A 68592-nucleotide genomic window follows, 5' to 3' on the forward strand; every position below is an offset into this window, starting at 1 on the left:
AGCGTGGTTTATCCAAATTATATTAAGAGGACTTTAGCCTACGTAATTAAGTTATTAGCGTATATTAAGGTGTTAAAGAATATAACCTTACTCTTTTTAATCCTATAAATACTTATAAAGGAGTATATACTTAATTAAGATCTTCTATTAGCATCGCTTTACGCTCTTAAAAAGTATAGCAATTTAACACCTAACTCTAACCTACTTTAATTAACCCGCCTAACTAATATAATTATAACTGGACTAATTAAATATATAGTGGCCGGGGTAGGTAATACAGTAGAGGGTACAATTAACAACTATAAGGTAAAGGTGGAGGTCCTTATAGAGGTTTATTTTAAAGTAATTGCTAGAAGAAGTGCTACGTTTATAAGAAACCGAATTACTAGTTAATTAGGCATTCTCTTAATAAATAAAAGGAGGTATATAATAAGTTCTACTAGAGTATAAAAAATATTAGAAATTATAAGGTTACTATAGCCTACTTTTAAAGCTTCCTAGTTTAATATAAAGGCGTAAAAGATCTTAAGGGTAAGGTTAATAAGGCTAAATAGCTCCTTATAGATATAGAAATTGAGGAGTACTTACCCAACTAATACTTTACTAAGTATAGTGAGGTAAATAGTATATAAACCGTTACTATTCTTAATAACCAATCTACGCTCCATTTTACTATAAAGTTAGATATCTTTAATAAGCCAAGGGAGAGTTCCGCGTTCTCCTTTAATAACAGATACTTGGCGAACGTCTTTTATAGTATTATGCCAGATACTAGAGCCGTAGGAGTATCTACAGCAGAAGAACCTTAAGTTTAAGCCCTTTAGTAGCTTAATAGCTCTGTTTAGATTAACTATTTAACGGCAGGCTAATATACGATTCGTTTTGGCAAGGGTACTGTAATCTCTATTAGCACAATTAGGGTCCAAACCCCCTTAGGGTATATTACCTTTTACGTCGTTCTTACGAACACCCTATTTCTATTTTGCATTAAAGATATAGATAAATTAGGTGTTAAGCTTAATAACCTTAAAAATGTACTTATTTAGGGAGATAATTAGGTGCCCGTTATACGCAAGTAGGGTCACCCCTAGTTACTCCTTTATTAACTAGAAAAGAGTATTACTTAAAGCCATTTAACTAAGTTAGAGTTACGTTAACTACACCGTCGTTTTAGCTACCTATCCGTTTACCAATTACTTAGGGTTTTTTAGCGGGTAGGCTATAAAGTTAAGGTTAAGGCAATTAAGCATTTTATAAAGTACTATTATTAATGCTAAATAAACCAAAAGTCCCCTAGCCGATTTAAGTTTACCCTTAAAGATAACTACAACTTTAACTTCTATATTATCGTTGACGTTATATATTTTAGCGGCAAGCCAGTACTCTAAGTTATTAACTTCTTAACCTCCTTCCAAGCCGCATAATTCTTAAAGGATATATCAGCTAGGAATATATAGGATACCCTTTAATTATACTAGATTAATGTCTACCTAAAACCCCCTAATTAAATCGTCTATAATATAGGAAAGAACTTCTTATCTATAGAGTTTTAATAATAGACAAAGGCAATGGCAATTAAGGTTAAGAAAGTCCCTGTTAAGGCATATAATAGTATTAGAAAAGTAGAACAATATCACGCGCTATTACGCCGCGTATATAAAATTATCTCTTTAAAACTAGAGGATGTTAGTAAAGAACTTACCTTATAAATAGCTGTTAAAGCTATTAACGATTCCGCTAGCCCAGATGGACTTATACCTATATTACTAGTTTTTAGCGCCTACCCTTAAATAACTAACAATTCTTTACTATCTCCCTCCATTATATAACGAGCTAAGGCTATTCGTAAGGCAATAAAGGAGGTATAACGTCTCTACGCTATACGCTAGGTTAATAACGCACTAGGAATAAGAAATGGCCTAAATACCTTAACTACGCTCGATCTACCACTTTAGTCTAAGGTACGCGTATAGCGTAAAAAGGGAGGATGGTTAGGCCTATATTAACTTATTATAATTAATGGTTAAACTTATACTATTTAAATGCCTTATAGACCTACTTAATTCCGTTTAACTGTTATTAAGCTTTACTATAAAGATAACAGTTCTAAGCCTTTATAGGATACTATAAAAGATGCCTTAGAGAAGAGCTATAATTAACGTGCTTTAGAAGGCGACTATAATCCTAATATAATTATAGTAGATACGCCGCAACCACGACGCGGTAAAGGTCGCCTAAAGGGATTACAAAATTGCTAATATCTTATTAATTTTAAAGAGTAATTTATTGCCACCATTGAGAATAAAGTTAAGCTATTAATAGCCTTTATAATAGCTAAGGAGAAGGCTGACTTTAAACTTGCAAAACAGCTCTAAAAGGAAGGTTATATTATAACTCTAGGAGCTCCTTTCTAAGCATCCGATAAGCAGGAGATTAATAGTCTTATTATAAAAGGGGTCTTTAAATTTAAGAAGTATAACCCTACTAAGTTTGATAAAGTTTGTATCTTTAAATTAAGAATAGTTAATAAGATTAAAGGTAAAGCTACTAACGCCCTATTTAAGAAATTAAGGCTTATTATCTAAGGCTATAATAACAATAGTAAGGAGGTAATTTTTATATAATCTCCTATAATTCAACGAGCTAGTCAGCAAGTTATTGTTATACTAGCTCCCTCCCTAATAAAGAATAAAATGGCAGTCTATCTGTAAGATATTACTTAAGCCTACACCTAATTAGAGACGCACCTTTAGCGCTTAATATTAGCATACTTTTTTAGAGTAAATTCGCCACTAATACTCCGAAGATACGATTATGGTTATACTTAAGCTATTATATAGAATTGCAGAGGTAGGAACTCACTAGTGGGCTACCTATAGTAAGCACCATAAAGAGAAGCTTTTAATAACTACTTTTATATTTAATTTATGCTTCCTTATTATAACTACAGGAACTCTATTTAGAATTATTAGCATATAAACTAACGATATAATTATCTTAGGAGATAACCGATTCTTAGCTCTTAAAGAAAACGAGCTAGTGAAGGTAAATCTTATAGCAAAGCTAAAGGAAAAGCTTAATTTAATAACACCATTACTCTTTAATAGATATATCCTCTCCCTAAATAAGGATTTTATTGCTTTATGCCAGAAGGGTTAAGGCAAGAAGATTAATTGTCTGTACGAGTAGAGGTTACGTAGTCATGTCTCTGATTAGTCATCCTTACGGTGACTCATCAGCCCCCTATTTAGGCACCGCGATCCTTACGATCCTCTACGAAAGACATGAATAAATCAAAGAACCTATTACCTTATATTGCAATTACAGTACCCCCCTAGGTGATACCGATACTAATTAGTTGATATTACAGATTAGCCAGGTGTTATTACGAAGAGAGGCACTACGCGATCGCTCCTACTAAGGCCCGTCGACCACGTTGTATTTGCTAAGGAGAACCCTTCCTATATAGGCCCTGGGAACTTAAAGAACCAACTCCTTCAAGGCTTTATTTGGTTCGCGTCCATCACGCAAATTAACCCCGTACGATCTCTTCACTAAGTACCAGTACCCCTAATACCTAAGAGAGATACCACGTGATCACTCCTACTAAGGCCCGTTAATCTCGTCGCGTTTACTAAGGAGAACCCTTCCTATTAAGGCCCTGGGAACTTAAGAACCGACTCCTACTAAGGCTTTGTTTGGTTCGCGTCTACTACGCAAAATTAATACCCAGTATGACCTCTTTACTAAGCGCCAGTACCCCCTAATACCTATTAACCGCTTAACACGTAAGACTACGACCTACACTATAATCTATGCTAGTTAATTATGTCTAATATAGGAACCTAATGTCTAAATTAGAGTAATGGAATTACCTTAACTAACGAGACTACTGTAGAAGACATTACTAATTATATTAACTTTAAAATTAATAAGTATACTAAATACAACTTTAAAGATAAAAGCCTATAGGAATTATACCAAGAGGACTTTAATAATTTTAAGGTATAGATATTTAAAGACGTTAATAGGCCTACACTTACGGGATTTAAACAACTACTCCGACGTAATGGAGTATGGGTCTTTAATAAGAAGAGTAAGTCAGTACTATAAGCACTGTATAATGTCGCCCACGAAGACAACCCTACGGAATGGTCAGATGCAGAAATTAAGCTATATATTGACAATGAAGGACGCTTTAATTCGTATGTTATTAACCGCCGTCTTAAATTACGTTTATTAACTCCCTTAACAGCACCTATCCCGACCCCAGCTGTCTCGAATAACCTCCCTATAGCCGAGCCTCCCTTACCTACGAACGTCACGGCTCCCCCTATAAACGTTATAGCTCCTTCTATAGAAGCTAAAGCCACCACCTATAGTAGAGACTTAGCAACTTTAGTAAAGATATATACGGAGGAAAGCAAGTACAGCGGAGAGGATGATAACTTTAACCGTAAGCTTACGATTTTTAACAACCTTTATAATAGGGTTAATATACCATAAGAGGTAAAGATTAAAGGCTTTCCGACAATGCTACGGGGTATTACTTTTAACTTCTACTATAAGAACAAGGTAACCTATACCACCTTTAATAGCATCTATAATGCTATACGCAACTACTTTAAAGGACCAGAATATAAGCGTAGAATCTTGGCAAAATGGAATGCTATAACCTTAAAGACTATAATAATAAAAAATAAAGGCAAGTCTATAGGGGACTGCCTATAGCTACTACTTAACGACCTCCATTATTTATAGCATGGTCTTAACGCTAACCTCCGTAACAACGACTTCCTATACAATAAGCTCATTATCGCTTATTAAGACGTCACTGCTTACCAGGCAGCTTGCTCCAACCTACCTACTATACTTACTGGCCTTATAAATAGCCTACGATCGTTAATTATCACTTATAAGAAGATTAATAGTACTATAGGATAACCTGTTAATGTGTTCTTATAGCCTACGGAACAGCCTACGGACGTATTCTTTACTAACTATCGCTACTACCAACCAACGTCTTAACTAAGTTCATTAAATAATTGTTACAGTAATAATGCTAGGACGTGCTTCGTGTGTAAGAAAGGAGACTGTTAGTTAACTAGGTATACTAAAGAAGAACGTGACGAAGTAAAAGAAGGATTTAAAAGATGTGTCTACTAATACCTCGCGGATAACGATATTGATGACGACTTCGATAAGGATATAACGGCTATAGCATTTAATATATTAACCCCAACTGCAGTTCCTACTAGCGGTAACTTCTTTTATAACAACTATAGTATTAAGTACTTTATAACCTTAAACGGACCAATACCAATTAAAACGGCTAAGAATATAGTCACGTCTATAAACAACAATGCCTTTGCCTATAGCCTTACGGGTAGCATAGAGCCTAGTGGTATAGACCCTAGTGGTACGGAACCTAGTATAGTAAGGCGCGGTGATGTCGATAATAAGAGTAGCAACGATAAGGGTAAGAGCGCTACCTACCTCTACGACAATAACCCTTCTGACCTTACCGTTGATATTAACTTCCTTAACTGTTATTTTGACGACAACGGATAGGACTTAGCCCTTCTACCTGCTTCCCCTATAGTCTGTAATGACTTTTATACCTTCTAAAGCCGCCACACCTTCGGTTCTAACTTCAACTACGCTCTGTCATGGGACACCTCAGTAACACCTTATACGCGCCTACCTGTCTCCACCGCAATATCCAAATGTTCACGATATCTGCAATATTCGCAATATCCGTAGCGATATCCGCAATACCCATAATAATATCCGCAACGTCTGCAATATCCGTAATATTCGCAATACCCGAGATATTCGCGATTACTGCCCTAAGCACCTGTTGACCTATATACTTCTCCTTTGTACTTTCTTACCTTCTTTCCTTTTTATAAATGTTGCCAGTGTCTGTACAAGTAGAGGTTACGTAGTTATGTCTCTAATTAGTTATCCTTACAGTGACTTATCAGCCCCCTATTTAGGCACCGCGATCCTTACAATCCTCTGCGAAAGACACAAATGAATTAAAGAACCTGTTACCTTATATTGCAATTGCAGTACCCCCCCAGGTAATACCGACATTAATATTATTAACGTTAATTCTCTAAAATAAGGATATGTAGAGTAACGCGCTTATAGAGCTTATATCGCTTCTATCTGTTAACCTAAGGCTTTATTTAATCTCTCTGTTACCGCTTAATACTAAGAACCAACTAAGAATAACGTCCTTGCCCTAAATAAGCGTCTCTCTTAGTAAATAAACTATCTTAACTAGGGACTACTCTACGTGCTTATTAATCTTCCCACCGCTAAGCTCTTTATATTTGTTAATAGATCGTTTATAAATAATAAAGATTTTAGCTCCTAGCTAGAATATAAGATTATTATTATAAATAAATCTACTAGAGAGAATAACTTTATAATCTACGGCAATCTTATCTATTGGAGCTTAACTAAGAGCAAGCGCGTTACTTAAAGCGTTCTAGCGTTAGAGATATATAGAATAGTTAGCGGAGTTAATATAGCAATTACAATTGGAACTACCTTAAAGATAATTATAGATTAACTTAAACTTCCCGTTATCCCTATAATTATATATACCGACTTATACTCCCTCTATAAGTGCTTAGTTAAGCTTAGTACTATAAAGGAAAAGCGCCTTATAATCGATATTATGGCACTTTATTAATTCTATAAACGGCGAGAACTCTTTAAGATTTAATAGATTAACGGTTAAGATAACCTAGTAGATATAATAATAATAATAATAATAATAATTCATTGCTTAACGTCCGATTCAGATCCCTATTGGGCCCACGCGGACTACTCCTTATTTACATGTGGGGAGAAAACTCTATTTAAGAAAAATGAGAAAACCCCGTGATCCATCTCCCCGCCTTTTAGGACTCGCCTACTTAGCGCCTACGAGTCGCCTATAGTGCTCTACTACCTTACTATTTAACCTTTTTGGGAACCACTACTGCCGTAATAAGCCTATAAACGCGCTAGTATTACAAACTATTACTCTACTACTATAGAGTTACTAGGGGGCACCTACTACTCGCCCCCTTACCTTTTATTACCATTTCCCTTGCAACCCGGAACTAATTTAGTATATTTTAACTAATAAGCCACTAGGTAACCGCCTTAAGGCCTTTTTATGTTAAGAGTAGTATATTATAGTTCTCTATGCCAGCTGCTGAGAGCATTATTTCTTAATTAGTGCGTAGGGGGCATAGCAGTATTACGTGTTTTGGTGTCTATCTTAGCCAGCCATATTCGCATCTTAAGCTACCTACTAGGACACCCACCCAGTAAAGCCAATCTTTTAGTCCTATTATTCCTGTTCTTAAGAGTATTGCTATTATATTTTCTACCTTTATTAGGCCTTCTCGGAGCCCTTAGGTATTTACCCCCTATAGCGTTAACTATACTATAGCTTAGGTTTATCTTACCTAAGTCAGCCTCTATACCTTTAACTCCCATTCGCCTCTCTAGCGTTAGTCCAACCAGTATTATATTATAGTAGATGGTTTCCCGGCGTTCTTATATGTTCTACTTTAGCTCCTTTCTCTATCTTACTATTGTTTTTACTAACCTCTTATACGTCTCCTTTCCTCCTCTATATAGGCCTAGGCCCTAAAGCAGCACTATTCTTCTTCTGCTTTCTTTACCTATTTCTCTAATATCTCTTCCCTACTTTAGGGTTATTGGTTTGTTCTCCTATAGGGCACCCTAAGGTCCCTCTATAGTTTACTTAGGCGTATCTTAATATACTTTATAACATTAGAGTTACGTTTATTTTACGTTTTTTATATTACAGCGGCTTTAATATATAACTATAGGGGGGGAATATTAGATTCCTTCTTAAGCAGTNCTNTNGCCGTTNGCTTATACCNGCCTATAATNCTNTANAGGNAGNCTNTNTAGACCTTTTAAAGTAGTTTAAGGAGTAATTTAGGGGGGCCCTTCTTAGTTTCTCTAATGGCCCAAATACTGGATCTATATATTATGGTTAGCCGGATAACTACTATATATAGTAGGCGTAACCTCTAGAAGCATGAACCCTATATAGAATTAATAATCCTAGATAAAGTAATAAACTATACTTAGCCTTTACGGGCCGCTTACGCCGCATATATACTCCACCGGAGCTTGCTATCTACCTATACTCCTAATACCCTTAAGCCCTAAACTAGTTAACCCCTAAAGCCTTAAATACAAATTATATACTAGAGATCTACAGATTAGTTGCGTTTTCTTATAAAATAGATTAGCTAGTATTTCTCTAGTAAGAATTAGACTCTATAACGTTTTGCCTATTCTATATAAGTATTATAGGCTTTCTCTAGTATTCTGCAATTCTCTACGGCTATTGGCCCGTATATAATTAGGTTTATATTATTAACAAAGCCTATTCCCTAGGTCGCCCCTTCCTTAAAGGAGTTAAGTAGGTTGCTTATAAAGAAAAGGAAGAGTATAGGCGAGAGGGGTAATCCTTATAGTATTCCTGTTATAACTATAATAGGGGGGCTCTAGTACCCGCTAAAGACCAGTAATATTTCTTTCTGGCCTATAAACCCTTAGATAAATTATATAATCCATTCTAAAAAGCCCTTTGCCCTAAGGATATGCAGGAGACGCTTATAGGGTACATTATTATAGGTACCACTAATGTCTAGGCTAAGCATTAATACTACAAAGTCCTTTCACATCGCCTATGTAGATTTAATGGTGGCAGCGAGTAGCGTAAGTGCTAATAGTGTTAAGCGGTTCTTTCTTACCCCTATTTAGCTTTATAGTAATAGGGCGTGTTCCTCTACCGTATCTACCATATGTTCCGCTATTACCCTTTCTAAGATCTTACTAAGGGTATTTTCTAAGGCAATAGGGCGGTAGCTTCCTGGGATTAAGTAATCTGCTTTGCCTTCTTTTTATAGGATAACCGTCATTATAGATCTTCTAAGTTGTGGGTAGTAGCCTATAGCAAAGTATACTTTAGCTACATCTGCAAGCTAAGGTGCTATAAGTGGCCCACAGGTTTTTAGGGCCTTATTTAGAATCCTATTTAGTCCTGGTGCTATATTATTTAAAAGGCGGCTAATGGTTCTAGCCATTTCCTCTATTATTATGTCGCTGTTAACCCGTAGGCAAGTTACCGGTGTTTCGCCTATAATATTACTAAGGTCTACTAGAGCTAGTTAGGGGAAGAACCTTTTTATAAGGATCTTTACCTTCTTATTATTGTCATTTATAGCCTGTGATTCTCCTACTCTTTGTAAGGGTGGTAGATATAGGTCTTCTATTAAGCGCCCTGCCTTTTTCTTTACCCATTTCGCTATAGCCTAAAGGCCCTTATTATAGGGGAGGCTCGGGTTAGAAGTATGCTCGTTTATAAACCGTCTCCAGTTATTCCTTACTTCTTTTTTTAGGGTATTCTTTAGCTGGTTTCTTATATCTTTATATCGTCTCTTATCTTTAGGGTTATGGCTGCTTATATATTTCCTTCTTACTTATTATTAACTGGCAACTAGAACTGCGCATTATGTAGACTATGCGTGTCGCGTATAGGGGCCCAGTTTTGAGATCGGGTAGTACTCTTCCAGCCCATTTTTAATTGCTGCCTAGATCCTTTCTAGTCTTCAGTTAATTTCCTTAGGGGTGGCCAATAAGCCTTACTTGTTTAGTATTGGGTGGATTTCTTCTAGGTCTTAGAGTTATTATTTAACTATATTAAGGAAACTGTTTATTTTAAGCTTCCTTATTACGTATCTTTTTCTATTTAGTTATGCTTTAGTATCTAGGTCTAGCTATATCTGGATAGGGATATGGTTTAGGGTAAGTGCCCATTCTTCTTTAGGGTTGCACCTTTCGAGTCTCTAGTATAGGCCTTTGTCTATAAATGTGAGGTCAATTATACTTCTAGCGGTACCTCATTACTATATAATTGCTCTTAGGGGGGTAGCTAGCTTAAGGCCCTAGATATCTATAGCTCTTAGTAGGCACTCTAACTATTAATCTACAGCAATATAGATACCCCCCTACTACGGGTGGTAGAGGTTTATATCTCCTAGTAGAATAGACTTTATACCTTTAGTTTCTAGTAAGCTTATTACCAATATAATATTCTCTATTTATGGGACCCCTTTAACCCTAGGGTTATATACGTTAATAATTTATACCGGTCCCCTATATGTTTAAATTATTATAACTATAATATCTAGGTTAACTGCCTGCTATAACCATAAGGACAGGCTAATAGCCTTACTAATTATAAAGCATACGCGTATAGCTGCTTTTGGTTTATATAGGAGCTAGAATCCTTAGAGGCAGTATATTAATTATATAAAGGTATTATAATACGGTTCTTATATAGTAAGGATATAGTGTTTCTCTAGGTCTAAACTGTCTAGTAGGGGCCTTATAAGGTAGTGGTTTATATTGCCGCAGTTATACTATATAATAGATAGGTAGCGGACCTCCGGAGAGGGTCCTTTAACTCTCCTTTATTCCTCGCTTCTTCTATTTCTACTTTCTTTAGGATATTTAGAGCTTCTATCTCTTATATCTACACCTTAGTTACTACTTATTTTATATAGAGCTTTCCATTCCCATATCTTATGTTCCTATTAGCGCTTCTATATCTAAATCTGTTATTATTACCGGTTCTTCCCCTGTTCTTACTAGTCGGCTATATGCCCTTTATAGGTTGGCTGCGAATGTTATATTTGCCGCATTAAGTCTAATTCTTAATTATCCTAGTCTTAAGCCTACTGTCGCTGTCTATAGGGGTCTTCCTATAGGGCGTCCTCTCCCTTATATCCCCTGTAACCCTTATATCCCTAATCGGTCTAGTAATATCGCGCGGCGTCGCTTCTAGCCCGTTAAGGCTTAGGATGGCTAGCCTAGCCCTTTAGTATTAAAGGTAGGAAACGCTAGGAAGGCGCCTGCGTCCCCCTAGCTTATTACCTATTATTTCCATTTATATAACCTAGCGTGCAGTTATTCCCGTAGCTATTAAGCCCTTACCTTCTATCTCCTGTATTTAATGCAGTCTTCTCTCTCCCACGCCTTATATATACTTTAGTAGCAGTTCGCGCATTTTATTTGGTCTTAATTTAAGCAATGTCTTATATTATAGGGGCCTATATAATGGCCGCAGCACACCTATGCTGCGTATATAGATTAGGTGTGTCCCTATTATATATAGCGATAGTATTATTCTAGGTATAGTCTATGGTTGTAGAGCCTTATATTATATATAAGGCCATTTATAATTATTCCTTTTTAGATAAGGAGTTTTTGCATTCCTAGTATATATATACTAACGATAAGGGAGCCATATGTTCATCCGGCGTCTCCCTAATAAGTCTTTAGCGACCCTTATATCCTCTTATTATTCTTATTATATGCTTAGTTTATATTTTCCTATTAAAGCTATTAGATTTGGGTAATTTCGAGTCCTAGTATAAGGCGTTCCGTTTATCTTACTATCTCCTATATAATTGCTGTATTATCCGCCTAGCGTCCCTTTTCTACCCTAAGGCTTATAGAAACCGCTAGGACTTTAACTAGGTAATCCTTGCGGAGTACTTTTATGCCAATACGTTCTCCTAGCCTATCCCCTACCCTTACGGCTTATTCCTTTGCCTATTAGTCCTTTAAGGTAACTCTAATATCTCCGCTCTTAAGGTGTTGGACTATAATAGTGTTATAGACCTCTTTGCGTATCTTTATAAGAACTTCTATTTTTAATTATCCCCTAAGCCCCTCTACTTATTTTATGTTTAGTTATATTATAATTATATGCCCAGTTGTTAACTTAAGGGGGGTAGGTTCCCTATACTGTAAAAGCGCAGCTACGGCGGCCTAGGTGCGGTTCGCCGGTAAGGGGGGGTTATACTTATTTTTAATTTTGCTTAGCCGTTAGAGGATTTAATTAAGGGTTTGCTAGAGGGGCGCCTAAGGTTTACTAGACTGGCGGAGCCATTCTGCTAGCTGTATTAGTTCGTTATAGCTAACGGTTACTCCCCTATAATTCTAAATACTAGACGCGTCTAATAGGCTTTATATTTTATTAAATGCCTTTTTAATAGAGGTATTTCCGCTTTATAGTGTGGTATTCGCCTGTCTTTATTATAGAGGGCTATTGCTAGGCGTAGTTCTAGCGGTTGCGCGCGAGTGCGAGCTACCGTCGTTTAACGTGTGCCTCCCCTGCGATGCATACATCTTAGGGGGATTCTCTAGGTGTTTTTTAGGGTTCTTTTGGTTAGTTTTGGTCTTTTTAGGCCGGGTGCAGTAAGAGCTCCAGGTTCTTACCGGTCTACTAGATATAATAATAAAGGCAAACCTAAATAAGGCTTTAGAAACGTTTATTAATATAAATACTTTATATATATAAGTTAAAGGTTGGGTTAAAAGGGAGTAAGAGTATAACGCTTTATAGACCCTAATTTTAACTAGCTAATTAGGATTTTCTATACCTAGTATAGAAAATTGCTATTAGCTCGCTTATAGCTAGCGCCTTAGCGGCCCTAACAGCCCTAATATAATATCTACCCATAACTCCTTAGTAAGAAAGCACTACGTGCTAAGAGGCAAATTTTGGGATAATAAGACTTATATTATAATAGCAATAGTAAGTAAAGAGGATCTATATTTATTATAATAGTTAAGCAGTATTTATATATAGAGGGCAACCATAAAAGAAGAGTTGCTAGTGTTGGGAATGAGGCAATTTGCCGTCACGTGATGGTAAGTTGCTATTACATGTCGCCGCGGCACTAGCGTGGCGAGGAGCCTTAAGCTCCTCGCCCTTCCTTATTCTAATTAAAAAGCTTTATTAACCAACATCACTATAACCTACTTAAGTAGTCGTTATTAGTAAGTCACCCTATATGACCAATACTACTAAACGCCTATTAAAAATAATAAAACGTATATACTTAGCATTAGAGACGGATTAAATATTATAGAATAATCGTATATTTACTTATATCTATTCACTTATTTATAGAGGTAGAGATATATTCTAAATAATGTATTGATTAGGGGTATAGGCCCGAGGAAAGGGTAATCATCTCAGCCTGCTGTATCGCATAGTAGGTTCCCTACTGTCTCAAGCAGTAGTAAATAATTATATACTTATTGCCCCCCTTAGGCCTACCGCAAGCCTAAGAGGCTGCAAAATCTATCTATAGGGTAGAGGGTAGGAAAGCGAAAAGCCGAAAGGCTAATTGTAATAGATATTGATGTTGCTGTTTAGAAAGAAGGCGTGACTTCGCTTTAAATAGACATTTTTATCTATTTACTTGCTCGCAGAGGTAGAGATATATTCTAAATAATGTATTAATTGGGGGTGTAGGCCTAAGGAGAGAGTAATTATCTTAGCCTGCTGTATCGCATAGTAGGTTCCCTACTGTCTTAAGCAGTGGTAAATAATTACACACTTATTGCCCTAAACAACGCGTACCGTTAGAAGCTAGCGGTATAAGGCCTATGCCACAACTAATATAGAAGTAGGAATATATCTCGTCTTTTTTACGCCCGTAGGGTGCGCCTATAGGGTATTATTAAAAAACTATTTAGGTAACCCAGAACCTAGGTAATATTAAAGGCTATTAATAATTACGCCCTAATAACGCGTACCTAGCGGTATAAGGCCTGCACCTAATAACTAATATAGAAGTAGGAATATATGTCGTCTCTTTACCATAAAGTATTATTAAAAACCGTTCGGGTAGGTAATATTAAAGGCTATTAATAACGACGACAACAATAATGTAGTAAGGAGGAAGCTGGAAAGCGTTAATTTAAAACCTGTTAAAAAACCCTATGGGAAAAATTGTTAGGAAAGACTACTTATCAACAGCTGCTGTGAAAAGACGCGACGCGAAACTTCGCGATCCTCCAGGGGTAAGACGTTTTATCGCGACAACAACACAACGCCGTACGGTATAGTATTATTAAGGCTATAAGACGAATAAATAACAAAATCTCTATTAAATAAGCCTTATTTTAAAGCGAAAAGCCAAAAGGCTAATTGTGATAGATATTGATGTTGCTGTTTAGAGGGAAGGCGTGACTTCGCTTTAAATAGACATTTTTATATACTTAGCGTATAAAGAAGGTTAATAACTAAATAGAGCCGTAATTATAATATATACTAACTTCTTCTCCGTATACCGAGAATATAATAGTATCTTAACCAACCTATTTATATATCTCTTTAGTTATACTACTACTAATATAAGGTCCGTAATAAGGAGCAGTATTTACTAAATTAGCTTTATAAACGGCTTTAAGTAGGTAAAAAAGCTTTAAAATATATTTAACTTCTAATAAGATATTAAGTCCGCTATTAAAGCCTTTATCTATAGCCCCTTAGGGGTCTATTTTAGTACAGTATAAATTTAGTAGGGTGCTTATATAATGGCAGCGCCTAGTTTAAAACGTAAATATCTCTATTAACTTACGGCTAATTCTTACCATCCTAATATAAGCAGAGAGCTCTTAGCCAGTTCTATATATAGCGCTTAATGGGTACTAAAAGCGCGGCGTTACTAGGGCGTTGCTAGCGATTAAAGATCGACTGTAAATATAGGATAAAATCTATATACTACTAAGCGCACGGGCCTCTAGCCTACTAAATTATAACTTAGCGGCTGATTTAGCTATATAAAACAAACTATAGATATACTATTAGTGTTTACGGCTTAGCTAAGCGCTTATTAAGTCACTGAGCCGCATATAATATATATAACCCCTATTAATATTTGCAAATATTTATAGCTAAGCCTATAGCTAAGCAGTGGACATATTTAAATATCTTACCCCCTATTAATTAAGTCGCTAATACACGCGTACTATTGGCCTATTGGCCCAGCCGTGCGCCTATATATTTACCCTATATATCAAGGTTACTTATTTACTCGCTAAGCGGCTAGTAGGTATACTTTCTCTACCTTTCCTCCCTAGTCTATATCTGCGTATATATATAAAAAGAAAAACCTAGTGTTTATATATCTTTCTATTAGAAAGACTCTTGTTTTCTTCTAGAATTGGCATTTTATAAAAGAAATATATAGGTGCAGAATTACTAGATTATTTCATATGCCTGAAGATCAAATATATATTGCAGACTTTCCCCATTTCTCTAATTGCCTAAATGCTATTTAAACTTTTACTCTTCGAAATTATAACCACAGTCCGGCTGTCTTTATGTCTTTAATTCAGAAGCAACTCACTGAGAAGTCACAGGAATAAAATCAAGTTCGCATAACTTTATTTTCACTCCAGTTTGATGGCCCGGACAACCATGACTTGTATCCATTCATAGGGCACCGTAGAATCCTATTATTATGATGAAACTTAATTCGCTGAGCTAAATTTATCGATCGTAATACACTATAAAGACAAAAATCCTCCCACATGACTAGCATAACATCGTGAGCCGCGGAAAACAACTGAGCGAGTGAACTCCACTTTATCCCACAGAAAATATTATAACCTAGCCAGAAATGCGCCGCGAAGATAATTGAGCAAGGTAAGTGAAAAGAACCGAGCGTAGAGTTCGATACACGAGTCGATCCTATTATTCCTAAGCACCACGGAAGAACCTACCTTTTTGAATTCTCGACAATATAGCCGAAAAGCCGCGCGAAGGATACGTATTCAATGATTTAGGCCACTTGAAGCACCCCCTTCATTTTGGCAAAGACTTCTCATGTTCCGCCTTCTGCCTGCGGAACTCTTCGAACTCATCAAGCAGCTTCACGAAATTTTTCCCGACTTCCTTGTCCTCTTTGTCCTCTGCTCTCTCCCGCACCGTCATGCCGTCGTCTGTGGTCCTGACGCTCATATCCGCGCCTGCGTGCAACAGCATCTTGGCTTCCTCGAAGTGATCATTCTCCACCGCCTGGTGCAGCGGCGTCCAGCAATCACGGTCCTTATAATTGACGTTGGCACCGCGCGCAATGAGGGTCTTAACGACGTCCGGGCCGCCAAAGCAGCACAATGGGGTCCACGAATCCTCGTCGACCTCCTCAATGGACGCGCCTTTGTCGATTAGCAGATTCGCAGACTCGGAGAGGTTGTACTCGGACGCCAAGTGCAGCGAGGAGCGCTCCCCGGAGGCCTTGGCGGTGATGGACGCGCCGGCGTGCTCGATTAGCACCCGGGCTATCAGTTCCCGCTCGTTGATGAGCGCCACGTGGAGGGGCCTGTCCTTATTCGGCAGCTCGGTTTCGTAGTCCGCGCCCCTTTCCAGAAGCGCCGTGACGATGGCTGGAGATCCTGTGGCACACGCGTCGTGGAGCGGAGTCCATCCCTCCTTTTCGCGGGCGTCAATTTTTGCACCGCGGCGGACGAGTTCATGGGTGGCTACGATCAAGTTGTTTTTACAGGCGAAGTGGAGCGGGGTGACTCCTTTTGTGGTTTGCAGATTGACGTTGGCCCCTCTCTCCATGAGAAGCAGTGCGGCGGCTTCCTGGCCCCAGGTCAGGGCACACGCAAGGGGTGTATATGCCTTTTCCGTCAACTCTTCGATATCCAAACCACGATCTAGGAGGGCTTTCAGAGCCTCCACGTTGCCTTGAGCAGCGGCTGCATGTAGTGCGTGCGCATCCGCCCGGTAAACCGCGTTTATGTTAGCCCCTTTCTCCAGGAGGAACGGTATCATCTCATGACTGTGCTGACAAGCCAAGAGGAAAGGCGTAACGTTAAATTGATCCTTGCTTTCTAAATCTGCGCCTTTACTTAGGAGTAAATCGACAACATCTTTCCTGTTTCGAAGCGTTGCGACATGAAGCAAAGTGCTGCCCATAGAGTCTCTATCCTCATCAATATCTTGCACAGACTCGACCATTCGAAGGGCAAGCTCGTTCCAGTCAGCGTCTCGCAGGAGAATCAGGGAGAGAGCAGTATGCCCGGGATCTTTTCCGCGATTGATCTTAGCCCCGTACTTGAGTAAAATGTCCACTACTTTAGTGTCCTTGGCATCTTTCATGTTGAAGATAGCTTCGTCAAGTGCGGTGTATCCTTCTCCATGGAAGGCATCAATGTCAACGTCTGAGTCGAGGAGCAACTCGATCATAGGAATATTACTATGTTTAACTGCATAGCAGAGTGGAGTGCTAGTGGACTCGAGTTGCATATCAACATCGCAGCCCTGATCAATCAGTGATTTGAGCATCTCTAAGTTGTGCTCTTCTAGCGCATAGTGCAGCATTTTCCTCAATGCTGACATCCTTAGAAGCGAGCCTCCTTCTTCGATGACCCAGGAAATCCACTCATATTTGTTAGCAGGGGTTGGATCTTTGATGCGAGGATAGCACAGTTCAGTTAGAGCAATGATCGTTTTGACCATCGGATGGCTGTCCGCCATGGCAAATTGGAGTGCGATACTATTTTTCGGGTGATCGGGTCCACCCATGGCTTCCAAGAGAACTTGTACCACCTCTTCTTTCCGTTCCACGAGGGCCATATCAAGGGTTGTGTCGCCCATGGCTGTCTTGATCTCTGGATCACATCCGTGGTCAATCAATCGCTGAACGACCTTGGCATGGCCATCGCACGCAGCAGCATGTAAGACAGTCATTCCTTCGGGCTTAGTACTTAAAATATGGGCATTTGCTCCCTTCTCCAGTAGAAAGTTGGTCATTTCCAGGTGGCCAAAGTGAGCTGCAAGGAATATCGCCGAGTGCCCGAAATTGTCAGCTTCGTTGATGTCCGCTCCATGGTCTAAGAAGACCTTCGCAGTTTCGACATGGTTATGGCATGCCGCCCAAATGAGCGGAGTGCCACCGTTTTCGCTCCGAGCGTTCAGGTTTGCGCCATGATTCAAGAGGATTTCAGCAGCCTCGGGGTGTCCGCAATCGGCTGACAGGAGTAATGGAGTGCATCCTCGCTTCGATTTCGCTTCGATATCCATGCCCTTTTTAAGTAGGAGTTCGAGAGCGTCGGTCATCCCCTCGGATGCGGCCCAATGAAGTGCATTCTTATGGTCCTTGCCAGAGAGAGATTTCAGGTCAGCGCCGCGGTCGACCAACAACTGCATCAGCTCAGTTCCCTCTTTAGTGAGAGCATGAACCAATGGCGGCAAGGTCCTTGCCCGATGGGAGACTGAAGCTCCTCTACTAAGAAGAAATTTTACTGCTTCGACATGGCGTCCAAGGATAGCGAGGACTAGCGGCGTCCAATCTCTCACGGACTCTTTTTCGATGTCTGCTCCGGCATCTAGAAAGGCCTTGAGTGCATCGACATCTCCCTTATCAGCGGCTCTTAAGAAGCTCTCGTAATCGATATTGTCCTTGGGGGTTGGGGTGGGGGTGTCTGCTTTGGAAGCATCCAAATCATCTCCAGTTTCAGACACGCACTCCCACGACCCACAGCTCGATACATCATCATCAATCTCTGGGTTAAAATCGATAAAGTTAGTAGACAGCTGTGGCCGAGCATTACCCGACCTAGCTTCAACCCTCGGATTGATGGCGAGGGAATCGACTGCGGCAGTTAAAGTGGATGCATTCTCTTTTAGAGGTAAATGGGCCATGGCTAAAGAGGCAGCGAATGTAGTCGCTTAGGACCCACTAGTGCAGCCTCACGCGTTGTATTGAGATGACTTTCGGAATGGAAAGTAGGATGTAGAGTACTGGTGGAGGTTTTTAGTGAGGAATGAATGAAAAGGCTCTTTGCGAGTGGGAAGAAGATTAAGCGCCTTTTGATGGTGGGAAGGCCTTGACTCTTGGAAGGCAGCAGCCAGCCGTGAAGAGGCTGAGCTGCGCCCATCTGCCTTCTGGAGGACTCACGTCAAGCAAACCAAGCAAGGATGGACTTTCGGTAGTTGGCGGCTAGAGAGAGCTGAACTGCAGCTAACTAATACTGTGCTAACATCGGGCGAAGGCGGCTTAGACGCCCTGCACGCTAATGGAGGGGTAGAGAAGCCTGGAGGGGCAGAAGAAGCCACTGGGAACATTTACTGTAATAAAGTCATGTGGAAGAGGGGCGTCCGCGACTCTCGCCATGCCGTCTCAAGGAAGCGCTTGGAATTCGCAATATTGATGTTTTGGAGTTGCAGGAGCTCAGGGAATTTATTCTGTCTTATTATGCATTGACATTTTCCGCTCTTAACCACCAACACCTACCCTGGAAGAAGTGATAGACAGACGCACCGCCGCAGCCCAACGTCACCAGCCGACCACTAGCAAATCTGCTGACAGTGGCGTGTCTTCTAACCACCTCTCGTCTTGCTTGGTTTTCCTATCTACGAGCAATCAATCCCTAAGATCTCTCTTCGTCATCTTCCAACATGCCGTCTTCTAAATACCTTTTCCTTCTCGCCGTAGCTCTCCTAGTGCTACTTCCCTCCCCCGCTCATGCCTTTGGCGCTGGGAATATCGCATCCATTTCAAAGATCGAAGGGCGCAACTGGCGCCATGGCGATATCGAGGACATGCTTAAAACCGTCGCATGTCTGCGCGGCCACAAGTGGACTTCCATGATGATCAAGCGCGTCTACTTTGGCAACTGGCTGCGCGACTATTCGCAGGCAGTTGATGTTGGCACCTTAAAGGGCGTCCAAGCAGATACCATCCGCATCCTTGTCTGGGTCCTTGCTTTCATGTCATTTGGCTATGCCACTGCCGAGTTTGAGGTTACCAGTGAGCGGTTGGGTGTCTATAGGCCTGAGGAGCATATCGACAACCCAAAAGATTATGCAGATAACATGGATGCGAGGAAATATGACCCGCGGTTGCGTGGACCAGTTTCTCCTGAAGAACTAGCTATTGATCCTAACACTGGTGAGTCTGTTCTGAAGCCTAATATGGATTTCTAAACAGTAGTGTACTATAGTTTTTCTAAGGCTATTTTCTAACATGTTCCAGGTATGAAAAACTACATCGCTAATGAGTACGGCGGCTGGGCTACTTCAGCCGGCTACATCAAATTCTCCTTCTCTCGGAGCATCCATTATGGGCGTATGTACACCCATGGCCCGTCAGGGTCTCGCGGACGCGAAGAAGATCTCTGCGAGGCATTACGTTGTTTGGGCCAAGGTCTCCACTGTTTGGAAGACTTTGGAGCCCACACCAACTACACTGAACTCACTCTTCGCGAGCTTGGCTTCACAAATGTCTTCCCGCACACCGGCAGCTCAACTCAGCTCAACGTACATGGAAAGCATATTTTCCCTCTTGTAACCGGAACGTTTGGAGGTGTGGACTTCTTGCACTCAGTCCTTGGGGAAGCCACTGATCACTTCACGCAATCCGAAATCGACGAGATGAATGCTGCGCTTGGCGATGCCTCCTCTAGCAACCCCAAGTCTACCTCTGGCGGCTCTGCAGGCGTGTCAGGTCTGACTGACCTCCTCTCCAAAGTCCCTGGCACCAGTGGACTCTGCCAAGAAGCCTTTGCTTTGCAAGCCGCTTCAGACGCTCAAGCGGCATCTAATTCGCGCGGGATAGATCATGACCCCTACAGCAGCTCTCGCGCTTCGAGTCACCAGCAGCCCCAAACTTTCGACGCACCACCGGGTTCCGTGGGTGGGCCTCCTGGACCCGGTATTCCAGGCATGAACCCTAATCTTGACCCCTCGACAATTATCCCTAAGATCTACCCTATCCTCGCATTCCGGGACAAGGTCGTGCGCTCGATCTCTGCCATCGTCTCCAGGATCCCTGGCCTGGAGAAACTGATCGAAACCATCACCGAGCGAGTCACGCTGTTCGTGCTGTCCCTCCTCGCGCCATTCATCCAACCTATCATCAACGCAGCCTCAGAGCAACTGAAGCTCGGCAGCTCCGCCGTCGTGGAGAGCTCAGGCAAGCACCAGTACGAGCCGTGGACGGACCCCTACTGCACCGACCCGACACACTCGCTGCTCTCCAAAGACCACTTCTCCAACATCCTCAACGAGCCCGCGGGGCAGGTCGCAACCGCCATCCTGCAGTACGTCGCGCCGCGCGTCGTCTACGCGTGGGACCACCCGGACGTGCCCGTCAACCAGGTGCTCAACGACGTGATCCGCGTCTTCCACCACCCGGCGCTGCGTGACAGCGCGTGCGAGGTGCACCGCATCATGTTTGACGTCGTCAAGCGCTGGGTCGACGGCCGAGCCGACCGCGGCCGCTCGCTCAACAACATCCTGAGCTCCAACAGCGTGCGCGAGGGCCACAACCACAGCGGCGGCGACAACCACACCCACGGCGGGCAGCCAGGCGCAGGCGGTCACGGCCCTGCCTCCGGCGGCTTCAACATCCCCGGCATCCCCGGCCTGGGCAAGCTGACCGGCAGCGGCGGCGGCGGTGGCAGCAGCAGCAGCTCGCCCTTCGCCCTGCTCAACAAGCGCGACATCGAGCCCGAGCCCTACGGCCAGCCCGGTTACAGTGACAGCTACAGCGGCCACAGCCCCGCACCCCAGCAGCAGCAGCACACGCAGCACTGGGGCTCCTTCCAGCCGTACGAGAGCCAGTACGCCGGCGGGCAGCCCGGCGACCCGTACCACGGCGCGGCGTTCGAGCACGGCCAGTACGCCGGCGGCCAGGGCGTCGAGCCGGCGTACGCCATGCCGACCGCGTTCCAGCAGGGCTACGAGGTCCCGTATCAGCAGCCGCAGGGCCAGGGACAGTTTGACCAGACGGACTATGCGTATCCTGGGTATGGCGCGCCGGGGGAGCAGCAGCAGGGGCAGCAGCAGCATGATCCGAATGCGCCAGGGCAGCAGCACGGGGGTTATGGAGGGGGGTATGGCGGGTATGGAGGGACGGGGTATTAAGGCGATGGGAAGAAGGGGTGGGTTTGGGGGATGTACGAGTGGGTTGGAGGGGAGGGTTGGTGTTGTGGAAGTAATGCTGATATGACTGTGATGAGTTTTCTTGGCTCAGAGAAACGTGTAGAGCAGATGCCACTGCCTTATGACTGCTTTTTGCATTAGGATACTGCAACGAAACTCAATTGTTGCGGTAATTGAGGTATTGTGTGTAAACAGGCCCCTCTCGTCACTCATATGCCTGTGTGATAGACTCGAAAGCGGTGTGGGAACTCAGACCTAGACACGGTGTTAACAAGAGCAGTTCAAGAGCGAATTCCAAGACGCATTTGCGGAGAAAAAAAGAAATGCAGTCACATATACCCCGAACATAGCACGGTATCTACGCGCAAAACAGCCAGCCACACTGTACATACGAACCCGACCGCTAAACCCCCAATACTCCCAACGCCGCCCACTCCTCAACCCAAACCCCCCTCTCCTCCCTGGAGCTCACTTCAACACGACAATCAGAAGCACCAAAACCACAATCAGCACCACAATAACCGTCAAGCTCCAATTATCCCTCGCCTTCCGCCCCACCCTCTCCAGCCGTCCGCGCGCCCTGCGAAACTGTCCCTGATGCCGGTCCACCCCCTCATCGACCTCATCCAGCAAGAGCACCTGCCCGTCCAGCTCGTCGCCAATCTGCATGCTGAGCTCGCGCTGCCGCCCGATCGACTCGCCCAGCCGGTCCAGCTGCGCGTCCTGCTCGCGCATCACCTGCGCGTGGTACGTGTGGATCTGCTGGTTGTCGAGCTCGCGGTGGTCCGGGGGGGCCGCGTCGTCCGGGTCGTCGCGGTAGGGGAAGAGCGCGGCGCGGTTCGGGTCTGGCGGCGAGGAGGCGGCTGGGTTGTCGGTGAAGCGGACGGATCTCGAGGTCTGGGATGTGCGGGCGCCTTTCTGGGACGGCGGTTGCTGTGCTGCGGCGAAGTCAGGGGAGAGGGAGGCGTTGTTTGGGGAGGCGAGGGTGGCGGAGGGGTTGGCGCCGTTGGAGGCGAATTGCGTGGTTAGGTCTGTGAGCTGGGTGTTGAGGGTGGAGAGCTGGTCTTGGAGCGAGCTGGAGAGTGTGAGCTTAGGCTTTGAAGCCGCGGGGGCTGGAGGTACTAGAGGAGAGAGGGAGAGAGAGAGACAACGTACACGTCTGGTGATTGTTCCAGCTGGCTTTCCAGCGCTTCGATGCCTGAGCGGAAAGAGTCGAGCGAGCGGGATATTTGGCCATCTTGCGAGTTCGGCGAGAGGTTTAGGGAGATTGCTCGCTGTCTTTCTAGCAGGGAAAGCTTGATATGATCGGCGAGGAGAAATAACTGGGAGGGGTTTGTCCTCGACATGATTACGGCGTGGTTGTGAGGTGTGGAGATGACGGCGAGACGGAAGCCGAGTTAGAGGAATATTAGTTGGCAGAGAGCAAAAAGCGGTACAAAGAAGATGGTTCAGGCAAAAAGAGAGGAGGATGGCTTAGTAGGGGCCGCTATAAACAGAACAGGTAAATAGCTGAGGTATGGGTGGAGGAATTGAGTGGTTTCGGAACCGGCCCGTGCTGGCATTCCGATTTGTTCGACGTTCAAGGTTGACAACAATCCCTCGCCTTACTCAACTCCACCACCATAGCTTTGCACAACATTATGAAATCTCGCCCTGATTCTCTCCTTGCTATATAATCCCCCTCCTCCCCCGCTTTTCCGCCCGACAGCCATCTTCTGGCTCATCACCACCATGTCTTCCATCCCGTCTCGCCGACTGTCTCGGGCCTCAAGCAGAGCCGAATCGGCTCTATCCTTCCAGTCTTTACCAGCAAGCACTGCTCCCCTTGCTCTCAGCTCTCCAGTGGTCGCACATCGCCCTGAGCCCTCTGATTTTGTGGTCGGTGGCCCTCCTAATTCACCTTCTCCATTAGCTCTGAGGGCTTCCAACTCACCTTCGTCGAAGCGTCGAATCAACCGACATAGAAAGGTTCCAATCGACGTACGCACCCTTGAGTACCTCGAGCCCTGCGACAGCAACCTAGTTTGCCTCATCTGCCATTGTCCCTTCGATAAAGCCGTCCGCCTCGCCTGCGATCACGTCTTCTGCAATGACTGTGTGGAGCAAGCATTTGCTGCTCAGGAAGGCCCAGCCCCCAAAACCTGTCCTACATGCCGAAGCCGAGTAGATCTCAATAAGGAGCCTCTTCCCGTCCCGAGAATCCTGACCAGCATGCTAGATGAGCTGCGTGTCAGGTGCCCGAATCAAAAGGTTGGGTGCACGTGGGCGGACAAACGGAGCGATGTTCAAGACCATGTCGAGCTGTACTGTGACCATGCTCAGGTTGAATGTGCTTCTCCCGATTGCCGCTTGGGCGTTCTGCAGAAGGATTTCCACAAGGGCTGTCTTCATTACACTGTCAATTGTGAACACTGTCACACGTCAATGATGAAGAAGGACCTCGAGGTATGTTTTTTTCTAGTTAATCCTGTTCTCAAACTGACATATCTTCTCCAGGATCATCAGAAGCAGATCTGCCCCAATCGAATGACTGATTGTTCCAGCTGCTTCACAGAGATCCTTCGCCATGATCTACCATCTCATCTCAAAGATGTCTGCCCGAAGGCTACTGTCACGTGTCCTGGTTCGGTCTGTGGCTGCTCCTTCGCCCATGAGCGCACTGTAGTCGTTGAACACGTCACGATCTGTCCTATGGCAACCATGGCACCATTCTTCCAATCTCAAAAGGCACGTCTAGACGAACACGAGTCCCAGCAAAAGCTTCTCCAACGCAAGGTCGAAATCCTTGAAGGTGGCTTGTCAAGTATTCATAATATGCTCTACCCCGCCAACCCAAATCCAAATGAGCCGTGCCCGGTACCCAATCCACTGGATCCCAACGCTATGGACTACGCACCCGGACCACTTCCGGGGACTCCCGACTTTCGTCTTCCAGCCCCAGCATTTCCGTCTGCATCCCAGACAGACCAAGCAGCAGCAGCTGGCCACCCGCCCCAGCCTCCATTCGACAGCTCCACGCACCACCTGCTCAGCCTTCATGAGTCTCTCCGCGATGAAGTCAGCCGCATTGCCAATGCTCTAACCGATCTCGAGGGCCGCACAAACATGATGATCATCAACGAGAATCAGCGCGTCAAGGACGAGATGCTGCACGCCAACGCGGCCATCAACTCAATGCGCATGCAGCTGCACTGGCTGACTAGCGCACGTCTCCAGGCACAGAATCGAAGCGGCGGGCCAGGCTCGAGCTCAGCGGCCGGAAGCAGCAGTGCGAGCAGAGCTAGTGGAAACGGGAGCGGAAGTGGAAGCGAAAGCAGAAGCGGAAGCAGAAGCGGAAGTGGGGGTGCCGGAGCTGGCGGGAGCAGCTCAGGGGGTGGGGTGACATTGAATCCGATCCGCCGGCTGAGCGACTCGAACCGTCAGGACACGAAATTGTGACGTGGGTAAAGGCATAAATGCTGAGGATGACAGGAAAGTGACTTACGGCTTACGACAGCAATGATAACACAAAGTGGTTCGAGCCTTTGATGTTTTTTCTTACGATTTGGACGGCGTACATGAGCAATGATAACACAAAGTGGTTCGAGCCTTTGATGTTTTTTCTTACGATTTGGACGGCGTACATGAGCAATGATAACACAAAGTGGTTCGAGCCTTTGATGTTTTTTCTTACGATTTGGACGGCGTACATGGTGTTCGCTCTTATGCATTGGCGAAAAGCACGGCGACAAAACGGTGAAAACCGGTGAAAAACCGGTGAAAAAACGGCGAAAATGGCGCGTGTTTCGGGAACTGAGGGATGACTGCATGTGCTCAGGCAACCAGGGTAAACAAGAGTTGGAGCGCTCTTGAATTGATTGGGAGCTACTGGGCATGAGCATGGGACAGGGCAGCACTAGCGTGTGGTTTTTTCCTCTGGAACCGTTTTAGAACTGGCTGGGTTCAAGGAATACCCTAATGGCATCAAGGAGTCTGGCTTCAGGGAAGCAGGCGGCTTTTGGTTGGACATGGATGGAAACGGAGACCGCTGTTCACTCATTCACAGCGACGATTGCTACCATCGGACGAGCGAGTGGTTTACGATGTATGGCCATGACGTAGCATACTTCACCCAACGGCCCTTTTGCCGGCTGACCACAACCTAACGAATTGAATAGATCCCGGCATGCTCGTTCTGGCCCTCTGGGCCTCTGCGTGCCCCGAGACCGTGTAGACGATACTGTCACAGCAAGCCCTAGGGATAAAGACAGACGGTAGTTGAAGTACAAAATCAACACGATTTAATCCTGAACTTGAATTTTCAACTTCTGCTTAAAACCAGCCTAGACTCAAAATTCGATGAGGAATCACTCATTATATACATCCTATCTTTTGGTGGCAGTGCTATAGTCGCGCCGAGCCGAAGGGTTGATGTACAATACAGGAGGGCGGAGCGAGGGTCCGTAACAGCAACCCTTAGTCTGCACTATTCAAACGATAAATATTAACTCCCTGATCGGTGAGAGGTTCGCCATGCTATTTTGATATAGCCGATGGGCAGATAAGGCTTGCGTACTAGACTTCTCCCGATTTGCTGATCTAGGATAGTTAGAATAGAGGGGCGTTCCCTGCGTGGGGAGGCAGATCGCTAAAAGTAAACACTCTAGATGCGAACAGGGTGTCGAAACCCTGCATTCCACCTGATATATCAAAAATTGAAACATTGTGGAGTTGTCGTTCCGTGGCACCCGGAAAGACTTAGGTTCCGAGTTCCATTGATCTCGGTTTTCCGATCACCGAAACTCCCGAGCTGTTAACAGACGCCTTAGATTTTGAAGGGGAGTGAACGATGACCTTGTCGAGATCGTGGGTTCCTCCTTTAATTTTCTTATATCTGATGTCCCAACGCACTTCGCATTCTTGCGCTCGACTACCAATTCTATACCCTAGAGACGGAAGCGCGATAACATGCTCTTTTCCAGTATCGCCTACCATAACCAGTGCAGGTAATGTCCACCGGATGTTAGCCGGCTTTATGGCGGTGATTAAGGAATTAAATCGGTTCAGGTTAGCTCTCGTTGTCGGGCTCATCAATGCCTTTCGCATAGGTCTTATATCAGCCTCCCGAAGACTCCGTATGATCACAGTACGTTTCGAAGGGTTAATGATGCGAATCCAGAATCGGCCGTCAAAGAGTTGGAATCCATCACTTGTACGAGCGGCATCTAAAGCATTATCGCTCCCTAGTTTATTAGAGTTTATAGTTGTTGAAGCAGGTTCGTTCAGACTATAAGGTTGACGAGAAAGGAGCCAATTGTATTGAGGCGTGAATGGCTTGGGATGTAAGGAACTCCGCCGACCTTGGTCCACAATAGGTCGAAATTGGACCCCAGCAGCAGTGAAACCATTTGGCGATGGTCTCTCAAGCGTATTAGAAGTCCTCAGCGCTGGAAAAAGTGTATCAATCACAGTGTCAAGCCTTCGCGGGGACACCGTCTCGTTGGGAGAAACAATTTCAGCTAAGCGTCCAAGGAGCAACGCAGCCACCGTTCTCGCAATGCTAGAGTCACTTTCCAAAACCCTGAACGTCTTCTCTGAAAAACGGACATTCAAAGTTCCATATCGCACATCCAACTTTAGCTCGCAAGAATCGAAAAGCTCTTCGGCTACTTCCATATTTTGGCCTAGCCTATATTGCATACGAAGTGACAGGTTGACAAGCTCGTCCTTCCTAAGAGCGGCGGGTAGACGGTGGTGTTGGATAATGTACCGGATAGCATTGCGCACAGTAAGCGTTTTGTCTTGATTTGTATTGTCCTCTACCCAAGGCATTTGGTTCTCAAGACATGTGGAAATGAGCTTCTCCTTACTAAACTGAAGCAACGGACGCAGTATCTGAACCCCGCCGGTCTCTATTTCCATGAGAAGGTTAGATTTTCGCTCGGATATGGAGTCTCGCATGTTTTCCAGTCCCCCGCTTTGATGCACGCCGTGTAGCCCAAAACACTCAGGGATTTCTTTGATGGCTTGGATTCCCCGTAGGCCTGATCTTACATGTCCTTGAATAAGCCTCGTGATGATTGTTTCAGCCTGATCATCGCTATGGTGGGCAACTAGGAGGGAGCGGAGCCCATGATCACGGCAGGCAATTCCCAAAGCTTGGTAACGAAGAGTTCGTGCTTGAGTCTCGAAATTCAGCAGCTCGCTTGGGTTGGTCCCTTTGGACCACTGGAGTGGGAGAATGTGCGAGTTCATGCCAGCTTTAGAGGGTACACTGTTAGATACCATGTGACAACGGTTGTAAACCCCAAATGCAACTCACCATGCTTCAACAATTGCTGAGCAACCCACAGAGCCTCTTCAGTACTTTCCGGACGGCTCTTATGGTCAACAATCAAGGCTACACACTTGGGGAAATCGCCAAGAATGTGAGAGGTGTTTGCACAGAGGCTCGCCAGAGCCATGGAATCTACTCCACCGCTCACTGCAAGGCCTATATTTCATCAGTTGAGGTTCCCAAAAGCCTTGGCCACGAAGGAAAGCCTCCCACTTACCAAACCTCTGTGACTTCACATTCTTCGTGGATGGCCATATTGAACCCAAAGCCTCCCAAAACTCTTCAAGACTCACGGGAGGAGCTTTCTGCTCCCCAGCCGCCTGACTAAAATATTTCAAAGCAGCAGCATTGCGAGGCGCGCGAAGCTCTCTTGTGAAAAGAAGGCCAGTCCTGCTCCACATCCAATTATAGTTGCCAGCTTGACCCTGAGTAGTATACCAACGGTGTTCTGGCCGCGGCTCTCCCGAGGTCGGGAATCGGAAGCTGCCCCCTGCACAAGGCTTGGCATGGCTTCTGGAATTTTCTCATTTGCAAAACTCGATTCACCGCAAGCACCACAGCTATCCCAAGACCTTCAATTTTCCAATTCGCAACAGCTCGCTCTCCGATTTCTGCGCAATCATCCTTCATTCTTCATCCACATTCAAAATGGTGAGCTTCCGTGTCCCATTTCCCCAGGAATTTGAACTAATTAACATTTCAGACCACCGCTCTTAAGTCTATCCGCTCGCTCGCTCCCCTCCTCGACCGCGTGCTGGTGCAGCGCGTGAAGGCCGAGGCCAAAACTGCAGGGGGTATCTTCCTGCCCGAGAGCGCTGTCAAGGAGCTCAACGAGGCCAAAGTGCTCGCCGTGGGCCCTGGCGGATTCGACAAGGATGGGAAGAGGATCCTGTGCAGTGTGCAGCCAGGTGATAAGGTGTTGATTCCTCAGGTAAGGGATACTATCTCGAGATTATTTGAAAAGAAGCAGTTTTTTGATGAAGTGGCGGTGACGGATTGGTGCATTGATTGCGCTGCAGAAGACGATAAAGAGTGATGTGACGATGCATGGGTCGCTGACAGAGATATAGTATGGTGGAAGCCCAATTAAGGTCGGCGATGAAGAGTATTCCCTTTTCCGGGACCATGAGTACGTTCTCCCTTAATCCTGCTAACTCCCGCACTCTCCATCACTAACCTCCTACAGACTGCTAGCCAAGATCAATGAGTAGACGACAACACCACCCCTCCCACCCTATCATTTCCTGTACCAACGTGTAACTATATCCGCCGCAACCATAAGCACTCGCACGAGCCACGTTCAAAGCTGGGCGTTCGTTGGCATTTTGGGAATCTGCAAGCATTTGAAAGCGTACTTTACCTGCTCTTGTGTAGTTACAAGATTCAAGAGGCCAAAAAAATAATAAATCTCTGCTCATGTTAACGACTCACTAATCTCCTACTGATCTGCTTCACGACGTATTCCTGAGGCAAATTTGGCATTGTAAACAATTGCAATTGTGAAAAGGTTCTAATACACATTCAACCCGGCTTAGCGCCGCTAGTACCGTACAGTATATTTACGGACGCCTTAAACGCCCGATCGATTCTGGCTTCGTTCCAGAAGCCGTCGTCGTCTGATACAAAAGCAGGACTATAATGTTCCCGCTTCCCAAGGCCACGCTCCCAAGCGCATGATGCAAAAGAAGATATCTGCAACGAGATAGGGCCATAGTCTGCTCCTCCTATAGATATAATAATCCAATCATTCGGGACGTTGTGCCTCTGCTGCCGACTTGTCGAGATGAAGGATGAGAAAGTAATTCATCTCTGTTCAGAGTCTTGCATAGCAGAGAATAATGCCCTATTAGTCAAATATTATGGTATCCGTAGTACTTACAAGACTTTCCTCATTCGAGGCGCACGTGGTACGCAACATAGGCGTGATGTTACCTCATCTGAGATCAAGCATCTTCTTTGATTTGTCGTAAACGACGTAGGTGATAGATACTGCTGGCACGACTTTCAGAAGATTCGGCGTGAGACCCTTGAACAAGCCTCTCACTCCTTCGCCCTTGATCGTTTGCCGCGTGACATCAACTATTCCGGTGTAGGTTCGCGGGTGCAGCACCGTGCCTTGGCTTTGAAGTCGGGTGCGTAGAAGATTGAGTGGATACACAGAGCTTGCTCCAATAGCGCCGCTGAATCCACCAATAGCTGCTGTCATGAATCCGCCAGGCTGTGCGTCTTCCTCGTGACAACTACGATTCTTGGCATTGCGCCTCGCGACAGCACGTTTTAGGTATTCAAAAGTCCCGAGGTCAATTGCAGAGTACGGAAAGATACCGAAAATGCCCATTGGTAGGCCACGATAGTAAGCTACGATGCCGCCGGTGCGCCACATTTTCTTCGCTGTTGCGATGATGAGTCTATTTCCGTGCAGGCCTCCGGACACGGTTTCGCATTGCATACGACTGTAGAGAATTAGAAATTACTCAAATTCATTATATGTGGACTCACAATTTCAGGGTATCGATGGGATAAACAGCAAATCTGTCGAGGTGAGCAAGCATATTCAACAGTGGAAGGGTTGACGATAGCTCACTGCGAAATCATGCCTCCAATTCCGCCCGCCACGAATTTTGACCACGATTGGATCTTCGTCGGATCGTTGTGACCTTCAAGTTTCGCAAAGACGCGCTTCGCGGCCTGCAAAGGTTATTATGGGCGTTCCACCTAGCTAGGATCTACAAACCTCATATGACCCAAATTTAATGGCTGACTCAGGCATCACTTTGATGACATTCAATCCATTCCCTAGTTGTTGTATGAGCTTACGGGTTATCCTCAGAAAGTGGCAGTATCACTCACCAGCATAAAGGCTGCGCATCCCTCCGGCCTCCCATAGCTCTTTCGTGGCATCTGCCAGCGGCCTCCAAGCATGCTTAATAGCCTGTAGAACCGCACCTGACTTAGCTGCCGAAACAGTCTCTTGCGCGATGCTGGTTTGGGCAATGAGATACACCTTCAGCCGATCGAGAGGAGCGGTCGAGGTGCGAGAGACGATACCAGCAAGGCCTCCCGCCACAAAGTAGCCTGAATTGGGAACACACGCAATCAGCACCGGCTTCAAGTTTTCCCATTTGGTCCAATCCGTATCCGGTACGATAGCCGGTAAGTCGACAGTTTCCACTTCGGGCGGGAGGGGCTGCAAAATCACTTGATGTTGAGTGCCATATACCTCCACGCTTTCAATATGCAGAGGGCGTCGGGGTGGTGTTTTTGCGATGCTTATAATAGAGCCAAAGAAAATATTAAGAAATTGCTGCTTTATACCTAGTCCATCAATAACGTCGTCACTGATCTGCGCGTCTCCCTCAGGGTTCATCTTCATTGTGGAAGAATAATATGACAGCACTGCTTTTAGGTTTGGCGTGGTGGCTGGTATGAATAGTAAGAAATCACTTCACTCAACGGTTAGTGTATTTAAATGGCACATAGTTTAGCTATCCAACTCACCGCCATTCATCGAAACTTATAACTCCATCATGATTCGTATCGACCTCTGCAAAGAACCGGTCCAACTTGGAGCTCGGCACTGCCAATCCAGCGCGCATAAACGCAGCTTGGAGTTCGTCCTTTGACAGCTTGCCATCTTGGTTGTGGTCAATACTCCTAAATAAAAATAATAGCTCCCTTTCCGTATGCTTTACGAACGAGCAAAACTCTTTGGAGGTCGCGGTCAGCGATTGTTATCGGAAGTTATGGTGAACGAGAAGGCCTATCAACTTGCTGACCATTATACTGAATTCGACCATCTCCATCCGTGTCTACGGTCTTTAAAACATCTGTGAGAAAATGATCCGCGTTTTTGAGAGCTAGCAATCCCAATTAGTTAGCGATTGAACTGGCAATCCGGAAGTACCGACATACGGTGATCAAGCTTCCGAAGACCTTTCTTCAGCCCAGCAAGATCCAAATGGCCTTGCTTTCGCGTGTCGAGCGTTGCCCACAATGCCTCCACCCGCGCGTCCTGAGCATTCGCAGTTTCGACATCCATCTTCTTCTCCAGTGTAAGGAGCGGCTATCTCCCGGCTATCATGGCTGTCTCCGGAGGCACACAAAGGAGAGCCTGTCGGCGCGAGCGAAGCGCGATGGATTCACAATTCAGTTGTAGAGAAAGCATAGGAATGGGTAAGGACGTGCAGAGATAGTGGGGCTTTGAAGCCTATGATGACGCTGAGAAAGTTGGTAGACGTTTTTTTCGGCCAAGCCGAAGTTCAAAGTGGTTAGCCGCGGCGATGGCCGCAGGCCAGAAAATTACCGGGCAGCCCTACGATATTGAGGTAGTCAACCCGCTGGCACAATTGAAGTCTGCTAGAGGCTGTGCTGTATACTTTGTGGCTGCCGTCTTGTCTTTTGACCCTTGTTTGCCTGGCTGTATGTCAGCTAGCGGTTTGATTCTAAATCAAAGAACAGAGTGTGAAAGAGAAAACTCTCACGGCTTACCACTGCCAGCCTCCCGAGTTATCTCCCCCGCCAGCTCGACCAGAATCTGCACTCCTTCCTATCAAAACGTCTTTCGGTGCTTTCCCTACTAAAACTATTTCAAAGGCTCATTATCTATCTACACAATATGTGCATCATTTGTTCACTCTGAAGTCTTTTTTTTGTTTCTTATCATGTCTATTGCAAGACACAGTATTACCTTTCGTTTTATACCACCCCTCCTTTGCAGGTATGGCGGCCAGCTATTGGGACTCCACACAACGGAAGTTCTGGACTTTCACAAAGCAACAACTCGCGCTCGAGCGGCGAAGGCTTGAAGAGACGGAACGGGCTCTGGTACAGCAATATCCCTTACCAGACAGACGCCTGCTAAGTATTTATTTCTATCACCGTAAGGCCTCCAATCTACCTCTCTAAATGCAAATTAAATGATCGTCTATAGAACTATCTAAGCTGGCAAGGCCGCTTTCAGTTCGTCAGCAAGCTTTGGCTACAGCACAGGTCTATGTAAGGCGGTTCTATACCAAGGTCGAGATTCGGCGTACGAATCCAACGCTTGTTCTAGCTACTGCACTATACTTAGCTTGCAAGATGGAAGAATGTCCCCAACATATCCGAATGGTATTAGCGGAAGCCAGGCATTGCTGGGGTAAGCTTTCATCCCTCCTAATACGTTCGTTGCCTAATGAGGACTCCCAGATATGCCTGTGAACGATACATCAAAGATCGGCGAATGCGAGTTTACGCTTATCTCGGAAATGAACTCGCAACTCATCATCCATCATCCTTATCGAAGTTTATCAGAACTCCAGACCAACTTCCAGCTAACCCAAGAGGAGATTACGCTGGCGCGGTCAGTCATCAATGACCATTACTTGACAGATCTTCCTTTGCTTCATGCTCCTCACGTTATTGCAATCACTGCGATGTTCCTTGCGGTAGTGCTCAAGCCTGCCCAGAGCGGACTACAGGGGCATGTGGCAGGGTTTGCTAATGCGTTACAGACTTTAGGCAATGCACGGTCTTCAAGCGGCTCAGGTACCCAAAACAGGGTGCAGAAGCTGGTAAACTGGCTGGCAGAAAGTAATGTCGATATTGAGGCAGTAGTGGACTGCACGCAGGAGCTCATATCGCTCTATGAGATTTGGGAACAGTTCACTGATAAGACATGCAAAGACCAAATTGCGAGATTTGTCAAAGGAAGAGGGCTAGACAAGTGAAGGCTACGGTCATGAGCTCGTCAAGAAGTTCTAGGTTATTGGGGTTTGGGGAGATTTAGATGTTTTGGCGGCGTTCGGGCGCTTGCGTTTAGCATAGCATCGAGGGCGTCTTGCAGCGGAGAGTTTCTTAGCTCCGAGGACGTCCAGAGAGTAGCCGTACAAGAGGTAGCGAAGCTATTGAATAAAGTTCTCACTCGCAATATGAAATGCAGTCAGACACAATCCGGGGAACCTAAACGTTGGACATGCCGATATCTTCTCACACACGACATCGGACGTTTTATTCGAGTCCCGGCCTTGACGTTGTTCAGGTGGCTACAATACATGGAGCGGAAGGATATGACGATCGCTTGGACAGCATGCGGCGGTAGCACGCAATGGTGGTCTCGAGATTTACTCGGAACGCTCTACATACTCGGTGACGGAAGATCTCCATTGGCCCTGCGTCTCCAGTTCCCCCGTTCCAGCGCCAGTCGAGACAACGAGCGGTACCTGGGGAGGGCGCATGAGGACCACAGACATCAATTGCTCGAGCCTAATGAAGTATCCGCCGCGTCCCTCCAGACTCGAAGCGCCCCCAAAGTCGCACAGCGGCCGGCTTCAATTCTGGACCAAGTGATCCACAGCAATTTGGGGTGGGATGGGGTCGGAGCGAGGGCCTGTCTGACATGCCCAGCTGTGCCAGTGTCAATTAAGCTCCATCAGCTAAGAGTGGGTCCAGCTGCGGGCGGTTCGCTGTGCAACTCAGATCGACCAAGGGCTGCCAACACAGCAGGAAATAAGTGGCCATGCAAAAGGTTCTCGAAGCGATTTGGCAGACGTGATGCTGGCCAGCGATCTTCAAAACCGCCCAAGCCACGCGGTGCATGATGGAAAATGAGCGGTCAGTCACGATGGCCAACCTCGTCCGAGGCTGAGCACCGGCGCAGCGAAAGAGGGCAAGTCGAGGCGGGCTTGGCTGCATAAGTTGTTTGGCATGCCTGTGCCTGGTCCCTGCCTGCGGGTGTCTGTTCGCCTGGGCAGCGTTCGAAGATGGAGTGCAGATGGCGCAGGCAGCGCAGAAGGTACACAGACGGCGCTCGAAGAGCCAGCAGTGTTCAGAAAGACTCACGAAGCATCGGCAGGTCGGCTGCTGCTTTGGGGTCCCGGCGGGGCAAAAAGCAATGGCCGCTTTCGCTTTCGAGTTGAGCACCAGCGCAGACGACTCCGGCGACCATCAGGAACTAGTCGAGGGCCGTGGACATGATTGGACGCACTGTGACGCTAGTGGCAAAACCCTTGCCCGAGTTAAAGTGGGCTCAGCCTTCTAGCCTCCCATTCGCATTCCCTTCAAATCCCCGCCTCTTCAAGTCCGCCAGCCCTCTCTCCCAGCGACTCTACCTCACCCACCTCCGACCTCCCACCAAGCCGAACAACAAACAACGAACAACATAGTAGTAATATCCGAACTGTCTCGCACTCCTGGCCGCTTTCCTTTCGCGACTCTTTCTGCGCCCTTTTCCGCCTATCACGCCTTGTCGCCTCCTTTGTTTCGCCTTTTGTTGTGGTCATCCCGTCAACTAATCCCGCAATCGCCTTAATTCGGTCTCACTCGCCCAGCACTCAGCCCCGAACACATTTTGCGACAGCCTCAACCGTCTCCATCAAACTGCCATCTCCAATACCTCTGCCATCATGTCACAGTTCTTCAACTACGGTGGACAGCATCACCCGTCGCACATGAATGCGCACACCTCCCATAATCACCACGGGGGCCGATCGCGGAGAGCTCCGCGCTTATCGGCTGCTCACAACCACAAGCAGTTTCGGCAGGTTCGCACTCCCAAGGAGTTCGTTGTAGAAGCACCGAGTATCACCGCATTTCGAAGGGATTTCGAAGCAGCAAGATCATTCGACTTAGAGGACGACGAGATGTTCTGTCCTTTCCATCTACTCACTGAAGATGATGTAAGTTGACCTGCTTTTGCTTTCGTCTTGTCCATCTCGATACCTCGTCCTTCCGGGTATCGCATTAGCTGTATACACATCTTATAAGATGCTGATCCGCTATGGACAGCTTCAATCCATTCACTCCTCTGGATCTGATCGATCGTCTTTATCGAGCGGCTCGCCCGAATCGTCTCCTCTTCAGCATCAGCTGCAGCCTACTCCCAGCTTTGTATTATCATCTGCACCGAATCCATATACGCCGGCCGGATATCAACCACAGCAAAATTCATCGCAAACTAAACTTCATCAGCCACTAGCTCAACGAACTCGCAATGCAATTCCAATAGTCGATCCATCCACGCGAGCTGTTGCCAGCCCGCCTCCATCTGTCTCACCAAACAGGCAGATCCAGCAACAGTTCATGGGTCGACGCTGGTAATGCCCCTGCAGGCAGGAGGCCGGAGCGATTTCTATTCGATTTGCATTGCGGCGCGCTTCGTTGCTAGACTAGTGGCTACCCCAGGATCTATTTGATATTCTTCCCGATTTTCCGACCGGAGGATCCGTTCATACTCATCAACTCGTTTTGTACAAATCCGCAACAATATTCTTCGACATTTTTGGGGATACCACTCTAAATCACGGGCAACGGCGTTGCGATGTAGCGAAAACATCTTTCTTCTTTATCGATCGATTAGAACGCATTTGGTCCCGACATGTCTTCCAGCGTTACGCATGATGGTGGTCTGCAATGTTTTGGTGTTATACAGGGTCTCATCTCGGAATTACTTTTTTTTTAATTGTCAAGACTCCCAAAGAAAAAATTCGGTTACAGATAAAGGTGTTCTGTAGCGTTGGTGTTCTGCAAAGTTTATCGTTACCCAGCTCCTGCTTTTGTTTGGAGCCCTTCAAAGGGTAGATTTCTTTTGTATGGGCAGGCGGGTTTACGTAGGGCTGGTATACCATGGCGCGAGTCTTTGAGAAACAGCGGCGGTGTCGGGTTTTGGGTTCAGGTGCATATCTCCATCACATCATGTTGGATCTTTGTCTCTCGATACTGTACGCTGGGATGAGACTACGCGGTCAATTGTGTGCTTTTTCGTTTTTTTGTATCAGTTGGGATCGACTTTATATCCCCCCAAAGGAAGCTAATTGGGGGTCATTTTTACTGATCTTCTACCCGGACGTCGGACTATTTTGCGAACAATTCTACGAAACACGCCTCTAAATTAGGTAGTGGAAATTTTTTGTCATAGGATTCAAATCACAGCTTTGATCACACTTCATTCCTGATTCCCTCCACAGATACTCGAGAGTGATGACCTTCGCAACAGCTGAAACTTGGTACCACCTCCTTCAAGCCTAGTACGTAATAGTGATAATCGTCTTGGTATGACGACATCCCTTGGAGCTTAGCTCTTGATATATTCTATCAACAGCCAAACAGTTTTCCTTTCCTCCAGCCTTTACCATCGAAAACTGCAGACAATCGCTCAAGCACCTCGCATACCTATAACGCTTTTTTAATTAGCCTAACTAGCTCCTCACGCTCCTATCTCACCTCTACGCCCGGAAAAGGCATTGAAAGTCTCGGACATCTAAGCCCTACCTTGCAAACGTAGAAGCTTCCACATCAGTCAACCACCACCATGTCAGCGTTCAGAAACGTCACATTCGCAATGCGACGTAGTAGCTTCGTCTTATACCGTTTCTCACAACGGGCAGGGCTTCAAACCTCTGCAGGGAGATTGTCCGTGAAGGAATCAGAGCTTGGTATGGTAACCCCTCTTCCTAGCAACATTACGCAGTCATCAATAGTCCGCACAACGGGCTGAGAGGCTCCATTCTTGATGGAGTGTGCAATTGGCTAGATAGGCAGCTTTCTTTAAGTTCCAGGGTACCGCTGTCTGTGGAGCCAGGAAAATACGTTCCTACACCGCGGGCTTGGCAGCCTTCCTTTGATCTTACGAGACCTGCATCTCACATGCAATATTTTCACTGATATTTTCAAACTTAGGTAATGAAGAACGCGCAAAGGAGGTGGAGGAACACAAGCAGGACCTGCTAAGGAAGCAAAAGGAAGGCAAGGGACATTGGAAGGAACCGCTGGCTTCGGATAGTGAGAGTATTGTACGAACACCTCTTGTTTCCATTGTTTGGAGATACACTTAACCCTTTTTTGAACTGTGTGGCTAATGCGGAAATCGGAATAGATCAAAGCGGACCGCGACGAAATCGATGCGACAGAAGAAACTATCAAACAACTGCAAAAGGAAACTGAGAGAACTGCTGAACACGAGTACAAGAAATGAAGAACCACTTTGTTTTTTTTTACGGCCAGCTAAAAGACCAAGGGTACTAGAGTGTATTGATCATGGAATTGGTAGAAAACCTGAATCCCACGCGCATGTTCGCGGTCTGAGGGGAATCAGATTTGTATTTGTTAGTGTTAGTGTTAGAGCTGTTTGATAAATATTATTGCTGGAGAAAATCATCCGCGTACTTTACCATGCTCAATTACTCGTTACCTTTGCTGGACTTGTAACCATAGTGTTAAACACTTACCCCAATACCATTCTACACCTCAACAAAAACCGCCTGCCTAAAAATGAGTTTTCAGTGTTCATCCATACCGTTAGTGTTTCTGGAATCCATTCTGGTACATACTCCTAACAGTGATCTATTTGGACCGGCGCGAACACTCACGCCAATTGGGTCCAAAATGGCGAGCTAGCCTATATAGGTAACTATTATTCCTATTTAGATATGGCACGTGGGATCTGGAGTGGATTTGATCTCAGATCCACGCCATATTATTGCTTAAGGCTTAAAACCCGCATTTAAAATACTAAATATCTAGTTAAATAATTACTAAGAAAGTAGGAAGAAGGCAGCGGCGAGACGTTTACTGCTCAACCAGAGGACTTCTGTGAGGCATATTGCCAGGGTATACGGTAGGGAGTAGGCAAGCCGAGCATAAGTCAGGAGAGTCGATAGAAGAGGACGATATGGCAAAGAGTAGGGTAGGGCAATATCCTCGTACAGAGACGAACCGATGATGCAGGTCCGGGGAGCTTTTCAGGCTTAGCCGAGGCTAACGTATTAGTCACCCGATCGAGCCACCCCCCCGATCGAGCCACCCTCCCGATTGAGACATCGTCCCGATCGGGCCACGCTCTGAGCAGAGCTCTCGTATGCACAGACTCTCACCCAAAACGTCAATTCTATTAATACTATTTAAAAACTTCGTCCTGCATAGGTAGTTCCTTCCACACCTTCTTCGCGAACGTGATAACACCTTGTAGAGCTCCACGTCTTTCCTTTTGGGTAGCCTCCTCCTGCTCCTTTTCCTCCCTCTCTTGGTTCTTCTTAAGAGCCTCCCCTACTGATAAAACTCGTGCCTTCCCATATGACGTCTTCTCCTTGCCACGACGTTGTCTCTTCTGCTTCTCTATAAGCTCCGTACTGACACGCTGAAGAACAATCTTATTAGTAAGAGTGCTTAAAGCTATTTGCTGTAGATCGAGTATTGCTTCTAAATGTAGGGGTGGTGCACCTTGTAGAATTAGATCAACGACTTTATTAATCTTCTCTCCTACAGAAGGAGAGATAGGAATATTAATTCGAACACCATTCTTATTTGTAAGGCTTGCAAAAGGAGAAGTCTTAGGCCGGATCTTTGATAACAGTAGAAGGATTAAGGGGAATAAGACCTGTTGCCCGCCACGCACTAGCTATATTAGTTAAAGATATAGCTTTATTACGCGCAGCTTAATAGTATTGCAAGAACTCTAACTTAGTGATACTTAAGGCTCCGTAGAGTGCAGAGTTATGGAGGTGCTTTTTGTAAGCTCGCGCCAAGGGACCAAATACGCCGACGTTGAGAGGTTGAAGTCTATGCGTCGAATGTGGGGGGAGGCAGAGAGCCACGATCTTATAAGCCTCGTAATACTCGATGAATTACATTAATACGTGGCTCTTGTGGCCATTAAGAATCAATAAGCGATAGATTCCTTAGAGTCGTGGGTTTATATATAATTTAAAGTGGTGCAACCAGTTGAGAGCAATATCCGAATTTATCCACCCTAAATCGCTCACTTAGATAACCGCCTAGCGATTAAGGCGTGGAGTTATCCAAGCTCGTTGTATTTGCTTTCCTTTAAAGATAATATAAGGAGGCAGCCGATATCAATTTCCTAATATGCATTCGATTAAGGACACCCACTCGCGAGTGCCTGCCTCTGTAGTGAAAACCTTAGCCTCCGACCGTGATATTAACACCTTAATCTTATTACCAACTCCTATTGCGATTCCCTTCTCATCCATATTATATTAATCTCCCTTAGAAATTCCGTACTTGGCGACCGTAGCTGCGTACAGCTTAAACTAATCTTTAATAATCTCGGGGTCTTCGGCGTCCTTTCGCTTTTGATTAAGACATCTAGCAAATCGAGCTTTAAGTTCTGGGTGGCGATTAAGGAAGTTCTTATACCAGTGTTGGCCAAGCTCCGTAGAACACTTTTTTGCTTTGAGAAGATCTTTAGCCATAGATTTAAGATGCTAGATTTGAGGTGGCCACCCCTAGCTTCCCATAGTATTAATTCATTTAACGATAGAGTCTTCCTTAAAGACTGAGAGCATTTGCTGGGCTTGATGAGACTCCTTGCACGACCGGCGCCCCTTCTAACGGTGGTTAAGAGTTGATCGCGGTAGGTGGTGAGATTTAGCAAGCTGACGAATAGATTGGTCGGGGTTGGCTTCTAAAAGCTTAATCGCAATTTGCATTCGAGCTTCTTGATCNAGTTCAAGCGGTGCGACAGCCGTAGAGTCCATGGTTGTGGTGTAGGAAAGGTAAGATGCATCAGAAAAGGGGTGATTTGAATCGCGATCGGCGGGTGGCTCGATCGGGGGGGTGGCTCGATCGGGTGGCTAATACGTACCCCTGAGAGCCCTCGGGTGATGCACCCGAGTAAGCCCTTACAACCTCATAGAGCCGCCAGCGGAGCTAGAATAGGGCAGGAACCTACGGTCGCGCAGACCTCGCAACCTCAAAACTAACTAGCTTATTAATTAATCAATTAATCGCCTCTATTTCCTCTTATTTAAACTTTAGTAATAAAATATATAATATTCTACTGGGCGGTAGGCTAAACTTTCTAATTAGGAAAGTGCAAAACCTTTAGACAGCGACCTCCGTACTCAAGCCAGCAAACAGCCGCTGCGGACATGCTCTCTTACGATAGAAATGCCTATACGGCCGCATAGTCGCTTGAAGATCAACAAGAGATTAGTTGCACCGCGATACGTGCGACGGTCTAAACTCATGTCAAACGCCTCAACTGCGCAGCCAGCCCTACTTTATGGACATATCATTAGACCCACAGCAGCAGCCGCCCTCTGGCCATGCCCGACAAGGAGCTCCGAAGGCCTACCTTGCAAACGTAGAAGCTTCCACATCAGTCAACCACCACCATGCCCGACAAGGAGCTCCGCCTGCTCGCGCTCGGTGGCAGCGGGGTACGTGGCCTGTTCGCGCTGATGATCCTCGAGTAGGTCATAGAGACGATTAACCCAGACTTGCCGCCGAAGCCTTACGACTACTCTCATATGATTTGGGGGAACAAGCACTGGCGGGTAGGCCGTCACGACATACTAAGATACCGGACGTGAATGCTAACAGACCAGGCTCATCGCAATTATGCTTGGCCGGCTTTTTAGCATCTTCCAGTGTCGTTCTCCATCGTCGTCCGTCATCCTCCAGCGCCCATCACAGGTCAATAATGATCTATGCCAAAGAGTTCGATGCAGCAGTGATCATAGACACGAAGTTAGAGCCTCCCTCCTTTAGGCCATCTCCTCGTCTTCCAGTCAGCCCTGGCCCAGAGTCTCCTCTACTGAACGTTCCAAGCGAAATTGTACGCCTCATTATTGGCTCTCTGCCCCGATCCTCTTCACACACTTTATCCTCGTCAGACGAGGAACTCGAACATTGACACTCGGCCTGACGAATGCCCTAGAACGACAGTTCTCCCCCGAACGGCAACGCAACTAGCGCGATAATCGGGAGGAAGCCAAAGTAAGTTCTCGGACCCCAGAGTTACCCACTGCTCTTTTACGAATAGTCTTGGGCGCAGGGCTGGTCGAGCTTGCACTGACATAGAAGCGTTGGAGATGACGTCGAGGACTCCCCTATCCGTGAGGAGGTAATTTCCATCGCTGGTGAAGCAAAGCTCCTGAATAATTGCACAGACCTGGAGCGTCTGCCGCCCCTGTCCCGACCGCGCGTCCCACAGCCTGACGGTTTTGTCCCACGACGCCGACGCCACGACGGTCCCGTCTGGCGAGAAGGCCACGGCTTTGACGCAGTCCGAATGCCCCCTAAGTGTCTGCCGCTCCTGTCCTGACTGCGCGTCCCATAGCTTGACGGTCTTGTCATCCGATGCTGACGCCACGACGGTCCCGTCTGGCGAGAAGGCTACGACGTTGACGTAGCCCGAATGCCCCTCGAGCGTCTGTAGAGTGGCGCTCCATACCTCTTCTGTTTCGGGGAGTCGTTCTATCAACCGCGGTATCTGGTTTTTGAATTGCTCCCGAATTACACTCCTTTTTGGTGCAAATATCAACGCAGAAGCGTATACTTGCAGCGGCGCCTGTTCAATCGCTGATCGACTATACTGTGCAAATCTTTTGGTATCGTGAACTAGCCTTAAAAGACTGGGGCCCTCCGTGTTCTTATAGATTCGGTCAGCTTAGATACCCAAATTATTTATATGATAAACTCACCGACAGGCCTAATTCTAAGGCTGTTGTGGCATGTATGCCATCGGTGAGCCTTCCTATCCAACTAAGTGCCTCAAGCCAGTGAAAGACGTTTCGATTAAGAAATTCATGAACCCAGTTGTCGTCAGAAAGTTTAGTCCCACTCTTCAGCACATGTTGCACCCAGTATATGCAGGCATACTGGGCCTCTGGAGGTAAATATTTTTGAATTGTCGACGTCTTAACATCTGAGACTAATATTCCATGTCGCTTAACATTGCAAATATCGTGATTGAGAATATTTGATAGGAGATTTATACAATGCTCAGCCATTCCCTTATGCACCTCCTGTTCTGTGATGGAAAAATGTTGACTGGTACATCTTTGACGATCAAAAAGAAAGTCTCGGAATGATGGATGTAAAGGGAAAATCGGAGAGCTCTCATCGTCTGGCACGTTAAATAATGACCTTAGAGGTCTTAACCCCCGATGAATTGCGGTGTACTCTATATCCAAAAGACGGCCTAGGACCATAGGCGAGAGGGGTTGAGACACGACCGCAATAGCGCTAATGATATTCTTCATCTCGTTTGCAATGTGAGCTTTGTCTCGCAGATCTTCAATGTGCTTTAGTGAATAGCTTAGTATTTGAGTGTACATCTTGTCGAGCTCTAAATATGGTGATTTCAGAGGTGTGCTTCGTTTACGCTTCCGAGATTCACTGTCGTGGATATCGGGAACGAAAACGCTGAGCAGGTCATCAGGTGACCAATGGTAATTACTTTTGAGAAAGCGACAGACTGTTGCAGCATAGATGAATAACCCCTCGGACTTGTTGACAAGGAGATTGAGTCTGTGTTCGCCAGGCCAGTCAGGAGCGACTTCCTCAAAAATCTCTCGGATCTCTGAAAACTGCATCTTAAAGAATGTTAAGATGTCCCGATCCACAACCTCTCGGGATATCTCATCAAGGACCAAGTCGTGATGGTAAATTGACGGCATTTGACGAAATCCGAGCCGAAGTGGAGTTTCCGGCCTGCTAGTGATGAAAATTCGGAATTGAACGGTAGTAATATCTTTAATCTCTGAAAGTAATCGCAATAGAACACGAACATCTTTATCTTCTTCGCACTCATCTAATGCATCGATGACTATGAGAAGCCGTGACTGATGGAAACTATTGTCTAACCTTGTGAATGGTGTCAGGATAAGGTGGCGCCATTGGTCATCGAGCGAGTGGCTTGCGATATCGTTATGCTTCTCCACTAATGTATATATGAGATTTTTGAGAGCTGGTATCCTTTTTGATAGTTGTACGGCAATAGTTGGAAAGAACTTGCCGGCGTGTGCTAAGTCTCCTCCACCACGGGAGAAGAAGAAGCTCGCTCCAAGACATCCATTTTGGTCGTTCTCTCGGGCAACGGTGCGGGCAATAGTTGACTTCCCAGTGCCAGCAAGGCCATTCAACCAGAAGATAGGTCTGTCATCGCGTCCGTGAGCCCAGTCTCTTATTTCTTGAAGAACTTCAACTCGAGTGTTTTCAAGGCAGGTAGACTCATGCTGTTTCTCATATGAATTAAAGGCAGCTTGTGAAACATTCGGCAGCCTGTCAAGCTGAAAATCCTTTGAACGCTTGTCGAGCTCCTCCCGCAGCCGAATTAACGCATTCTCCCTCCCTTCACCGTAGATGAGCGGCATGTGGATGTCGAAAATGCCCAGCAGAGAGTACACCTTGTCTTCTTCACGTTTGGTCTCACGTTTTGCTGCCCATGACATTCTCTCTCCAACGCCGAAATAAAACAAAGGCCTTCCTTGAAGAGCTTCAATAGCAATCTCCGTTATTTCATGAACTTGTCGCTCCAGAGATTTCTTGTCCCCGAGTCGCTCGCGATTTATAGAGAAGAATTCAACTGATGCTGGAGCAATAAGCTCTTGAAGCGTCCAGCCACGAGTGAACTATCTGCTTTTCCGAAAAGCCGATTCCCACGTAAACAGGGAGATTTGATCGTTCATATTATAGCCACGTGCCGAAACGTCTGACAGGTACACATAGCATTTAGCCGCATCACGGTACCAGCGAAACATAGAGTTGATAGCCTCCGAGAGCTCAGTGTTGTTTGTTTTGTCGATGCAACATGTGTCTACCCAGAAGTATTGTAGGCCATCGCAAGCAGCTCGTTCTCCGCAGAATCGGATCTTGTTATAGCCAGCCTTATTCTTACCGGTACCCTCCGCCAGGTCTTTGCAGGTGACCTCTTCGCTATCAGCTCCCCAAGTATGAGAAAGAATCGCATATCGGGGAATATTGTCTCCAATAAATTCGGTTAGGCTAAAGTCGCCATTATCTTTAAGTTCTAAGAGACGCATCTTGATGCGAGATTTGAGAGGACGGAAGAGGGGAATTTACGAGACAGATGCGAACACAATGACTCGCCTCGTTGGAGGAAGATATCATGCGTAGCTGTCTAGAGTAATGCGTTAAGAGGAGAAGCAAAAAGGTTGAACATTTGGCGAAGAATAGATTTGGCGGCCAGACGATCTAGGAGGAGTATTTCAGACAACTTGAAGAAGGGGCTATGCCATGAGCCCCACCCTATCGTAATAATATTCCGGAACTCTCATTGGCTGGCGCGTTGTGCATGTTGTTGGAGCCAATGCTAGGGTGTGGCGCAGCAAGGCTTCACATTCTGCTTGACTTCTTTGCTCTTGCGCAGGGCGATAACTATGTGAGGGGTCACGAGGAAGCTCACTTAGGCTTAGCTCCCAGCTTACTTAAGCGAGACACTTTTAACTTCTTCACTTATTCTGAGCCCTCCATCGACCGCTTTCAGATCAACCAAAGCCTATACCCCGCATTAGCTCTCACACTACCCACAATGCCCCGCGGTGTCAAACGCGCACAAAATGGCTGCTTTATATATGTTGGGTTTGATCCCGCAAATATTAAGCCGGACGAGGTTTCCACTCTAGATACAATTAAGACCGTTGTAGAAAACATGCAGATACACCATCAAAACAATACACCCCCTATACGTTATTATACGGGCCCTAATATAGTTATAAGCTCTACGTCTGCGTAGAGGTAGAGAGCTTTATAAGGACCTTCGCGAGGACCTTCGCGGACGAGCTTAGGGGTAAGCTATACACGGAGCTATACACGAAGCTCTGCACGGAGCTCTACCTAAGCTCTGCGGAAGCTCTACGCGAAGCTCTACCTAAAGCTCTACTCAGAGCTCTGCTCAAAGCTCTGCTCAAAGCTCTGCTCAAAGCTTTACTCGAAGCCCTATATAGAGCTCTAAAGCTCTACTAACACGCAGTACTAATATACTAGGAAGGTTCTACAATCGGCCGTACGAACGCCTATACAATTAGTCGCTATACAACCGTCTCTACAAACGGCTCCATAAATATCGCACGATTACCCGTACAAACGCCTATATAATTAATCGATTAATTAATTAATTACCTGTACAAACGCCCGTACGAACGCCTATACAATTAATTAATTAAATATCCATATAATTGCCTATACAATCGTCTATACAAACGTCTTTACAAACGTCTCTATAAATGTCTACACGAACGCCTGCACAAACGCCTATATAAAGCTCTGTTTAAAGCTCTATATAAAGCCCTTTACAAAGCCTTTAAAAATAAGCCTAAATACAAGGTCTATATAGAGAAGCTTTATTAAACCTCTACTTAAATATCTAACTAACCTCTGCTCGAAGCTCTGCTCGAAGCTCTATTTAAAGCTCTATCGAAGCTCTGCTTAAAGCTCTGCACAAGGCTCTACTTAAAGCCCTATTAAAGCCCTATTAAAGCTCCACTTAAAGCTCTGCTTAAAGCTCTATACAAAGCTCTACTAAAGCTCTACATAAGGCTCTGCTTAAGGCTTACCCCCTATTGCAAAGCAGCCCCCACAGCGCAGTCCCCCGGGGGCTGCGCAGCATAATAGAGAGATAGGATTTGCGAAACAAATCCCTACTAACCAGTATTTATAGGTTAAAAGTTTTCTTTTACTAGCAGTTTAATAACTCCTCTATATTAAGGGAGTCTAATATAAGTATAAAACGTAATAAGTCTGCTTTAAAAGCTATAATATTTAATAATTTATCCAAAATATTAAAGTTTTTTTTTAAAGGGGTGCTAAGAAGATCTGCAAATACAGTAAAGCCGCGTTTTAACGTTATCTTGGTACACCGTTCCTCTACGGTATAACGGTCAATAGCCATAAACAGTTAATTTTACTATGAGGTTTATAAGGCTTACGTTTAAATTTAATACGCCGTTACGTTTAAAGCTCTCTTATATAAGAACGGTATAGCACGAGCTATTATAGGGTTAAAACCCCTATTTTTAGAAGCATTAACCCCTTACTCTTAAGCCTATAAACCAGCACCGTAGCCATTAATATTCATTAATTTAATACCCCTCTTGCCCTATACAATGGCGAAGCCTAAGGACGGCCCTAAGCACCTCCGCCGCTATAGTATTTTAGAGTATAAAAGGCAGCAGATCCGGGTATACTGCCGTAAGAACCCTAGAAAACCTTAGAGAAACACTACTCGCTTTTTTACCAATTAATTTTATCGCCCTATTTAACAGTCTATTATATTAGACTCCTTAAAGCCTAAATATAAGTACCTTAATTTACTAGTCCTTTAGCGCGGCTAGAAGGGCTTTAGGGGGGGTAGAGCTCCTAACAATCCTAAGCTTAAAGAAGCGCTATTTAAATAGCAATAGCGGATATAGGCCGCTGATATACTTATTACTAGTAACCTTATTTAGGCTATAGTAATAAAGCTTTAGAATATAATGGCGTATTATCAGGGTTAATAATAGCCTAGCTTCTTAAGCGGTTAGGTTAATAACTTTAAGAAGAGAAATTAAATATTAAGACAGAAACTATATAGTAAGGCTAGGTTAGTAGATATAAAGGGCGCTAAGGAACGTATATAAGAGCTTAGGGTTGTTATAAATGCGTACCTAAATTAAGACGTCTATAATATAGATAAGGCAGGGCTTTTCTATAAGGCCACGCTAGATATAGGACTTGCAACTATAGGGCAATTAGGCACTAAAAAGTAGAAGGAGCGTATTATAACTATTTACCGCAGCAACGCAGATGGCAGCTATATTGTACCCCTATAAATTATTAAAAGAGTAAAAAATCCTTAATATTTTAGCACGTAGCGTAGTAACCTTAGGGGCCTTAACTTCGCCTAAAGGTTTAATAAGAAGGCCTAGATAACGGCGTTAATATTCCTTAATTATATTAAGTGGTTTAACGGCTTAATAGGCGGCAGAAAGGTCCTCCTACTTATTAATTCCGCTCCTGGCCATACTGGGGATATACTTATAATATTAGAGCGCGCCAGCTTGCTTAATACTAGGGTTAAATTTCTGCCTAAAAACGTTACCTTTTTCTATTAGCCTCTAGATTAGGGTATAATTTAAACCTTTAAAGCCTATTACCGCCGCTACTGGCTGTCCTATATAGTAGATTAGGTATAATAAGATAGGAACCCCCTTAAGACGATAAACGTACTTAGGGCTATTTAGTGGGCTATTATAGCATAGTATAAAATTAACCCTTAAACCGTAATGAATTGCTTTATATATTTAATAATCTTTAGACCCCGTAAGGGCCCCTAAGGTACGCTAAGCGGGTATAGTAAGCCTTAGCTTAAGGCTAAATTAGAGGTATATTTATAGTAGCTTAGCTAGGTAGGGCAAATTAGGCAATTAATTCCTATTAGTAATTTTATTAATACAAATAGGGAGGACGCTTTAATAGAGCCTAAGGCCTCTATATTATAGGAAGTAATTAAAGTCTTAATTATTACTTTATATAACGCGCTAGATAATAAAGAAAGCAATAAGGAGGTTAAGCTATAAGTTATTAAGCTTAATAAGGCTTTAGATGCACTAGAGCGCCTTAAGCTCTATAAGGGGTAGCAAGAGAATGGTAATAAGACTCTAATTATAGCTCTTATAAAGGTAGAGAGAGTAATTTAAGGCCGTTAAGCCGCGTAGGTAAGGCAGACGACTATTACAAGCTTCTTTAAGTAGTTATGGATAGAGAGAAGAGTTAATTTAGCCCCTTGCAGCGATTAATAAGTGAGCTCGCAATATAACGTTTTTATACGGCATAACGTTTAAACCCCCTACTACCAAGCTGAACGGTATAACGCGGCTTTACTATATTACAAATATAGCCAATACTCGCCAATACTCACCAATATTGATTAGTAACAATATTAATTAATCTAATTAGCCAATATTGAAAATAAAAACTACGCTAGCTAGAATAGCAGATTTAGAGATTAAGGCTTCCTCTTAAATAAATATAGTCGGATACTATAATATATAACTCTAACGAAATCGCAACATTATTCTTATAGGGGTAAGTTGATAGCTGGCACCACGTAAATAATTCTTAACTAAACTTCTCCCTAAGCTGGTGGTTCCCTTAGCAATATACTCCTATCCGGGCTTTAAGAACTTAGATTTAAGAATATAGCTCTTCTCCGGCAATCCTCTAAATCCTACAGTAGCTTCCTACCCTCTATACGCGTTACCACCGTTCTAGACAACTACCCGGAAGCCGACCTTATCGCCACCTTCTAAGGCTAGGATATTGTAGTAAATGCCTTAACTAGCACCTCTGTTGCAGAGAAGTATTAATTTATTAACGCCGCCGTTATAGCCGGTATTAAGCGCTACGTTTCATCTAAGTATGGTCTTAACAACCTAAACCCGAAAGCATAAGAGCTGTCTTCTGTGCTACTAGTCTCTCTTTTATATAACTATAATATGCCAGCTAGGACAACGCTTACTTATACCTCCCTATCTTTAAGGCTATACTTTAACTGTTATCTCTTTACCTATAAAGATTTGGGTAGCAATAAGCCCTAAGCTAGGTACTAAAGAACTTTATTAATATTAGGGCGCTGCGTATAGTTATTCGCTGCCTACTAGTATCTTACTATCTTAATAAAGAGACCGCCGACTACAAGTTTGGATTAGCCTATCTACTACTAAAAGCTATTAAAGCTCTATAATGTAGAATACTTATAATATATATAGCCTCTAGCTAGCGACGCGTACGCACTCTTATAATCCCTAGCTATTTTATTAATAGCATTTTAATAACTCTTCTAAAAGGAAGGGCGTAGCTTCTCGTTATCCTTACTATCGCGCTATAGGTTAATAGAGAACTTCTATAGGTAGTAGTTATATATTAGCTTAAATAAGATAATACCTATAAACCAGATATTAATAGAGTAGTTATAATCCTCTAGCTTAAGCTTAGAAGTAGGATAGCCGATTATACTAACTATACCTAGCTTAGGCCGTAATAACCTACCTACCTAGATATACTAATATCTAATAGGATAAAACAGAGCGGCTTACCAATAAGGCCAATATTAGTCGGCTTTAGGCCGTGGTATAGCTAGTGTCCGTTATATATAACTTTAATACCTAGTATTACGGCGCGGAATGTAGTTGCTACCTCTATTATTATATCCTTGCACCTTCTATTAAGCTTATATATTAGCTATATTCTCTTAAACTATAATTTTAAAAATATAAGAGGCTTACCCCTTACTCTAAGTCCTTACTAAGTTACTAAAGGTCTAGGGCGTTATTGGCTTTAGGACAATAGTAACATTATTAAAGGCCGTCTTAGAGGAGAACTCCTTACTGTTAGAGTAGATCACCTCTACTATACGCAAAATTCGCTTGCTGTCGTCTAACTTCTATATAAAATTAGTTACTTCCTAAAGTGTCTCAACCTCTTTATCCACACTATAATAATTTTGAGAAGTCCGCTTTACTACTTTAATAGCAGCTACGTTAGCTAACTAATCTAAGGGAGCGTTCGGTTGCAATCTGGAGGCCCCAGATTCAGTTCAGAATGGAGTTGATCTGGAGCTCCAATCTGATTCTGAGGCGACTGTTCGGTTNAATTCCAGTTCAACCTGACTTCAGCCACAAATTTTTGATGTTCCTCTGACCGCCCAAAAAACACGCTAAAAGTTACTAAAAAGTTGGCAACTTTACTGTATACGGCTTCTGAACTGAAGGTCTTGGCGTTAGTTTAATCTGGAGGTCTACGTTCCAGATTTCAGATTCAGTTCATTCTGGAGCCTTTAGATTGCATACGCCCGTGCTTTTACAAAGCCACAAACGCGTATCAAATTAGGAAGGAACGCGTCCTTTCTGCCGGAAGAAAGCACAGGTCAACGTCAGATTGAAAAAGCTCCGGGGTACAGCTGAGCGTGGTCCGGAGAAAGTTGAACGTGGTCGCCGATGGGGGTCGGCGAAAGTTGAGCGTGGTCACCGATGGAGCGCCGGCAAAAGGTCGGCGGTACTCAACTTTTACCCATACAGAACGCGCATTAGTAGCCACAATTTGCCTTTAGCAACCATATGCATTAAATATGCGGTGCATATGCTAAGTATATGCACATATATAACTACAAGAGAAGTATATTAAGTGGCTTATTGGTGGTTGTATATGCTAAGCATATACGGATAATAAGTATATTGCATATACTAAGTATATATATATATCTATAAGAATATATCGCAACGGTAAGTATATACTAGATATAGTGTATATTAGGCATATGCCTAGCATATACTAGATATATACTATAATATATATTGCGGTATTGCTAAGTATTGCTATAGTATATATAAATACTATACTATAGCTTACCTTTTTAGAATAGTAAGTATATATCCCATTATATGGCAACCGTTTCTTGCACTTTTTGTATATGTAAGCCTCATAAGCCTATCTAAGGCTCTATACCGTATATAGCTTGGTGTTAAGGCCTTGAGTTAGTACTTTTACTTGGCGGCAGGGGTGCTAGCGCCTTATTGACATCTTCGACGCTTGAATATTGCGGTGAACAGCAGCAACGTGGCTAGGAAGCCTGTATAATATTTAGTGTAGTTAATTAAAAAGCTTTAATATCGTCGCCGCCTATTTAATCCTTAAATTGCCAGCAAAATATTGTCCTTATGCCACCTAAAAAACGTTGTGCGTCTTTGGCTCTAAAGCCTTTAAGGCCTCTAAAGCCTCTAAAAGCACCTCTAGCCTAGGAGTCCTATTTACAATCCTTTTAAGCGACGCAGTATACACATAATAGCTTATCGGCAGTAGTTGCGCAGCCTCCAGAGGCTTTAGTAGCTTTAGTAGCTACGCAGTAGGCAGCGGTGCTAATTAAGGATATTAAGGAGACTTGGCTAAGCAGCCAGATTAAGGATATTAAGGACGAATTAGGAGCCGTTTTTAAGGCCCGCAGTAAGACCGCTAAGGATAAGGTAGATAAGGTAGATAAGACTAAACTACTAGAGCTATTAGCTAAAGAAGTTATAAAAATAGGCCTTCCTACCGTTCCTACTTTATGGGAGCCTATAGCCGCTGTTTCTAAGCTAGATCTTAAAGTTATTAACCTTCCAGATAAGTTAATATTCGCCGCTTAGCGTGCTAGTGAGCCTATTAGTGGCTTTAACGCGGGTAATAAATCTAATAATCTTCCTAACCAAGTTAAGGATAAGCGCTCTACTTACTGTATACTAGCAGATCAGATTAGTATAACGTCTAGTAGATATAGATCTGGATAGAACCTACTAATTCGAGTATTTCTACTGTTCTTTAGTATTAGTATATTTAAGAGGCTCGCTGTTAATATAAACCTATATATAGTATCTCAAAATGCTAGCAGATATTACTAATTAGGATAATATACGGGTAAACAATTACAGGCGTAGAAGGAGACCTCTACTAGCGAATTAATAATTTGGGTAGGGCTTATTATCTATATAGGCGTCTTTAAAGGTACTTAGGTATAAGATCTTTGGGCTATAGATCCTAAATATCCTAGATATTTAATCAGCTTATTTATAGGTTAGAAAAAATAGGAGTAACTTAAGCGCTTCTTCTATATTTTACTACCTCCACTAGAGGGCGTTAAACGTTATATCTTTAAGAAAATCGAGCTGTTAACGACTCCTTTAGGTAAGGCGTTTAGAAAGTACGTTATACCTAAATCTATAGTTAGCTTTAATAAGATAATAATAAGGTTTACTAGATAATCTACAGCTATAGTTAAATTGCCTAGCAAGCTAATACCTAAGGGCTTTAAGATAATAAGCCTTTGTTAATATGGATATTGCTATAGCTTTATATTTACCTTACCTAGCTGCTTTTTTAGGCTTCCTTTTTAAATAGATTATTAAAATATTGTTCTCTTAAATACCTCTAAGTGCGTCCTCTACCTTACCTAACAACTTCCTCTTTAGGCTTATTAATTTTGCCTATTTTTAGATAACTATTTTATAAATATTCCGTTATTCCAGGTGCTTTGACGGCTTAGAATTGCTATAGCTGGGACGGTTCGATTAAACTTAAAGGACTATCTAAAGGTGTATAAAAGGGTTAATAAAATAAAGAAAAGGCTACTATTTAATTTTATTACGGGAACAGTTATCAGCGTAATTAATCTAGTGCTTTTAATTGTATAGCAGGATAAGAATTTAGTACGGTTTTTGACGACAGCTTATTTATACAGTAATAAAGACGTTAATAAAGTTAATTGGCGTTAACCGCGGGCATATAATTCCTTCCTTAAGAAGCTAGTAGCTAACGTTTGGGGTAATAATCTAGTTAAGAAGTTAACGCTTCCTAGGGTCTCTATCGACTACAATAACTGGATAGGCGGCGTTAATATTTATAATCAGCTTCGAAGCTACTATACCACCTAGATTACCACTATACACACCTAGCTGCCCTTATTCTTCTAGGCGCTTAATACGGCTATAATTAACGCCTATATTATTAGTAAGAAGATCTTCTAAACGTCAAGCAGGCCCTTCCTTTAAAACCACCACCGTTTCCATATACGATTAGTATGGAATCTTATTATTATAGGTAGTTAGCAAATAGGCCTAAATAAGCAAGATACTGAGCGTCTTCTTTATTAGGGCTTACTAAAACACAGGCAATATCAACCTAGTATTAGGCCTGGCCATAGAAATATTAAAATAAATTAAAAAACCACCTACGTCACTGCTAAAACCCCACTACCTATAATTCGACGGTGCAGGACGCGGACTCACCGTTCTATTAAAAGATTTATAAAGAAGCAAGGTTATAAGGGCCTATTAAGGTGCTAGATATGTAGATAGAAGGAGGTAAAGAAGCTTATAACAAAGATAAGGCAAACAGTATATGAATGTAAGGTTTATAGGCTTCCTCTGTGCCTTTAGTGCTTTAACAACTTCTATTTAGTAGGCGATAACTAGGTAACTATTTTAAGCCCTCTACTTCCTTACGCCCCTAATATTAAGACTCTAAAGCTAATTAAGCTTTTAGTGCAGCGTCCTGCTTAGCCTCCTTTAAGTCCTTCTTTACCGCCTTCAATTAATCCTCTATGCTAAATAACCGCTGACTAAACCGTTTAATGACCTGTAGCACTTAATACATCTTATTTAACGTATACTGCACATCCTCCCTTATAACCTTAAGCTGGTCCTTTACCAGCTTATTTTTATTAACGTTAAGAACGTATATAAAGCGTACAGGTGGCAGTAATTCGGTAGACTTTAATAGAGGATTTTCCTATATAATTAGCAGCTGGTTAATAGAGGGAGGGTAGAAACCTACAGACATAACGTCATATATCACGACTTTTTGCTCAACTTCCTTAAAAAAAAATTTTTATTGGTGTTTTTAGTGGTGGCCTTCTGCAGCATTTTGTCGGCATCGCAATATCGACGTGTTTGGTGGGGCTTGCTAGTTAAATCGCGCTAGCTAGGGTGCCTGCAGCATGCTAACCCGAGCAAAAGCGCCAAAAGCGCCCAATACGAACAGTGACTTCTTGTAAGGCAGTATTGCCAGGGTGTACGGTAGGGAGCAGGCAAGCCGAGCATGAGTCACATAGGGAGTTGATGGAAGAGGACGATATGGTAATGAGGGTAGGCAATAGCCTAGTACTGAGACGAACCGATGGGGGAGGAAGGAGGCTGCAAGCCCGAGGAGCTTATAAGGGGTGGCCAAGGCCTAGCCGAAGGCTAGCCTTGGCAGCCCCTGAGAGCTCCCGGGATGTAGCCGAGTAAGGGACCAAAAGTACCCTTACACTTCTGCCGCACGATGGGATAATATATTAGTAGTATATATGCTAAGCATATGCGTAGTATATGCATAGTATATACTTAGGTAGATATTATAGCGCAGCCTACCTTAAAGGGAATACTTTAGAGGGCAGTATAAGTTAATATATTGTATATGCTAGGCATATGCCCAACATATACCAGGCATATATAGCTATAATCTTTTTTAAAAATTTAAAAATTATATTAAAGTGTCTGTATATGCCCTGTATATGCCTGGCATATACAGGGCATATACAGGGCATGTACGCTAGGATATTTGCAATTTAAGATTAACAACTGTGCATTTTCTATTTTATTTAAATTGCATATGCATTGCATATGCGTAGGCTGAGCGTGGTCCAAAGCTGAGCGTGGTCCAGGGTTAAATTTGAAGTTCGGACCACGTTGAACTTTCGGACCACGCCGAGCTTTTTTCGGACCACGCCGAGCTGTAAGCCCAAAAAGCTCCAGATTGCAACCGAACGCTCCCTAAGGTAAAGAATACTCTTCCGTAACTACTCACACCTAAAGCATCTTCTAGTGTCTACCTACCCATCATTCTCTTATTAGGGAGTAGGGTTGGCATTTTAATATTAATATTAGCAGCCGCTAGCCCGCTAAGAGCGTGAGCTATATAGCGTTTCATCAGCAAAATGTTCATGCCTCCTGACAGTACTGACAGCTCCTGACAGCTCTTGACAGGGCTGTCAGGAGCCCCAGGAGACACTCACACTCGGTATCCTGTCAGGAGCCTGTCAGGAGCGCACCCGGACCACCCGGACCACACGGACCATACGGACCACCAGGACCTCCAGGATCTCCAGGACCATCAGGACCTCTAGGACCTCCAGGATCTCCAGGACCATCAGGACCATCAGTACAATTAGGACAATTAGGATAATAATTAGGAAATTTAAAAATAAGGTGTATTAATGCTCTAGTATTCACAGCCAGCCAATAAATATGAAAATTAGTTTAATTTTGAGCCCTATGCTATATACAGGATNCATAATCCAAATTGATCCTTCCTGCCTACTGCCTGTATCTGTCTGTCATAGGAGCCCTGCGTCGTTCTAGGGGGACGATCGTTGAGCGATCGATCGAGGGNGAAGCCTTCGCAGAGGCTCCAAATCGTCGATTGGCGGTGTTCTCGATAATCCCCCGGCCGTGTACTGATTTCCTAACTAGGCCTAGGGCCTACCTGCCTGCCTACCTGCCTGCTTACCTGCCTTGCTTACCTGCCTGCTTACCTACCTGCTTGCCTACCTGCCTGCCTGTGTCAGTGTCTGATTTAATTTGGGGGAGGGGTCGGCCTAATCGAGGGCTCTACTCGATTCGAATCGTTCTCTACGGCCGTTCGCTGGCTGCCCTTCCTGCCTACTACCTATGTCTGTCATAGGAGCTCTGCGTCGTTCTAGGGGGACAAATCGCTCAAGTGTTGAGCGATCAATCGAGGGGGGAAGCCTTCCGCAGAGGCTCCAAATCGTCGATTGGCGGTAATCCCGATAATCCGCTGGCCGTGTACTGATTTCCTAACTAGGCCTAGGGCCTGACTACCTGCCTTCCTGTCTGTCTGTCTGTCTACCTGCCTGCCTGCCTGCCTGCCTGCCTATGTATTAGTGTCAGATTTAATTCGGGGGGGGGGGGTCGGCCTGGTCGAAGGCTCTAGCTGTACATTCGAACGGTGGTTGTCTGGGGTGCCTCCCTAGTAGGCCTTAATTCGATTCGGTGACGGGCCGATATCGAAGCTTTGGTTCAATTCGATCGATCGATTGATTAAATCGTTCGTAGTGTTCGCTGGCTAGTTGTTCGAACGGTCGTCTGGTCCTGGTAACGGTCGTCTAGTTCTACGACGGTCGTCTGGTTCTGGCGACGGTCCTCTGCTAGCTCCCGTTCTGGTACCTCCCTAGGTAGGGAGGATGTAAGGAAGGAAGGGTAAAAAAAAGGTCGCCACTAATCGTACACCCCCTAAATGATATTCGTACACCCCCCAATTGATATTCGTACACCCCCTACCTTATTTAGTTTAGACACTTCCTCACTAAGTTTAGACGCTTCCTCACTAAGTTAGATTATCACGTGCGTTTGACTTATTTGCGCCTGCATTACAAAAATTAAAGTACGAGCCCATAGTATAGCCAGTATTTCGCTTAAATGCTAAGGGCTTTCTATAAGTTAACGCGATTAGCAGTTATAGAGCCAGCTATAAAGTTAATCGGCCGACTACTACGACGCTCTATAATTGCAGGCTCTTAGATATAAAGTAGAGGTGTTAATTTGGGTCCTACTGGGCGCAGGCGCGGGCGTAGGCGCAAAGCAGAGGTAGCAGTACCTAAATTAGTTTATATAACGCCTTACAAAGCACTACGCAATCCAATTAATTAACTTAGGCGTGATCTAAATTTAGACTCTACTACTTATACTATAACTAAAATTAAGACTTAATCGTGATGTTACTGTTATAAAACTTACATGGCGCGTACTTTGATTTTCGCAATACAGGCGCAAATAAGTCAAACGCACGTGATGATCTAACTTAGTGAGGAAGTGTCTAAACTAAATAAGGTAGGGGGTGTACGAATATCAATTGGGGGGTGTACGAATATCATTTAGGGGGTGTACGATTAGTGGCGACCAAAAAAAATTAAGGTAGCTACATAGGGGACATACTTGGCAGAGGCACGTGTAGACGCTATCGGGAATATAGCGGGGACCCGATAGTAATATGTGTCGCTTCGTGTAGACCTTTGTGCAGAGCTTCGTGTAGAGCCTCCGTACGCAGAGCTTCGCGCAGAGCCTCGTGCAGAGCCTCTATGCGTAGAGCTTCGTGTAGAGCTTCGTGTAGAGCTTCGTGCAGAGCTTCGTGCAGAGCTTCGTGCAGAGCTTCGTGCAGAGCTTCGTGGGGGGCGTCGCTTAGGGGGGGCGTTCCTGTCAGGAACGCATCAGGATAATAGTCCTGTTAGGAACGCATTAGGATGATAGAGTCCTGTCAGGAACGCATTAGGATAATAGGGTCTTGTCAGGAACGCATCAGGAACGCATCAGGATGGTAGGGTCCTGTCAGGATCGCATCAGGATAGTAGGTTCCTGTCAGGAGCCTGTCAGGACGATCAGGAAAATTAAAATCCTGCCAGGAGCCTCCAGGATCTTGGCACCCCAACAAAATGCTGATGTACGCGCTTCCTTAAAATTATCTTTAGCAGCAAATTCCGTTTACTAGAAGTAGTATTTAAGCTTATTAAGTAGTATCTTTATACTATACTAGTTTAAGTAATACGGCCGCCGCGTAGCTGCGTCTCTATTAACCGTTAGCTGCGCCAATAAAGACCTAGAGTAGCCTATAATATAAAGGCCCTTACTTTTAAAAAAAAGTTAAACCGCGTATAGGGGTTCTGGAGGTTAATATTATACGACTTTATAAAAGACCTAGTGTAGAGAAGTAGGTTAATGGGTATGTTTTCTAAAGGGCCCTTTCCCACTACCTATCCCCTCTCCGGTATAGCTAGTAGAGACTATAGCCCTAATAGATAACAGCCGACCTAGACTATATTAAGCTTTTAAAGCTGCTCCTTAGTGTTAGTATCTAGCTCCGTAAGGGTTTCGCTTACTTTACTATTAGTATTATACTTAGTACATTCTATCTTATATTAAAGGCGAACTATCTTATTATTATATATCTGCTTAGGCTCGATAAGTACACAGCGGAGGGTAGCTTAAGCGTTATTTACTTAGTTATTCTAGCGCCAAGACGTAAGGGCGTTATAGATATCGCTAAATACTAGCCTAGCGAGGGTATTCGCCGGTATAAGGGACGCAAAGGCGCGGTCCGATATTTAATAATAGATAGGGTGCTTACGGCAGACTCTAATAAGGGATATAAGCTTTAAAATGCTATAGGAAATATATACCTTTTTAAATACAACTACTAATTATAGAACCCCTTCTTAGTAGTTCCGTAACGTAAAGACAGCTAAACTATAACTACTTAATCTTATTTCCTCTAGTAGGTATAAAATATGGAACGTCTATATACAGCATCTTTAGCGTATCGCAGTCGTCTTACCTCCTACTAAAGTAAGGTAAGCTTATGCTAGGAATATACCTTACCCCAAATACTATAAAAGGTAGGGTTTAAGCTTAACGATTTAAGATCTACCTAGCAGAGAAGGATTTTTAAATCCTTAGGGCCTTTGCTAGCTAGCTTTTTGGCCTATTATTATAGCTAAAACGTATAAGGCTAAAGCTAAATATTACTAATTCGTTAATAATATAGGTTCCCACCTTACTTTACTTTTACTCTACTTTACTTCACTTTACGTACTTATACTTTACTTTACTTCTCCTATCCCCTGCAGTACGGCATATACCCCCCCCCTCCCCCCTACACTACTGCTTTCCTTATCCTATACTCTACTTTACTTTACTTTACTTTACTTTACCTAATTAACTTAATTATACCTTTAGCATCGCGCTTATCTAGTATATATATCGCCCTACTTAGTAAAGCAAAAGTTTACTATAGGCAGCTACATAAGTAGTTACCTTTCTATTAGGACTTTTTAAAAAGTACCTATTTTACTAATAAAACTGTATCTAAAACTTCCAATCTTTATAGGGTTATAGTCGCTTTAGGATTTACCTCTATATATAAAATACTACTAACTAACCAAGTTACTTTGGGGCTATAGACCTATAGCGGCGGCTATTAAGACTCTATTAATAAGATTTACTTCTACGTCCTAGTATAGATAGAAAGACGCTAGTTGTAAATAACGTTATGTAAAATAATATAGCGCTTTAGCAACTAATCTAAAATAAGGTAAGTCTTATCTCAAACCCCTATTTCTTATATACCCCTCCCCCTTATAAGAGCACTAATAATTAGTACGCTAGTTCCTATCTACTAACTCTATAATGCTTAGAGACTAAAAGGTTAGAATAAGTTAGTTTTCCTCTTTTTAAAAAGGCCTACCGTAGGGGCGAAAGCTTTATAGCGTAGTAGTTAGGGTATATAGTAAGAACGGCGCGGTGCGGGTAGGCGGTAAAATATACAGCAATATTAAAACGGAAAACGTGGAGACGAGGCAGCATCTTAAGGACGAGCATTTCCTTCTTATTGTGGACGCTGGCAACTAGTATATAATACTAGGTAGGCCGATATATCGTCTTATATTAATATAATAAAATATACTACTAGCTTTATTCCGCTAGCTAAATATAGGTAGCCTCCCTTTATATACTATACTCTATAACCGCCTTTATAATACCCAGGCCGAACTCTATTCTTATACCCTATTCCGCTAGTCTAAACTTAATAAAGAGTAGAGAGTACTTATTAAATAAGCAGTTAATCTACACTAGTGCGTCTATATATTTATCCTTTAAAAAATCTAGTAGGTTATATAGGGGCGTTGTTAAAGACACCCCTCCCTACGGCATCGCCCTATAGGGTAGATTATCGCGGCGTTCCATCTTCTAATCTAGGCTCTTTAGCTAGTCTAGCGGTATAGAGAGCCAAGCGGCGTAGTGCTTAATCGCCTAAGCTAGGCCCTCTAGCTTAGCTACGGTGCGCCACTAATTAGAGATAGTATTGGCGTAAATATTAGTAGTTATAGCGCGTACCTATTTACCGCGTAGGTTCTAGTATAGTTTACTAAGTATATTTAGGGTGGTGCTAATAGCGTATAGAAAGAAGACTTTAAGGGAAATAGACAAGAGCTTAACAAGGATTATCCTAGCTTTTTTACAGTAATTATTACTAATAATCGTGTCTAGGTCCTCCCTAACGACGGTTACTACCTTTAATAACCTATTTTCCTTAAGATCTTCTAGGGGGAAGAATCCGCTTAAAACCCTCTAAATCCCATTATTAAGCACGGTGATAAGGCTAGTATAATTTATAAGCGTAGGTATAGGAGCTATAAAGCCATTTATAGAAAGGCTTAAATGGTAGAGAGAAGAAAAGTAAGTAAAGTAAAGTAAGGTAGATAAAGTAAGGTAAAGTAGGTAGGTACGTAAAGGAAAGTAAAGTAGAGCGAAGTAGAGTAATGCAACGCTATATAGCTGTGTATTGGTCTATGCCCCCTATTAGGAGGGCTAGTATAGCCAAACCAGCTATAAGTTCTAAAGGAACCACCCCATCTAAAAGAGATTAGAATTCTGAGTTTTTTATTATACAATTACTTGCAAATCGGACTCCGATTTTTGTACGTACTATAGTAGATTTTCGCACTTTAGGCTGACGACTAATATAGGGTCTTAGAAGAGATTGTATAGAAATATAGTATAAAGTTTTATAAGGCTTGCTAAGAACTGCGAGGACTATACGGCGCTAACTATTTACAATAGGGCGGGTAGTATAAGTAGCGAAAACGCCGATAAGTTATTGCCTTCGGTCGTAACAAAGGGCAAGTTTACTTAAGACTTAGGGGCCAGAACTTAGAGCCTAACAGCCTTAAGGGGCTAGGAACTAGGCGGAACCCTATAAAAATAGGACTAAAAACTAGGTCCTAATTAGCTTAGGCTTACTTAATTTTATACTGCCACAGCTTATATTCGCTTAGTTATAGCTTAGTTTAAAATCCTATACACTTAGGTTTAAAAGCGGAAATAAACCTTAGAGGCAAATCCGAAGAACCCTACATTTATACATGCCTAAGGGCGCAGAGGTAAGTATTGGAGATAAGTACCTAGTCACTTATTATATTCCCCTATAAGCAATAGTATTATATTAAAATAGCGAGGATATTAAATAGGGTGCTGCTTTCTTTTTTAAATATAAGATATAAGTGTCTAACGAACCTATAGAACGTCGCTATTAAGGATGACCTCGTTCTATAAACTCCTAATAGCTCCTTATTTAGAGGATATTACGAGCTAAGAATTAATTAATGCAAATTATTATATAGCTAAAGGTTCCTCTTTCCGCTAAACCAAATTTGGTTAAGCGTTGGGTGCCTAATTATAGCACGAGGATAAGTTAAAGTTGGATAAAACTCTCCACTAAGTGTACGTATGGATATATATAGTTCCAGTCCCTAAGGGAGCCCCCCTTAGGAACCAATTTAAGGCCCTAATAACTCTTTAAATGTGTTGGTATGCTTTAATAACGTGCAGAATATATATATTATAATAATATATACTATATAGTATTATTAGTAGATAATTAATTCTCTAAGATCTACGTGTCATAAAGGATAAAGTTTATCGCGTGTCCCCCCTAACCTAAATAAGACTAGCGTTAGGGCTAGTATCCAATACAATATATTCTAGCGACAGAATATAATCTGTTTCTGCCCCTCTTTATAAATAGATGCTGGTCCCGTTTAGAACCTTGCATATATTATAAGTTCTTATTTAGCGCTAAAATTAGTAACCTTCCCCGGCGTAACGAAAAACCCACTATACCGAAGCTACTTAGACCGATTAATATCTTAAGTCCTACCTCGTCTCTTTATAAGCCTATAGTTAAAGGTAGTAAACCATTTAATTATAAGGGGTTAATTAATACTAAATATTAATATATGTATAGAATTCGAGTTCCTAAAAGCTTAAGTACCCCAATTTTTGTTGGGAACGCGGGGCATTTCACTTTATAGGGATAGGGGTTAGAAAAGAGAACTAGTTCTATTACGGTAAATTACTAATAAATATTTAACCGGCCCTTTTTCTAAGCTAGTCTAGTTTTCACTTAGCCCTCCTACACGGCTGCTTATATTAGCAGCTAAGGGTATATAAATATACCCTCTTTAGAGGGTCTAGAATCCACAAAGGTAGAAAATTCCAATTCGTACTTAATAGGAGGCCTTAATATTCACTTAGCGGATATATTCACTAGTATTAACACGGGCGTCTAAGGGTCGATTGGCGTTATATTTATGCTAAGAGCAGGCAGTATAATCGCAAACTCTTATAAGGTTCTCTATAGTTAATCTAAGCTCATATATAGCAAGGGCTAGAAGAAGAAAGCGGTAGAGAAAAGGGTTTAATTTTAGAGGGGTGTAATTTTTAATAGTGATTATTTTTTGTGGTCTCTAAGAGCGTCTAATTTAGAATGTTTTTAACCTTACAACAAAATTAGGTGCTCTATTTTTAGTCTCCTAAAAGCCTTAGGCTTTTAGGATTAATTCTCTAAGGAGCCTTTAAGTCTAAGTAGCTAAGTCCCAGTAATAGTCTCCTAGCAGTCCTAGACCTAGAATTAAGCTCTTAGAAACCTAAGACTTCTAAGAGAATTAGTTTTTTTAGGAGTTTTAGGTTTCTAAGGAATATATTTTTAAAAGTTCCATAGCACCCTATAATAGAATAATTATTTCTCCTAAAATTGCATCCCTTTTAGGATCGACCCTCCTAAGATTAAATCTCTTAGATATTAAGCCCTCCTAAAAGCCCTACCTAGATAACCAGAAGCCGAGTGCTAGTAATAGCAGCCTGTAAAAATTATGCGGCTAAAGAAATAACTACCTATAGAAAGTATACGGCCGCAGCGCCTGGGAGCAACTTATGGCCTAAAAGTATTACCCTAAGAGTAATTTATTTCTAGTGGCCTTTCCTATTATATAGCCCTATTATTTTTAGCAAAATATTTAATAGTATTTAAGCTCTTAGCCGGAGCATCTGGAGGGGAAATATCCTCTTAGAATGCTTACTAACTAAACCCATAGTAGAATAGCCTGCTTAGCGCTATGCCCTATTATTTATAGCGGATAAGACAGTATCCTAGTATACGTTTAGATTTAAGGTCGCCTATATATATCTATATACCCCCTAATAATATAAGTATTCTATATGTTTATATTATACTAAAGCTACATAACGCAAATTTATTGGAATGTATATATATTACTAGCCAATAGACAGTGTAGTTAAGCAACGTACTACTACCAACTATTAATAAGAATAAATGTAAAGAAAGAGAAAGGGTAGCTAAATTCTAAATGTATATCTACCTATATGCTAAAAGGGCGTGCGTTCTGTAGAGCTAAGTATAGGACTACAAATTATCAAACTAACATCCTCCCATAAAACCATAATGAAATTCTATATTTGCAGTACTATAATAACTAGCAAATACTATATATAGGATATTTTTAATTCACAATTCTGCAATTAGGTTAAGTGGAGTTTAATTATTTAAATAGGGTTAACTGGTAAATAGGGCTGTTAATTAGGCTTAGTTAATTAGGTTAACTAGTTAATAGATTTAACTAATAGGCTGACTAGTTATTAGGTTTAACTAGTAAATAGGCTAACTAGTTATTGGGGTTACTAATAAATAGGCTAACTATTTAATAGGTTTAACTAGTAAATAGGCTAACTAGTTATTAGGTTTAACCGGTAAATAGGCTAACTATATAGTAGGCCGTAAAATTCCGATTAACTTCCTTAGTAAACTTATTATCTCCATTTATCTTACCCTTTTTAATTTCTATAAGTTTTTATGTTCGGAATATACTCTAAAGGCACCCGTAAGTAAAGACTAAACGCGCGAACCCTAATAGGAGAATAAAGTAAATATGTAGAAGAATAACAATTAAAGGAAACTAAGGGAGCTCGGATAAAACAACCATACTAATTTAAACTCCCTTATCTATCTACCCTTATATTAAAAGCTAGTCTATAATAAGTAATATCTAAAAGCGGATTATAGGCAGCCCTAGAACCCTAGCCATAAGCGCGCTACGCATTTAGTAATTCTATAATTATCGCTTTAAGACATAAAAGTTGTTCTTTAATAGTAGATCCTCCTATAGCTAGATTAGTAGCCTATAGAGGAGGTTAATAGTTATTATCTGGTGGGGGAGTTAGGTAGGAAGGCGGAGGAGTTACGTTTATTAGAACGGGCGGTGGCGCAGTATAGCTAGTTAGTAGAGGACTGTAGGGAGGCGGAGGAGTTATATAGATAGGCTAAGGAGCTTAACAGATTATAGATTTCATATTATACTTACCTTTAGAGGCGCTTTATAAACTTCTTCTTAAGGCTATATTACAAAAGTACCGCGTTTAAATCTATAGTAATAAGATATATTAGGCGCGGTAGAAAGAAGGCAAAACAGGTAAGATTTAAACTAGTTATAACTTTTACAGACTATTATTCTCCAAATATAACTGTTTGTTAGACTAGTTATTCTCTAGATATAACTACTCTAGACATAGCTATTCTAGATATAGCTGTTAGATATAGCGTTCTTACTCTTTAAACGTAACTATTCTCTAAACATAGCTATTCTCTAAACGTGGCTATTAGCTATTCTCTAGTGGCTACTCTCTAGACGTGGCTACCCTCCATATAGCTATTCTTTAGACGTAGCTGTTCTCTAAACATAGCTGTTCTCTAAACATAGCTGTTCTTTAGACGTAGCTATTCTCTAGATATAGTTCTCCTATTTAGCGCTACTAAGAGGACTGGCCATTTTAGGCCAATTAGGCATCCAATAATTCTCTAAACGTAGCTATTCTTTAAACGTAACTAAGATCCCCTAACTACGGTTAGCTAAAAATAGAGGGTCCCAGAATTGGGTTCTAAGGATAATATTTAAAGCAGTGTGTCCAAGAGTTAGTTACGCTGTCAGCTTCGCTGCTAAGAGGCTAATAACGTAAGCAGTCAGCGAGCTTATAGAGTTATGACAGTTAGTCAGCTATAAAACTGCAACTAGCTAGCAGCTCGCTGTCTTGGCGGTAAGATTTGGTAGTAAGTTAAAACTTTTATTAGAAGTTAAGGATATTTAGACCTTTAGCTAAGATCTAGTTAAGCTTACTAGTAAATATAAATACTAACTTATTAATAAGCGGTTACTATTAGGTAAAGCTCCTATATTACTAATATAAAAGTATAAAGTAATCCTTTTTTAATACGGTCTTTTAGGAAAAAAGAGGCTCTAGCTTAAAGACTACGCGTTTTACTTATAATTAGTAGTAATAATTATATTAATAGCTATATGAAATTAAAGTATAACCTTATTATTAACTCTAAAAGTTATAGTAGTTATAAACGCTAGCCAGTTTAGACAGCTAGCTATATTTAGGTCTATATTAATTAAATAATTCTATAAGATATTACTGTTACGGCACCGTAACGGATCTAGTCAGGGGGCTTGCTTGAGCCTTAGCATATGTATATAGACGTGTCCTTTTCCACCTTCTGCTTCTTATCTTAATATCCGGGTCCATAGACCCCTAAGGAAATTAACCAAAGACTAGAAAGAATCTAGGCAGCAATTAAAAACGGGCTAGAAGAGCACTGCCCGGTTTTAAGACTAGGCCCCTATACGCAATATATATAGTCCGCATAATACGCAGTTCTTATAGCTAGCCAACAACGAGCAAGAAGGAAATACTTAAGCAGCTATAACCCTGAAGATAAGAGACGATATAAAGATACAAGAAACTAGTTAAAGAATACCCTAAAAAAAAGCAAGGAATAACTGGAGACGATTTATAAATAAGTATACTTTTAACCTAAGCCTCCCCTATAACAAGGGCCTATAGGCTATAGCAAAATAGGCAAAGAAAAAGGTAGGGCAATTAGTAGAAGACTTATACCTACTACCCCTATAAAGAGCAGGGGAATTATAGGCTACTAATAATAACGATAAAAAGGTAAAGATCCTTATAAAGAGGTTCTTCCCCTAACTAGCTCCAGCAGACCTTAGTAATATCACAGGTAAAGCACCGGTAACTCGCCTACGGGTTAATAGCGATATAATAATAGAGGAAATGGCCAGAACTATTAGCCGCCTTTTAAACAATATAGTACTAGGTCCAGATAGGATTCTAAATAAGGCCTTAAAGACCTATAGACCACTTATAGCACCCTAGCTTACAGATATAGCTAGAGCATGCTTTACTATAGGCTACTACCTATAACTTGGAAGATCTATAACGACGGTTATCCTATAAAAAGAAGGTAAAGTAAATTACTTAATCCTAGGAAGCTACCGCCCTATTGCCTTAAAAAACACCCTTAGTAAGATCTTAGAAAAGGTAATAGCGGACCGCATAGCAGATACGGCTAAGGAATATACCCTACTACTATAGAGCCAAATAGGGGCAAGAAAGAACCGCTTAATACTATTAGCACTTACGCTATTCGCTGCCACTATTAAATCTACATAGGCGATGCGAAGGGACTTTATAGTATCAATGCTTAGCCTAGACATTAGTGGCGCCTATAACAATATACCCTATAAGCGTCTCCTATATATCCTTAGGGCAAAAGGCTTTTTAGAATAAATTATATAATTTGTCTAAGGGTTTATAGGTCAGAAAGAAATATTATTAGTCTTTAGCGGATACCAGAGCCCCTCTATTACAGTTATAATAGGAATACTATAAAAATCACCCCTCTCGCCTATACTCTTCCTTTTCTTTATAAGTAACCTGCTTAACTCCTTTAAGGAAGGGGCAACCTAGAAAATAGGCTTCGTTAACAATATAAACCTAATTATATACAGGCTATTAGCCGCAAAGAATTGCAGAATGCTAGAGAAAGCTTATAACACCTATATAGAATGGGCAAGATAATATAGAGTCTAATTCTTACTAGAGAAATACCAGCTAATCTATTTTATAAGAAAACGCAACCAATCTATAGATCTCTAGCATATAATCCGCATCTAAGGCTTTAAGGGTTAACTAGTTTAGGGCCTAAGAGTATTAGAAGTATGGGTAGACAGCAAGCTCTAGTGGAGCGTATATACGGCATAAGCGGCCTATAAGGGCCAAGCATAGTACATCGCATTATCTAGGATCGTTAATTCTATATAGGGCCTATGCTTCTAAAGGTTACGCCTACTATATATAGCAGTTGTCCGGCTAACTATAATATATAGGTCTAGTATCTGGGCCATTGGAGAATCTAAGAAAGGCCCCCCTAAGTCGCTCCTTAAACCACTCTAAAAGGTCTAAACAGCCTACCTTTAGAGTATAATAGGCGGATATAAGCGAACGGCCATAGCACTACTTAAAAAGGAAGCTAATATTCCCCCCCTATAATTATATATTAAAGCCGCTGCAATATAAAGGGCCTAAAATAAACGTAACTCTAATATTATAAAGTATATTAAGACACGCCTAAACAAACTATAGAGGGACCCTAGGGCGCCCTATAGGAAAACAAACTAATAACCCCAAAGTAGGGAAGATATATTAGAGAAATAGGTAAAGAAAGCAAAAGAAGAATAGTGCTGCTTTAGGGCCTAGGCCTATATAGAGGAGGAAGGGAGACATATAAGAGGCCAGCAAAGATAATAGTAAGAGAGAGAAAGGAGCTAAAGCAGAGCATAAAAGAATGCTAGGAAACCATCTACCGCAATATAATACTGGTTAGACTAACGCTAGAGAGGCGTATAGGAGTTAAAGGTATAGAGGCTAACTAAGGTAAGAGGAACCCAAGCTATAGTATGGTTAACGCTATAGGGGGTAAACACTTTAGGGCTCTAAGAAGGCCTAATAAAGGCAGAAAATATAATAGCGACACTCTTAAGAACAGGAATAATAGGACTAAAAGACTGGCTCTACTAGGTAGGTATTCTAGTAGGTAGCCTAAGATGCAAATATAGCTGGCCAAAACAGATACCAAAATATGTAATACTGTTATGCCCCTTATATATTAACTAAGAAGTAATACTTTTAGTAGCTAGCACAGAGAACTATAATATACTACTCTTAACACAAAAAGGCCTTAAGGCGGTTACCTAGTAGCTTATTAGCCAAAATATACTAAACCAGTTCTAGGTTATAAGGGAAATAGTAATAGAGGGTAAAGGGGCGAGCAACGGGCGCCCCCTAATGACTCTATAGTAGTAGAGTAAAGTTTATAATACTAGCGCGTCCGTAGGCTTATTACGGCAGCAGTAGTTCCTAAAGAGGTTAAAAAGTAAGGTAGTAGGAGTACTATA

General features: G+C 43.2%; 14 protein-coding genes across 14 annotated transcripts; 8 read left to right on the forward strand and 6 right to left on the reverse strand.

Annotated features, from left to right (window-relative positions):
- Positions 1 to 15309: 15309 nt before the first annotated feature.
- K441DRAFT_699039 (ankyrin) lies at positions 15310 to 18964 on the reverse strand. The gene has a single exon (XM_067653119.1). It carries the CDS (start codon positions 18566 to 18568, stop codon positions 15722 to 15724), a length of 2847 nt encoding a protein of 948 aa, XP_067500159.1. The 5' UTR covers positions 18569 to 18964; the 3' UTR covers positions 15310 to 15721.
- A 360-nt stretch (positions 18965 to 19324) lies between these two features.
- Positions 19325 to 21793, forward strand: K441DRAFT_578486 (heterokaryon incompatibility Het-C; the record flags this gene model as incomplete). Its single annotated transcript, XM_067644293.1, has 2 exons — positions 19325 to 19817; positions 19902 to 21793. The coding sequence occupies 2 exons, from the start codon at positions 19325 to 19327 to the stop codon at positions 21791 to 21793; spliced, it is 2385 nt and encodes a 794-aa protein (XP_067500160.1).
- A 486-nt stretch (positions 21794 to 22279) lies between these two features.
- K441DRAFT_578796 (uncharacterized protein) lies at positions 22280 to 23157 on the reverse strand (the record flags this gene model as incomplete). The annotated part of the gene is made up of 2 exons (XM_067644304.1): positions 22280 to 22886; positions 22967 to 23157. 2 exons carry the CDS (start codon positions 23155 to 23157, stop codon positions 22280 to 22282), a joined length of 798 nt encoding a protein of 265 aa, XP_067500161.1.
- Positions 23158 to 23542: 385 nt separating this feature from the next.
- On the forward strand, positions 23543 to 25249 carry K441DRAFT_578972 (uncharacterized protein; the record flags this gene model as incomplete). The annotated part of the gene is made up of 2 exons (XM_067644313.1): positions 23543 to 25112; positions 25182 to 25249. 2 exons carry the CDS (start codon positions 23543 to 23545, stop codon positions 25247 to 25249), a joined length of 1638 nt encoding a protein of 545 aa, XP_067500162.1.
- Positions 25250 to 26120: 871 nt separating this feature from the next.
- K441DRAFT_238483 (uncharacterized protein) lies at positions 26121 to 28786 on the reverse strand. Its single transcript, XM_067640696.1, has 3 exons — positions 28345 to 28786; positions 28113 to 28283; positions 26121 to 28050 (listed from the first exon to the last, which is right to left on the reverse strand). Exons 1-3 carry the CDS (start codon positions 28526 to 28528, stop codon positions 26549 to 26551), a joined length of 1857 nt encoding a protein of 618 aa, XP_067500163.1. The 5' UTR covers positions 28529 to 28786; the 3' UTR covers positions 26121 to 26548.
- On the forward strand, positions 28569 to 29541 carry K441DRAFT_643025 (10 kDa heat shock protein, mitochondrial). The gene is made up of 4 exons (XM_067646709.1): positions 28569 to 28778; positions 28831 to 29058; positions 29198 to 29256; positions 29314 to 29541. The coding sequence occupies exons 1-4, from the start codon at positions 28776 to 28778 to the stop codon at positions 29336 to 29338; spliced, it is 315 nt and encodes a 104-aa protein (XP_067500164.1). The 5' UTR covers positions 28569 to 28775; the 3' UTR covers positions 29339 to 29541.
- Positions 29542 to 29591: 50 nt separating this feature from the next.
- K441DRAFT_643029 (calcium dependent mitochondrial carrier protein-like protein) lies at positions 29592 to 32326 on the reverse strand. Its single transcript, XM_067646710.1, has 8 exons — positions 32040 to 32326; positions 31904 to 31984; positions 31626 to 31833; positions 30978 to 31570; positions 30862 to 30923; positions 30712 to 30815; positions 30627 to 30659; positions 29592 to 30580 (listed from the first exon to the last, which is right to left on the reverse strand). Exons 1-8 carry the CDS (start codon positions 32164 to 32166, stop codon positions 30061 to 30063), a joined length of 1728 nt encoding a protein of 575 aa, XP_067500165.1. The 5' UTR covers positions 32167 to 32326; the 3' UTR covers positions 29592 to 30060.
- Positions 32327 to 32510: 184 nt separating this feature from the next.
- Positions 32511 to 34085, forward strand: K441DRAFT_665975 (C/H/G cyclin). Its single transcript, XM_067649588.1, has 3 exons — positions 32511 to 33006; positions 33058 to 33264; positions 33315 to 34085. Exons 1-3 carry the CDS (start codon positions 32847 to 32849, stop codon positions 33833 to 33835), a joined length of 888 nt encoding a protein of 295 aa, XP_067500166.1. The 5' UTR covers positions 32511 to 32846; the 3' UTR covers positions 33836 to 34085.
- K441DRAFT_238623 (uncharacterized protein) lies at positions 33870 to 34792 on the forward strand. The gene has a single exon (XM_067640697.1). The coding sequence runs from the start codon at positions 34037 to 34039 to the stop codon at positions 34703 to 34705; it is 669 nt and encodes a 222-aa protein (XP_067500167.1). The 5' UTR covers positions 33870 to 34036; the 3' UTR covers positions 34706 to 34792.
- A 717-nt stretch (positions 34793 to 35509) lies between these two features.
- On the forward strand, positions 35510 to 36203 carry K441DRAFT_689398 (uncharacterized protein; the record flags this gene model as incomplete). The annotated part of the gene is made up of 2 exons (XM_067652289.1): positions 35510 to 35782; positions 35892 to 36203. The coding sequence occupies 2 exons, from the start codon at positions 35510 to 35512 to the stop codon at positions 36201 to 36203; spliced, it is 585 nt and encodes a 194-aa protein (XP_067500168.1).
- Positions 36204 to 37210: 1007 nt separating this feature from the next.
- Positions 37211 to 38324, forward strand: K441DRAFT_665977 (uncharacterized protein). The gene is made up of 3 exons (XM_067649589.1): positions 37211 to 37537; positions 37782 to 37894; positions 37978 to 38324. Exons 1-3 carry the CDS (start codon positions 37414 to 37416, stop codon positions 38074 to 38076), a joined length of 336 nt encoding a protein of 111 aa, XP_067500169.1. The 5' UTR covers positions 37211 to 37413; the 3' UTR covers positions 38077 to 38324.
- Positions 38325 to 41733: 3409 nt separating this feature from the next.
- Positions 41734 to 44221, reverse strand: K441DRAFT_617682 (uncharacterized protein; the record flags this gene model as incomplete). Its single annotated transcript, XM_067645808.1, has 3 exons — positions 41734 to 42495; positions 42548 to 43244; positions 43293 to 44221. 3 exons carry the CDS (start codon positions 44219 to 44221, stop codon positions 41734 to 41736), a joined length of 2388 nt encoding a protein of 795 aa, XP_067500170.1.
- A 258-nt stretch (positions 44222 to 44479) lies between these two features.
- Positions 44480 to 44890, reverse strand: K441DRAFT_578858 (HET-domain-containing protein; the record flags this gene model as incomplete). The annotated part of the gene is made up of 1 exon (XM_067644308.1): positions 44480 to 44890. The coding sequence occupies one exon, from the start codon at positions 44888 to 44890 to the stop codon at positions 44480 to 44482; it is 411 nt and encodes a 136-aa protein (XP_067500171.1).
- Positions 44891 to 47773: 2883 nt separating this feature from the next.
- K441DRAFT_578887 (uncharacterized protein) lies at positions 47774 to 47959 on the forward strand (the record flags this gene model as incomplete). The annotated part of the gene is made up of 1 exon (XM_067644311.1): positions 47774 to 47959. A coding segment is annotated over one exon (186 nt), but the record flags the coding sequence as incomplete, so codon positions are not given.
- Positions 47960 to 68592: the final 20633 nt, after the last annotated feature.

Source organism: Cenococcum geophilum, assembly GCF_001692895.1.
Source record: "Cenococcum geophilum 1.58 unplaced genomic scaffold K441scaffold_46, whole genome shotgun sequence".
Lineage (NCBI taxonomy): Eukaryota > Fungi > Ascomycota > Dothideomycetes > Gloniales > Gloniaceae > Cenococcum > Cenococcum geophilum.

Bases quoted from the DNA above. Each gene is read 5' to 3' on its own strand.
- K441DRAFT_643025 (XM_067646709.1), top strand. The intron at 29,059-29,197 runs GTAAGGGATACT...ACAGAGATATAG, and splicing joins ATAAGGTGTTGATTCCTCAG to TATGGTGGAAGCCCAATTAA. The intron at 29,257-29,313 runs GTACGTTCTCCC...AACCTCCTACAG, and splicing joins TCCCTTTTCCGGGACCATGA to ACTGCTAGCCAAGATCAATG.
- K441DRAFT_665977 (XM_067649589.1), top strand. From the start codon at position 37,414: ATGTCAGCGTTCAGAAACGTCACATTCGCAATGCGACGTAGTAGCTTC. The intron at 37,538-37,781 runs GTATGGTAACCC...TTTCAAACTTAG, and splicing joins CGTGAAGGAATCAGAGCTTG to GTAATGAAGAACGCGCAAAG. The intron at 37,895-37,977 runs GTACGAACACCT...AAATCGGAATAG, and splicing joins CTTCGGATAGTGAGAGTATT to ATCAAAGCGGACCGCGACGA.
- K441DRAFT_238483 (XM_067640696.1), bottom strand. From the start codon at position 28,528: ATGTGGAGCAGGACTGGCCTTCTTTTCACAAGAGAGCTTCGCGCGCCT. The intron at 28,284-28,344 runs GTAAGTGGGAGG...GATGAAATATAG, and splicing joins TGTGAAGTCACAGAGGTTTG to GCCTTGCAGTGAGCGGTGGA. The intron at 28,051-28,112 runs GTGAGTTGCATT...TACCCTCTAAAG, and splicing joins TCAGCAATTGTTGAAGCATG to CTGGCATGAACTCGCACATT.
- K441DRAFT_238623 (XM_067640697.1), top strand. From the start codon at position 34,037: ATGAAATGCAGTCAGACACAATCCGGGGAACCTAAACGTTGGACATGC.
- K441DRAFT_665975 (XM_067649588.1), top strand. From the start codon at position 32,847: ATGGCGGCCAGCTATTGGGACTCCACACAACGGAAGTTCTGGACTTTC. The intron at 33,007-33,057 runs GTAAGGCCTCCA...GATCGTCTATAG, and splicing joins AAGTATTTATTTCTATCACC to AACTATCTAAGCTGGCAAGG. The intron at 33,265-33,314 runs GTAAGCTTTCAT...GAGGACTCCCAG, and splicing joins GGAAGCCAGGCATTGCTGGG to ATATGCCTGTGAACGATACA.
- K441DRAFT_699039 (XM_067653119.1), bottom strand. From the start codon at position 18,568: ATGGCCCATTTACCTCTAAAAGAGAATGCATCCACTTTAACTGCCGCA.
- K441DRAFT_643029 (XM_067646710.1), bottom strand. From the start codon at position 32,166: ATGGATGTCGAAACTGCGAATGCTCAGGACGCGCGGGTGGAGGCATTG. The intron at 31,834-31,903 runs GTCAGCAAGTTG...CGACCTCCAAAG, and splicing joins TGGTCGAATTCAGTATAATG to AGTTTTGCTCGTTCGTAAAG. The intron at 31,571-31,625 runs GTGAGTTGGATA...CGTTGAGTGAAG, and splicing joins ATAAGTTTCGATGAATGGCG to TGATTTCTTACTATTCATAC.